We start from the raw sequence: 72089 nt of genomic DNA, 5'->3' as shown, positions 1-72089 counted from the left end.
TAATTTTCAAACAGTTCCTTATGCTTTATAAAGCACTTTCATATTTAGGCTTCAAGAAATTCTATGAGATAGCTAGGATTATCATCTCCACTTTAGCAATGAATGTCTGGTTTTGTTAATTTCATTAATAAGTATTTATTAAGTACTTCCTATATGTCAGGCACTGTGCTGGAGTACCAGGGGTATAGTGGTAAGCAAAAACAGACACAGATCTGCTGTCTTGGATCTTTCAGTCTAGTGGGGAAAGTAGATATTAATCATATCACAATTTGTATAATTTTGCCTGAAGTAACTTCTGTGAAGGAAAGAAACAAGATTCTGTGGGGGGAACTTGATCTAGCCTGGATGATCTAGGAAAGATTCCCTTAGGAAGTGATGAGGTAAGACTTGAAAGATGAATAGGCATTAACTGGAGAGGGTACCTGTGGAGTGAGCCCACCTTGGATGTCAGGGAGGAGAGCTCCAGGGAAAAAGAACAGCAGGTGCAAGGGTCTCATGGTGGGAGGGATCACAGTCTATCTGAGGAATTGAAAAGTGGCCGGTGTGGCTATAACAGAAAGATAGGAATAGAGATGGGGACAGGAGTCAGATCATGCAGACCTGATAAGAAAAGTTCTTGGCAGCTTTCGTCTTTGTCATCTACATGTATGACCCATACACCAAAATCCAGTGCATCAGCTGGCCCTTGTGTGATTTCTTCCAAACCCTATTTGTCTCATCTCCCTGATCACCTCTATCATCAGATCTGTGAGAAGGAGCCATCCTTCCACCACCCCTGCTAGAGTGCTGGGGCACAGGGCTGCTGGCCTTTTTGGCTATGAAGCTTATATTTCCATCTCCCTCTGGGCCAAGAGACACACCACAAACTCCACTGCAGACACTCTTCCCACCCCAGCACTGTCCTCCCTTCCTTCATTCCCTTGTTAAGAATCAGTGCCTTTTGCAAAAGAAATAAAAGCAAAAATAAACAAATGATAACTAATCAAACTTATAAGCTTATACACAGCAAAGGAAACCATAAACAAAAAGACAGCCTACAGGGACTTCCCTGGCAGTACAGTGGTTAATACTTCACCTACCAATGCAGAGGGTGTGGGTTTGATTCCTGGTTGCGGAGCTAAGATCCCACATGCCTCTAGGCCAAAAAACCAAAACATAAAACAGAAGCAATAATGTAACAAATTCAATAAAGACTTTAAAAATGGTCCACATCAAAAAAATCTAAAAAAAAACAAAAAAGACAGCAGAATACAACCTGAATTTAAAAAAAAAAAAAAAAGGCAACATACAGACTGGGAGAAAATATTTGCAAACAATGTGACCGACAAGGGCTTAATTTCCAAAATATACAGACAGCTCATGCAACTCATGCAACAAGAAAAACACACAACCCAATCCAAAAAAAATGGGCAGAAGACCTAAATAGACATTTCTCCAAAGAAGACATACAGATGGGCAACAGGAACATGAAAAGATGCTCCACATTGCTAATTATTGGAGAAATACACTGGTCAGAATGGCCATCATCAAAAAGTCTACAAATAATAAATGCTAGAGAGGGTGTGGGGAAAAGGGAACACTCCTACACTGTTGGTGGAAATGTAAATTGGTGTAGCCACTATGGAAAACAGGATGGAGATTACTTAAAAAACTAAAAATAGAGTTACCATATGATCCAGCAATCCCACTACTGGGCATATATCCAGAAAAGACAAAAACTCTAATTTGAAGAGATACATGCACACCAATGTTCATAGCAGGACTATTTATAATAGCCAAGACATGGAAGCAACCTAAATGTCCATCAACAGATGAATGGGTAAAGAAGATGTGGTACACACACACACACACACAAACACACAATGGAATAGTACTCAGTCATAAGAAAGAATGAAATACTGCCTTTTGCAGCAACACAGATGGACCTAGAGATTATTATACTAAGTGTAGTTAGGCAGAGAAAGACAAATATTATATATCACTTATATGGAATCTAAAAAAATAATACAAATGAACTTATTTATAAAACTGAAATAGACTCACAGACATAGAAAATAAACTTACGGTTACCAAAGCGGTGGGGTGGGGGGAGGGATTAATTGGGAGCATGGGATTAATAGGTACACACTACTATATATAAAATAGATAAACAACAAGGGTTTACTGTATAGTGCAGGGAACTATATTCACTATCTTGTAATAACCTATAGTGGAAAAGAATCTGAAGCTGTACACCTGAAACTAACACAACATTGTAAATCAACTACTGTTTAAAACAGAGAGAATCAGTGCCTTTTGCAGGACAGCTTTGTTTCCCACTTGCCGATCAGCTTGGTCCTCCTGGGCACTATATGGCCTTCTTTGGAGGTGTGACTGGATTCCTCTTTCCTCCTTTTGGAGCATCCAATAGGAGTCCACCCCCAGATCCTTGGTAATACCATAAACTGTGCTGGGCAGACGGAAGAACCCTCACTTCCTTTCTTTGTTTAGCTCTAGGATCCTTTTTGTCCCTTCCCTACCCCACAACTACTATAGTGGGTTGGGTAATGTGGAAACAATTAAAAATATAATGAACAATAAACCCATATATTGAGCAATGACATCCAAAATCACACATAAGACCTATGCCATATGTTGTGCTCCTCAAAATCCACTTACTAGAGGATATCTAGTAAAAACTGTTGTTAGGGGCCTCCCTGGTGGCGCAGTGGTTGGGAGTCCGCCTGCCGGTGCAGGGGATACGGGTTCGTGCCCCGGTCTGGGAGGATCCCATATGCCGCGGAGCGGCTGGGCCCGTGAGCCATGGCCGCTGGGCCTGCGCGTCCGGAGCCTGTGCTCCGCAGCGGGAGAGGCCACAACAGTGAGAGGCCCGCATACCGCAAAAAGAAAAAAAAAAAAAACTGTTGTTAGACATGGAATGACTTTCCCCACTCCTTAGACTTCCTTTTTCGTTTAATTCTGACGCAACTGTATTAGTTAGGCTTGCATTTGGCTACTCGTAACAGAAATCTGACTATAGTGACTTAACCAAATAAGGCCTTATTTTTCTTTTCTGCATATTGCCTTGGGAAATAGGCAGTGCATAACGGGTACATCAGCTTGACCATGTAATCACCTCTCTTCCACCCTTAATATGTGGCTTTTATCCTTATGGTGCAGAATATCAACACTTCCTGAAGCCTCATGTCCACGTTGTAGGCAAGATAAGAAGGGCAAAGGGCAAAAGGGTGTGCTAGCTAAGCTGGCCTTCATCTCTTTAAACAGGGGATATCCAGGAACTTCTGATAATATCAGGGAAGCTGGGAAAAAGTGGTTTTTAGAAACCACATGCATTGCTGCCTTGCATAAAATCTGGGTTTTGTTAGTGAGGAAGAAGAAGAGCTGTGCTGACCACAAGAACATAATTCATATTATACTTGGCACCTTTGTTTTTTTTCATAGCTGGCTCACCCTAGAAGCCCAACTCAAACTCTGCCACTTTCTACAAGCAGCTTTGATGAACAAAAATGATGCCACCTCTGCCTGACTCCATATGATGATCCATAAAATACACAGATAATATTATCCCAATCCTTTTTTTAATGTAGTATGTATAAATAATTCTATTAATATATAATTCATTCGAAGAATTAAAATATGTATGGAGCCCATACATACTGTAGCATAAAGCGAGTATTAGGATATTTTCTAGTTTACATGATCAATAATGAACAGATGGGAAAATGCAATCCCCAAAGTGATGTTTATCCTGGAATTACCAAATTTAGGTTGGGGAGGTTATTCAAGTTTAACTAGATTACTCTAATTTTTACTCTATAGTTGCAGTTATGACATTAAGAAAATAACCTGGTGCCCATTCATCTTGGGTAGTCTCAGGTAATTGAAAAGCAAAGTATTTCAGCCTGTAAAGCTCATGCACTCATTAAGTGCTACAAACTTAACCACAAAAAACAGAACCTCTAGATTTTATTTCTGTTCCCTATAAGCAATTAAGAAGTAAAACCATCCCCCATTCAAACCTAACTGTTCCAAAAGAATTTGAAACAAAAACTCCAATGTGACCTTAAAAATTAGAATATCATGGGACTTCCCTGGTGGTGCAGTGGATGGGACTCCGCTCTCCCAATGCAGGGGGCCTGGGTTCGATCCGTGGTCAGGGAACTAGATCCTGCATACATGCTGCAACTGAGAGTTCTCATACCGCATCTAAGGAGCCTACATGCTGTAACTAAGGAGCTGGCAAGGTGCAACTAAGGAGCCCTGGAGCCACAGCTAAGGAGCCTGCCTGCTGCAACTAAGACCCAGCGTAACCAAAACAATAAATAAATAAATCATTTTTTAAAAAATTAGAATATCATTTCTAGCATCTTAGGTAGGTAGTTATATCTGGCTTACTGAAGTCTGAGATATTCCTCACTTTGATACCTGCTATCCACATTCATGACGCTAAATATAAATTTCGTGAAGACCTCAACAGGAACCTTGTGTTCTCCACAGTGCCCCACCAAGGATTCTCTGAAGTACATAGCAGGTTCACTGTGAGATCTGATTCCCTGTCCTCAGCCACCTGTTGATTCAATAACAGTAATCATGCCCACCTCACTGAATTTTGCTTTTTCCTGACAGTACAGGCTTGACAGATTTAGCAAATATAAACACATGACACCCCATCAAAGCCTAATTTCAGATAAACAACAAATAACTTTTAAGTATAAATATGTCCCATTAAACAATGAATTTTTTGAAGTTTAAATATGTCCCCAATATTGCATGGGACATATTTATACTAAAAAATTATTCGTTGTTTATCTGAAATTCAAATTTAACTGAACATCCTATATTTTATTTGGCAACCCTATCAGTCAGTCTTCTACAAAGTTGCCAATTTCTGGGAGCCCCCAGTTTGTCAGACAAGTCTACTTAGCAGTAGACACTACTCTAGCTTCAGCCAGGACCCCTAATCACTAATGCAATAAATATCATGGAGGAAGAGGAACTCTCATTAGGGTAAGTGTGGCTCTGAAGGCACAGGATTAGCTTTGATGCTGATACCTTCCGCTGCAGTTCCAAGAATAAGGATAGCAGCTCCTCATGGAGGGGAAACAAGGAGTGGCAGATTTTTGCTCAACTTTCTAGCCCGACAGGAAACAGCTACATAAGATGATATCCCTGAAATATCCCCTGGTTATCTCAGGCTAGAAAGATATTTTAGCAATTTCCCCAAAATGCCTATATTTCCTCAGATAAATATAGCTTTGAGATGCCAAATACAGTGTTGTGGAAAGTCACCAAACTGGAAGGCAGACGTGGGGACAGTGTTCTTTTTATCATGAGACCCACATTTATATTTACATTTATGGATGCAACTTAAACAGATAATGGAAGTTAAGAAATATATCTGTTTCTGGGATTCCCTGGTGGCTCAGTGGTTACGAATCCGCCTGCCAATGCAAGGGTCACGGTTTCGAGCCCTGGTGCGGGAAGATCCCACATTCCACGGAGCAACTAAGCCCATGTGCCACAACTATTGAGCCTGCGCTCTAGAGCCCGCGAGCCACAACTACTGAAGCCCGCGTGCCTAGAGCCCGTGCTCCGCAGCGAGAAGCCACACAGCGCAATGAAGAGTAGCCCCTGCTCACCACAACTAGAGAAAGCCTGTGCACAGCAACGAAGACCCAATGCAGCCAAAAATAAATAAATTTATATATATATAAAAGAAATATATCTGTTTCTAATAAATTTTTTTAAACCTGCTACTATGTTTATATTAAGTGAAATTAAAGGGAATAATCACTGAGAATAAAGCCAGTGAGCATTTATAAATATTTTCTGGGACATTTATAATGTTTATAATATTAATAAACCACTGTGTACTGTATCAGTTTATTTTAAATGATTTGATCATTCTTGTGAGATAAAGGTTCATTTTTTTAAAAAAGCTATAGAAATCCTATAGATAAACATTTGTAAAGCTGCTATTACCGTTGTACCAGTATTGAAGTGTGTTCTTACTTCTCTTGCTAATTTTATGACAGGTTTTATACTGTACCCATTTGAGAATCCTGTAACTGCTATGGCCTCATTAAATTGTTGCTGATCATATGCTTCCAGTGTTTATTTTGAGACTGAGCCTTTGGTCTTTCTCTTCTTTAACATTTTTTTACTAGAAATATTACACATACAGAAAAGTGCATAAAATATAAATATATAAATTAAATCATAAAACACTCATGTAAACACCAAAAAAAGAGACATTTAAGTGCCTAGAAATCCTGCCTGTGTTCCTCCCTTATCCTAATACCTTTCCTTAAGAAGTAACTATGAAGGACTTCCCTGGTGGCGCAGTGGTTAAGAATCCACCCGCCAACTCAGGGGACACGGGTTCGAGCCCTGGCCCGGGAAGACCCCACATGCTGTGGAGCAACTAAGCTCGTGTGCCACAACTACTGAGCCTGTGCTCTAGAGCCCGTGAGCCACAACTACTGAGCTCACAACTACTGAAGCCCGCACGCCTAGAGCCCACCGCAATGAGAAGCCTGCGTACGGCAAGGAAGAGTAGCCCCTGCTCGCCGCAACTAGAGAAAGCCCATAAGCAGCAATGAAGACCCAACGCGGCCAAAAAATAAATAATTAATTTAAAAAAAAAAAACAGTAACTACTGATCTGCTTGCTTTTTTTTGCTTTGCCCTCTAGTATGCACCCCTAAATGCTATGGTTTATTTTGCTCGCTTTTGAACTCTGTATAAATAGAATCATACATTATATATTCTTTTGTTTTTGGCTTCTTTCTACATTTAATCTACATTCTTAATCTACATTTAAGATTCAACCATATTACTGTGCAATGCTATAGATAGTTTATTTTTGATGTATGAATATAGTTATTGATTCTGTTGTCAATGGACATTAAGGTTGTTTCTAGTTTTTGGCTATCATGAGCTATGTATGCCATTTTGAACATTCTTGAACATGTACATTTATGCAAGAGTTACCTTAGTGTGTATATCTAGGAGTGGAACTTCTAGGTTATAAAGCGTGCCTATTTTCTAGATACTGTCAAACTGTTTTTCCAAGTGGTTGTACCAATCAATCTATGGTCCCTTCAGCAAAGTATGAGAGTTGTTACTCTTGTTTTCTTCTAGAGAGTCTTTTGGTTTTTTACATCTATTGGAGACACAGACCTACTAGAGAATGGACTTGAGGATACGGGGAGGGGGGAGGGGTAAGCTGGGACGAAGTGAGAGAGTAACATTGACATATATACACTACCAAATGTAAAATAGATAGCTAGTGGGAAGCAGCTGCATAGAGAGTCTTTTCAATTTGGTTTTTCAACATTTTGTTTACTTGGGAAATCTATACAAATGGATGCGGTTAATATACACTATTTTTCCTGGCTTTGTAAGTCAAAGAATTGTTAAAATTATAGTAGCAAAGTCACATACTAAACATAGCAAATAATCTACATGATGAGGATCACAATATAATTTATGCGGATAAACATGTACAATTTCTTATCTTAGTTGGCTTTTAGAAGAGAGATAGAATCTGGACATATAGAAGTAGAGAAGCGAACAAGTAAAAACCAAATAGACAAACAAAATTTTTAAAAATACATTTGAAAGCCCACCTCTACTCCTTTCTAAATTCTTGTTAGTAAATAAGTGTTAATTGAGAAGAATTTATGGAAGCCCAACACAGCTTAATATATTAAAAACACCATCGCCAGGACTTAGGGCCCCTCCCTTCCTTTGAGAATTAAATGATAATTCTTCCCCCTAACCACTTTTCTTGTGATATAATTGACATATAACGTTGTATTTGTTTAAGGTATACAACATAATGGTTCGATATATGTATCTATTGCAAACTGATTTCCACAATAAATTTAGTTAACATTGGTCACCTTATATAGTTATAATTTTTTTTCCTGTGGTGAGAACTTTTAAGATATATCTCTTAGCAACTTTCAAATATACAATATTGTTAACTGTGTAGAGTCACCACGAAGTACATTGCATCCCCAGAACTTATTTACCTTATAACTGGAAGTATGTACTTTTTGACCACCTTCATCCATTCCCCTCCTACCCATCATCCACCCCACTACCCCTCCCACCTCCTCATCTGACAACCACCAATTTGTTCTCTGTTTCTATGTTAGGTTTTTTTTGGTGAGATCATGCATAAATGAGATAATTCTTGGTAAGGACTTAGCACAGAGCCATACACAGAGTAACTAATCTGTTTGATTTTTATTGTGATCATTTTTTGACATCCAAGTAAGAGCTCATTAAACACAAATTAATCTCATCTCTACTTTAAAGCCAGAGTATTTTTTTAAGTAATAAATCTTAACTATTTGAACTTCCAGCCAGCTAAATCAAACATTGAATTAAGGCTTTCCACATTTCTTCAAGGAAGAATTTTTTTAATATTACAAATTGAAGAAAGTGTTCATTGTAGAAAAATTAGAAAATAGAGATATAAAAATAAGAGTATGTCCACCCAAAAACCTGCCTACAGACGTTTATAGGAGCTTTATTCATAATTTCCAAAACTTGCAAGCAATTAAGATGTCTTTCAGTAGGTGAATGGGTAAATAAACTGTGGTACATCCAGATAATGGAATATTATTCAGCACAAAAAAGAAATGAGCTAGCAAATCATAAAATACACGGAAGAAACTTAAATGCACATTACTAAGTGAAGGGAGCCGATCTGAAAAGGCTATGCACTGTATGTATGATTCCAACTATATGACATTCTGGTAAAGACAAAACTGTGGAGACAGTAAAAAGATCAGTGGTAGCCAGGGGTCTGGGGGAAGGGAGAAGTGAATAGGTAGAATGCATAGGATTTTTAGCACAGTGAAACTATTCTATATGACACGTTAATGGTGGATACATATCCAAACCCAGAATGCACAACACCAAGAATAAACCCTAATGTAAACTATGAATTTGGGAGTGATAATGATTTGTCAAAGTAGGTTCATAGATTGTAACAAATGTACCACTCTGGAGCCCAGTGTTGATAGTAAAGGGAGCTATGACTGTGTAGGGGCAAAAGGTATATGGAAACTCTGTACTTTGTGCTCAATCTTGCTATGACCCTAAAACTACTCTAAAAAAATCCATTTTTTAAAAAAGCAGGGAAAAGAGTAAAGAAAAAAATTAAACAAATCCTAACACGTTTTAAACATTTTGGTATATATTCTTCTGAGTTTGATAATTTTTTATTGTTGTTGTATTCCATAAACCTTTCAAAATCCCTGCCTTTTTTTCCAATGATATGGAGTCAAGAAAGAAATCTGTTCACCTTGCTTTGAAAGATGTTTTTAAAGTGATGCTTCTTAAACTATAAAGTGTGTACAAATCATTAGGATTTATTGAAATTCATGTTCTGATTAGTAGGTCTGGGGTGGGGACTAAGATTCTGCATTTCTAACAAGCTCCTTCTTTGGGCTGCAGACTACACCTTGTATAACAAGGTTCTGGAGCTTAAAGTGAAACAGTTTCCTACTTTTAGAAGAGTCATTTGACACTCTTTTTTGTGGAATTTTTTTATTCATTGAACTGCAAACTAACTGCTTCCAAGATGCTCGACATTGCTAATTATTAGAGAAATGCAAACCAAAACTACAATGAGGTTATCACCTCTCACCGGTCAGAATGGCCATCATCAAAAAGTCTACAAATAATAAATGCTACAGAGGATGTGGGGAAAAGGAAACATTCCTACATTGTTGGTCGAAATGTAAATTGGTGCAGCCGTTATGGAAGACATTATGGAGGTTCCTTAAAAAAAACTAAAAATAGAGTTACCATATGATCCAGCAATCCCACTCCTGGGCACATACCTGGAAAAGATGAAATCTCTAATTTGAAAAGATACATGCACCCCAATTGCACTATTTACAATAGCCAGGACATGAAAGCAACCTAAGTGTCCATCAACAGATGAATGAATAAAGAAGATGAGGCATATATATATATATCATATATATGTGACATATATATGACACACACACACACACATAATGGAATATTACTTGGCTATAAAAAAGAATAAAATATTGCTATTTGCAGCAACATGGATGGACCTAGAGATTATCATACTGAGTGAAGTAAACCAGATAAAGACAAATATTATATCACTTATATGTGGGATCTAAAAAAAATACAAATGAACTTATTTACAAAACAGAAATAGACTCACAGACATAGAAAACAAACTTATGGTTACCAAAGGGGAAGAAGGAGGGGTGGTAAATTAGGAGTATGGGATTAACAGATACACAGCACTGTATATAAGATAGATAAATAACAAGGATTTACTGTATAGCACCGAGAACTATCTATACTCAATATCTTGTAATAAGCTATTATGGAAAAGCATCAGAAAAAAATATGTATAACTGAATCACTTTGATGTACACCTGAAACTAACGCAACATTGTAAATCAACTATACTTCAATAAAAATAAAATAAAATCACTACTGGTAGTGAAAAGAAAGTTGGAGGTGAGATGAGTGGGTGGGTGAGTAGTTGTATGTCAGAAAGAAAATACAATGTAGAAAGGATTAAGAGGTTAAATGTGGTGAGGACAATAAACCTGTTGTAGATGCTCTATAAATATTTAACAAGAATTAAATCTAGCATAGTGTGAATATAACTCCTTTTCAAAACCACTTACTTCTGCCTTTATCTTGCATGTAATTATTGTTATTTTAGAATTGTCACAAACACAGCTCTCCTTTTCACTAAAGTGATTTTGTAACTTTTAACATTCATTAAACGTTTTGTCTATCAAGAAGAACAAACAAACAAAAAGCCCTAACTGCTTCTAAATGTCTTTCTGATATTTCAATTCCTACAGTCTCCGGTTAAGGAAAATCTTAAATCAGCTGTGCTGTAGGACTAGGTAAATAAAACCTTGGTGGAAAACTATGACAGGAGAAGCGAGAGGCGGAACCTAAAGTGAGAGGAAAGCAGGAACTGAAGAAGCGGAGGAGGGATTTCAAACTTGGACGAGAGCCGGTTCTGTTTACCGGAGGGACCGGAAGAACGCTATAGTAGTCTCCGCACCATGGCGGGTCCTGTCAGTTTGAGAGAGCTTCTAATGGGCGCTTCAGCCTGGACAGGCTCTGAAAGTCCCGAGGGGCCCCCTACAGAGGGTGGTGGGGGCGCGGCTGGCGGACCGGAGCCTCCTTGGCGGGAGGATGAGATCTGCGTGGTGGGAATCTTCGGCAAGACGGCTCTGCGCCTGAATTCCGAGAAGTTTTCACTTGTGAACACCGTGTGCGACCGACAGGTTTTTCCCCTCTTTCGCCACCAAGATCCTGGAGACTCGGGGCCTGGAATCAGGACCGAGGCTGGGGTCATCGGGAAGGCTGGTGGAGCCGGGGACCCTGGCGCCGGGTCCGGGGATCCAGTTCGGGGAGGTGTAGCTGTCGCGGAAGGGAACCGAACTGAGCCAGGTTCCCAGGACTACAGCCTTCTGCAAGCCTATTACAACCAGGAAAGCAAAGTTCTGTATCTTCTTCTAACTTCCATCTGTGACAATTCCCAACTTCTCCGGGCTTGTCGGGCTCTTCAGAGCGGGGAAGCTGGAGGTGGCCTCCCTTTACCTCATGCAGAAGCGCACGAGTTCTGGAAGCATCAAGAGAAACTGCAGTGCCTCAGTCTCCTTTACCTTTTCTCCGTCTGTCACATCTTGCTTCTGGTCCATCCCACTTGTTCCTTTGACATCACTTACGATCGAGTATTCAGAGCCCTGGATGGACTGAGACAGAAGGTACTGCCCCTCCTCAAAACAGCCATTAAGGATTGTCCCGTTGGCAAAGACTGGAAGCTAAACTGCAGACCTTGCCCACCTAGACTCCTTTTCCTCTTTCAACTCAATGGAGCACTCAAGGTGGAACCCCCTCGGAACCAAGACCCAGCTCATCCAGAGAAGCCCAAGAAGCATTCTCCCAAAAGGAGACTGCAGCATGCCCTGGAAGACCAGATCTATAGAATCTTCCGGAAGAGCCGTGTCTTGACTAATCAGAGTATCAACTGCCTCTTTACTGTGCCTGCCAATCAGGCGTTTGTGTACATAGTTCCTGGAAGCCAGGAGGAGGACCCAGTAGGCATGTTGCTGGACCAACTTAGGAGTCATTGTACTGTGAAAGACCCTGAATCTTTGCTGGTCCCTGCGCCCCTTTCTGGGTCCAGGCGATACCAGGTGATGAGGCAGCACAGCCGACAACAGCTTTCTTTCCACACTGACACGAGCAGTTCCAGTTCTTCCGGGCAGCTAGTGGATTTCACTCTTCGGGAATTCCTATGGCAGCATGTAGAGCTAGTACTAAGCAAGAAAGGTTTTGATGACAGTGTGGGCAGGAACCCACAGCCTTCCCATTTTGAACTTCCTACTTATCAGAAGTGGATCTCAGCAGCTTCAAAACTGTATGAAGTAGCTATCGATGGGAAAGAGGAGGAGCCGGGCTCTCCCACTGGGGAGCTAACGTCTAAGATTTTAAGCAGTATTAAAGTCTTGGAAGGGTTTTTGGATATTGACACAAAATTCTCAGAGAACCGGTGCCAAAAAGCTTTACCGATGGCCCATAGTGCCTACCAGTCAAATTTGCCTCATAATTACACAATGACTGTCCATAAGAATCAGCTTGCCCAGGCTCTTCGAGTGTACAGTCAACATGCTAGGGGTCCAGCCTTTCACAAGTATGCCATGCAGTTACACGAGGACTGCTACAAGTTTTGGAGCAATGGCCATCAGCTCTGTGAGGAGAGGAGTTTAACTGATCAACACTGTGTACATAAATTTCACTCCTTACCTAAATCAGGTGGCTAAAATTTTCTCAGTATTTTGAAATCAAAACTTTGAGCTGTGTTTTTATTCTTGTTTTAAGAGAGTTTGTTCATTATGTATTGACATTTTAAAAAGAGGGCCCTGCAGAAATTTAGGTACATCAGATTTAAGTTTTTTCTCCTGCTGTAAAAAGAAAAATCAGCTATGACTACTAATTATGTTCTTGTATTTAAAGAATGAACCCTAGGGGATTAGTAAATGAGAACTATTAAATAATACAAAGTTTCAGGAATTTCATATTAACATTTTTACCTTTTGTTTAACTGAAATGAATATAATGAAATGTATGGGCACTATGATGATGATAAATTTTACTTAGAGACCCTAAAAGTTTAGATTAAAAATATGTATTATGTCATGTATTTTCACTTGCTTCCTCTGTTAGGTGTGTTTAGTCAAGTTTTTGTGTTTTGGGTGGTTTTTCCCTTCTCATTTCCAAAGAACTGGTTGGAGAAATTTTGGGGTTAAGGTGCAATTGAATGCAATATAAATTTGGGTCTGCATTGTGTGTAAAATTAATAGTGACTTATATTTTCCAGGAGAAAAACCAGAGCCTGATAGAAATCCTCCTGTGCTGTATCACAATAGCCGAGCTCGATCCACTGGTGCCTGTAACTGTGGAAGGAAACAGGCACCTCGAGATGATCCCTTTGATATCAAGGCAGCTAACTATGACTTTTATCAGGTAGACTCTACATTTTTTTCCTTCTCTCTCTCTCTCTCTCTTTTTTTTTTTTTTGCTAACGACCATCTGAGTAAAAATATATTTTTTCAGAAGCAAAATATCTAGATAAGTAAATGTGACTTGCAGTGTGATATCTAACAAGGGAAATTTCTTTATATATACTTATTTGCTTACCTATTAACTGTTGATCTTGCTTTTTAATGTGAAGCATGTGTTGTTTTCAGTGAAAGTTTCACAGGATTAGTTTGTTTGTTTTTTTCCTTCCTCCATAGCTTCTGGAAGAAAAATGTTGTGGAAAATTGGATCACATCAATTTCCCAGTATTTGAACCAAGTACTCCAGATCCTGCTCCTGCCAAAAACGAATCATCTCCTGCCCCTCCAGATGCAGATGCTGATAAACTTAAAGAAAAAGAACCTCAAACCCAAGGAGAGAGCACAAGCCTGAGTTTAGCTTTGAGCTTAGGCCAATCCACAGATAGTTTAGGTACCTATCCAGCTGATCCACAAGTAGGAGATAATCCAGAAGTTCATGGTCAAGGAGAAGTAAAAACTGAGAAGAGACCAAACTTGGTTGATCGGCAGGCATCCACAGTTGAATATCTCCCAGGCATGCTACACTCAAATTGCCCCAAAGGTCTCCTACCCAAATTCTCCAGCTGGTCTTTGATTAAACTAGGCCCTGCTAAGTCTTATAACTTTCATACTGGTTTGGACCAACAGGGCTTCATTCCAGGAACAAACTATCTTATGCCTTGGGACATTGTCATCAGGACTAGGGCTGAAGATGAAGGAGACTTAGACACAAATTCTTGGCCTGCTCCGAATAAAGCTATTCCTGGAAAGAGAAGTGCAGTTGTAATGGGAAGAGGAAGACGGCGAGATGACATAGCGCGAGCATTTGTGGGCTTTGAATATGAAGACTCTCGAGGACGAAGATTTATGTGCTCAGGACCTGACAAAGTAATGAAAGTAATGGGAAGTGGGCCCAAGGAATCAGCTTTAAAAGCCCTGAATAGTGATATGCCCTTATATATTCTGTCATCATCTCAGGGTAGAGGGCTAAAACCACATTATGCTCAACTTATGAGGCTTTTTGTTGTGGTTCCTGATGCTCCTTTGCAGATAATACTAATGCCTCAGGTAAGAAATATAACCCTTTTTGTCCTCAGACAAACAAAAAATGCCGATGCTTGTTTTGATTATATGAAAAAAGTACAGGGTATCAAACTAATTAAACAGGTCTTAATTTTAAATATCTCATACCTAATATTCTGTTTCTTGAAAAACAGATTGTAGGTGTGTTAATCAGTTCACACCATCAATTCACGTCATCTGGTTAGAGGCAGAACTTGGAGTTAAAAATCTGTAGAAAAGCAGGATAATATTTGAGATTATTTAATGTAATATCAGATATGATTGGAGTTAAGAATGTACACATTACCTGCTTAATCTTATGTGCTCTGTGAACTTATCCTTTGTTTAGGCACTTATCTTTCAGGTGTTTCTTATTGAAATATATTAAAGTAATCATATAACCTGTGTTTTTCAGGTTCAGCCAGGCCCACCACCATGTCCAGTATTCTACCCAGAAAAACAAGAAATCACTCTCCCACCTGATGGCCTCTGGGTTTTGAGATTCCCATATGCCTACGTGACTGAGAGAGGACCTTGTTTCCCTACGAAGGAAAGTGTGCAGTTGATGAGTTACAAGGTGCTCCGTGGGGTTCTTAAAGCAGTAACACAATAAGTGTTTTCCAGCCAGTACAGTCCTAAACTGGAGCTGATTTTTGGTTTTGGTGTGTATGGGGTGTTTTTTGGTGTGTGATACTGTGTTTTCTTGAACACAAAATGTGTTTTGGTTACAGGAGTTCAGTATTTGGACAGTAATTGTTCCACTATTTCATGATATTGTTGATACTTATTGTAAATGGGGGTACAACTTCCTAATAAACATTGTTTATTCTAGAAAAGGACATGAAATACATGGTTGATACCTCTACTTTCTCTTTGTTTCTGTTTCACTGTCCATAATAAAACATATTTCTATTATAACTGAATGTTGCATTATCATGTTGAGCCCAAGCTTTGTTATTGCTAAAATGTTTTAGCTGGGATTTTCCTTAAAATGCTGCTCCTGAAATTATCTTCAAATCAAGATGATCCAGGGCTTCCCTGGTGGCACAGTGGTTAAGAATCTGCCTGCCAACGCAGGGGACACAGGTTTGAGCCCTGGTCCGGAAAGATCCCACATGCTGCAGAGCAACTAAGCCCATGCGCCACAACTACTGAGCCTGAGCTCTAGAGCTCACAAGCCACAACTACTGAAACCAGCACGCCTAGAGCCCATGCTCTGCAACAAGAGAAGCCACCGCAGTGAGAAGCCCGCGCACCGCAATGAAGAGTAGCCCCTGCTCACCGCAACTAGAGAAAGCCCGCACACAGCAACAAAGGCCCAACGCAGCCAAAAAATAAATAAATTTTAAGAAAAGAAAAGGGAGAGAGAGAGAGAGGCAGAAACCACAGTATCTTTAAAAAAAAAAAAACAAGATGATCCAGTAGGTTATCTGGTAATTGTATGAGGACTTAATTGCAAAAAAATGTCCTACTGTTTGGCTCACCGTTCTGGTACCTGAGTTACATTGTTTTGTTCTCACCATTTTATTCTTGGACTGATGAGATACCATATTTTAAATGAATGCTCTCTGAACTAAAACTTACTTATCCAGGATATTAGTACACACTTTATTCTTTGAAAATTGCTATACTATGAAACAATTTGCTAAGTGATACAAATTTTATCAATTCATATGGATGTTAACGTTCACCAGCATCAACATGGTGACACTGATATATCACTAATTAGCTAAGTGTGCAAAATAAGTTAATATGCCAGAATTCTAGTGTAACTGATTATATTTTCCTGGGCACATTGATTTTGAAATGCTGAGCAAATAGAATTGGAGATTTTAGTTGCAATATATATGAAATGTAGTATTTGTTTTATTTATTTATTTATTTATGGCTGCATTGGGTCTTCGTTGCTGCACGCAGGCTTTCTCTAGTTGCAGCGAGTGGGGGCTACTCTTCACTGTGGTTCGCGGGCTTCTCATTGCGATGGCTTCTCTTGTTCTGAGCACGGGCTCTAGGCACGTGGGTTCAGTAGTTGTGGCTCACGGGCTTAGTTGCTCCACGGCATGTAGGATCTTCCCGGACCAGGGCTCAAACCTGTGTCCCCTGCATTGGCAGGTGGATTCTTAACCACTGTGCCACCAGGGAAGTCCCATGAAATGTAGTATTTGTTTAACACATCTTGCTACCAGCTTAAAACAGTTACTTAGGTTTTGATTTTTAAATCTATATAGAGAAACACATAACTGGCAGCCAATTTAAAACTGTAATTTAATTAGGTGTATTTTTATGCCTACTTTACTGTAGTTTAATTAGGAAGAGAATCTGAGCCAATATGAAAATTAGTCTATATTCTTCTTTCATCTCAGCCTTATTTTTCATCCTTTTCCTTTATATCTTTCATTCCTTTTATATCAGCTTTAAAAATCACAATTACTTTTGTATTAAGCATAGTCGTTGGTAGTTGCATTTGGGAAATATAGCTAGATTGTTCTGTAGGACATATACTAATAGTTGTATTGTTTTTTAATAGCCTCTAAGACTTGACTAACAGGTTGTGTAAACTTGTAGGTCAAAGGAACTATAAGAAAGTAGTTTATGAGAACAAATAGATTTCAGAAGAGCAAACCTGTGTCTTTTTTTCTTTATTTCCTTTTTGATATCATTCTACATGGAACAACTTTACATTACTGCTTAAATTAGTAAGTAATTTTCCTTGGTTATATTTGGTTACAGAAGCCACCTTAATTTGAATTTCTATAGCATTTTTAAATACAGAACTTTTTTTTTAAGTATTTACAGTGTTGTGTTAGTTCCTGGCATACAGCAAAGTGATTCAGTTATACGTATATATATACATATTCTTTTTATTTTAATATACCCTTGTAGCTTATTCATTTTGTGCATAATATTTTGTTCCATTTATTTGTTTGTTTGTTTATTATTTGGCTGCGCTGGGCTGTGTTGTGGTGTGCGGGCTCCAGAGTGCACAGGCTCAGTAGTTGTGATGCACAGGCTTAGTTGCCCAGCAACATGTGGGATCTTAGTTCCCAGACCGGGGTCAAATCCGCGTCCCCTGCATTGGAAGGTGGATTCTTAACCACTGGACCACCAGGAAAGTCCCTATATATACATATTCTTTTTCACATTCTTTTCCATTATGGTTTATTACAGGATATTGAATATAGTTCCCGGTGCTATACAGTAGGACCTTGTTTATCTTTTTTTTTATTGGCCGCGCCGTGCGGCTTGTGGGATCTTACTTAGTTCCCCAACTAGGGGTGGAACCTGGGCCCTCAGCAGTGAAAGCGCAGAGTCCTAACCACTGGACTGCCAAGCAAGTCCCTAACATTTTATATATAATAGTTTGTATCTGCTAATACCAAATTCCTAATTTATTCCTCCCCCACCCCCTTTCCCCTTTGTTACCCATAAGTTTGTTTTCTATGTCTGTGAGTCTGTTTCTGTTTTGTAAATAAGTTCATTTGTGTCATATGTTGGATTTTACATGCAAGATATCATATGGTATTTGTCTTTCTCTTTCTGACTTACTTCATTTAGTAAATACAAAATTTGTATGCTATTTGTACTTATAACTTGCTTAAGACACAATTGCAGCACTTCTTCATGCTTGTTTTTATCCATAAATAAGTTTACAGGGTGTCACATTAGAGAAATGTGGACTATGCAAGTCTGTATTGCTTACTACCTTTCTCTTTAGTCCTACAAACCTTATTTCAGCAAACTTCAAAAGTGATGGGTTTTTTAAAGAAATTATATTTCTTCTGTAGCAGCATTTGCATTGTCCTTTGCTTAGTAGATTTTTTTTGAAATGTAAGCAAATGTTTCAAATTGATTCTTTTTTAAGAATCACTAGGACAGAGGGGCATCCTTTGCCTTATTGGTAAGTCTTTTGATGTGTCCTTGAAGAGTTGTATAGAATTAAAAACTTTAGGAAGTAAATCGTATTTTATTCAAGAGTGCTAACTATTTAAAGGACTACTATGATAAACCTTATAAAGTAAATTACATTAATCTAATTTTTTAATGGTTTCATACATTGGTTTACCTAAAATTAAGGCTCCCCTGCACTACTTAAACAGTGAGTTTGTTTCTTAGTTTAAATTAAAAATTAAAAAAGACTTTGAAGGAACAGGAAAAAAATGAGAAAAATGGAACTAGAGAAGCCTGATTTATAAAAATAACAATAGCTACCGTGTACTGAATGGCACACAATAATAATAGCTATTTCTTGAATATCCTCTTGTTAGGTAATTTAGTAAGCATTTTGCATACATTGCCTCTAATCCTCAAAGCACTGCAAGATAGATATCATCCATGTTATCAGGAAATTAAAGCTTGAAGTGATTAAATAATTTGTCCCAGGTCACATAGCTAGGAAGTAGCAAAGTCAGAATTTAAATTGAGGACTCTGATTTCAAAGCTGTACTCTTCCTATGTTCTGCCTTCATAGAAAATATAAAAATAAAACCTGCGTGTCAGTTTCTCCAACTGAATATTTTGATTCTGGTCTTAAGACTTGTGAATGGGTGAGTTTTGGGGTTTTTTTTTAAGATTTATTATTTACTTATTTACTTTATTTATTTTTTTTTTTGGCTGTGTTGGATCTTAGTTGTGGCATGTGGGATCTTTGTTGAGGCATGTGGGATCTTTTGTTGCGGCATGTGGGTTTTTTCTCTCTCTGTAGTTGTGGTGCGTGCGTTCCAGGGCCCATGGGCTCTGTAGTTAGTGGCATGTGGGCTCTAGTTGAGGCGCATGAACTCAGTAGTTGGGGCACGCGGCTTAGTTGCCCCACGTGGGATCTTAGTTCCCCGACCAGGGATCAAACCCACGTCCCCTGCATTGTAAGGCAGAGTCTTTACCACTGGACCACCAGGGAAGTCCCCTGGGTGAGTTTTTAATGTCAGAAAAATGAGGTATGGTACCCTTCAGACATCTTAATTTCTTTTAAGACCGTAAATCTTGATTCTCTCTAAAACTGTTGAACCTTATATTCTTACACCCTCTCTTGTTCCATATTATCTTCTGTATAAAATAGTACTATAGTAGACTGAAGCCAAAAAGAATTAACTCCACCACTTAAGAAAGGTGACAGTTTATTTAATCCTTGAGTATTATTTTCTCTAGAATGGTAATAATTGTTATTTATCACAAAGGGTGGTTATGAGGATTGAAGGAGTATATATAAAGCACCTAATTAATAAATTCTTGATAATAATTATAATTTATCTTAAGTTTACTTTTCAAAGGTATCCCATAATTCTAATAGTTTGGGAGTCTTGGTTAGTTTTAGGCCTACCTTTTATAATCAGGTAAACAGTGCCTAGTACGTGTACCTGTGGTAAGCACCATGACATACAGCAGTTTTGTAGACTTAGCTTGCACCTTTCCTCTTGTATCTTTCTGTGGTCTTTTTAAAGCTAGGTTTAGTTTTTTCTAGTTAGTCTGTTTATGCTTTCTATAAAGCAGCCTCTCAAATCCTTGGCCATTTAATTGCCCCTTTTCTGTTCTGTCTCCCACAACTTTGTGCCTGTCCTAAGATGTGGCAAATAGGACTGCACTCAGTTTTTGGAGCACTGCATAATTTTGCACAAATGCCAGCTAATAGTTTAATTTTTAATACTCTTTTTTAAAATTAATTTATGTTTGGCTGCTTTGGTCTTTGTTGCTGCACGTGGGCTTTCTCTAGTTGTGGCGAGTGGGGGTTACTCTTTGATGCAGTGCTGGACTTCTCATTGCGGTGGCTTCTCTTGTTGCGGAACTTGGGCTCTAGGCATGCGGGCTTCAGTAGTTGTGGCACACGGGCTCAGTAGTCGTGGCTTGTGGGCTCAGTAGTTGTGGCTCGCGGGTTCTAGAGCACAGGCTCAGTAGTTGTGGCGCATGGGCTTAGTTGCTCCGCGGCATGTGGGATCTTCCCGGACCAGGGCTCAAACCTGTGTCCCTTGCACTGGCAGGTGGATTCTTAACCACTGCGCCACCACAGAAATCCCTTTAATACTCTTAATAATGTTTATTGGCCTAAGTTGGCACGGCAGCTCATTGTGTTGGTGTCTTGAGATAATTTACTGCATCTCCTAACATTGGAGCCCATCTAAAGCTTCAGTGTGTTGATTTGTAAAATGGAGGTATTAACTCCCTCATCTACCTCAAAGGATAACTGTGGTTCAAACACTTAAAGAATGCGTTTATTGAAATCCTTTACAAACTCTAAACTGTTTTATAAATATAAGGGAGAGTTATTATTCCTTGTTTGTAGCTGATAGCTTTGATCCAATCATCTTTTAAATACAGTTTAAGTATTTTTCCAAAACCTTTCCATACTGAAAATAATCCTGCCCATAGGTATAGCAATGGTAATAATTTTCAGTTTGACTAGGTACAAGAAAAATTTCTAAAGTGTGAATTATATCTTGTGGTTCCTTTTTATTCCAGACACTCTTAGAGGACTATATGACCACAGTTGCTTATTACTTCCTTTCTCCTACGAAGTTACATGTACTTGAGGATCAAGTGACTTATTTATTTATTTGGTTGCCGGGTCTTAGTTGCGGCACGTGGGATCTTCATTGAGGCATGCAAACTCTTAGTTGCTGCATGTGGGATCTAGTTCCCTGACCAGGGATCGAACCCAGGCCCCCTGCATTGGGAGCGTGGAGTCTTAGCCACTCGACCACCAGGGAAGTCTCGAGTACTGAGTGACTTTTATCCTTTATATTATCCTGGCTATTTTCTCAATATAAAAGCAAGACTCCTTAGTTTACAATCCCATGTAAAACAATTTCTGTTTTTGAACATACCTTTGTTGTTTTTGTAAAACAAACATGTAGTCATTGTATCTGTTACTGTTTCATAGGTTTTTTTAAACAAAGGTAAGAATAAGTTACCTGAAGTTCTACTGCTTTGCTAATGCTCTGCTAACCAGTGGCAACATTTTAGTGAATATCCTTCTAAACATCTCATGCAAACAGTCACATGTGGATATGTATTCAATTTTACATAACTGCAATCACAGAATACATCTTGTTCTGCAATCTACTTTTTTTCACTCTACAGTATACAGTAGACATTTTTCCTGTCAATAAATGAATGTATTATTAATAGCTGCATTGTTTTCCCTTATCATGATTTATATAATCTGTCCTTTATTGATATTTAGATTCTTTTAAATTTAGGGCTTCTATGACCAATGGAATACCAGGGTGCATACATCTTTTATTAACACTTGTGAAATTTCCTTTGCAGAATAAACTGTTAGGCCTGGGATTGATGGGTCAAGGGATATACACATTTTACGTTTTGATATATTTTGCTAAATTGCCCTGAAGAAAGTTGAACCATGCTCTAACCTAGTATCAGATTCCCACTGTTAGAGTTGAGAATCCTAATGGCAGTCTGCCAGTCTGTCTGCACACTAGCTGTTTACTACAGCAGTTTTCTTATTTAGAATAGTATCACACTTTAATTTATGGGTTCCTTTAGAACTCTTGGGTAAATGCCTTCTGGTCCCAATGATCTATGTTCCTAGTCAATTGCATCTGCTATCTAGAACCCTAATAATTTGGGCAATACAGTTGTAGATGGGGTTGAAATGACAGGTTAAGGAAACATTTGACTAGCATGAATGTTCTTTTCACTATACTGCATCCTGGATCTGCTACCTCTGACATGCTTCCAAGGACACTTTTTAAGTGGGAATTTCCTTAATGCTATCTTCTATGAAGAGCAAGATTATTTTTCAAATCTTTTATTTTTCGTAAGATCAGTACTATCTTCTCCAACCCCTTGAACTGAGTTAAGATTGATGACCTTGTTGTTATATCAGCCACTAGCAGTATAGTCTTGGGCAAACTACTTAACCTCTCCAGATATCAGTTTTCTCAATGAAACAGGTCAGTGATTTTTTTTTTTTTTTTTTTTTTTTTTTTTTTTGGCGGTACGCGGGCCTCTCACTGTTGTGGAGCACAGGCTCCGGACGCGCAGGCTCAGCGGCCATGGCTCACGGGCCCAGCTGCTCCGCGGCATGTGGGATCTTCCCGGACTGGGGCACGAACCCATGTCCCCTACATCGGCAGGCGGATTCTCAACCACTGTGCCACCAGGGAAGCCCGATTTCTTTTTTTAAGTTTTTATTTTTCATTATTTTTAACATTTTTTTGGCCATGCTGCACAGCATGCAGGATCTTAGTTTCCTGACCAGGGATAGAACCCATGCCCCCTGCAGTGGAAGCCCAGAGTCTTAACCCCTGGACTATCAGGGAAGTCCCAGGCCAGTGATTTCTGATAACTCTTTCTTTTTCAACATTTTTCCCCTATGATAATTGATTGCCTGTGCTAATTGCCTTTCTTGGCTTAAATAATGTCTTATTAACTTTGGAGCCTCATAAATTTCCCACAAAATATGGCCTTCATCTTGGAAGATATCTCTCGTCATATAAGTGCAATTTTTTAAAAGATGCTTTTCTACTATTATACTTCACCTGTTCTTTCACTGGTGTTAATTTTCTAGGGCCTGCACTAAGGCATGTGTGCTCCTGCTTGGTTACTTATTTTGAATAATTCTGTATACTTTCCCCAACTTTGTTGCCGAATCCTAACCACTAGGCCACCAGGGAATTCCCTAGGATACTTTCAGTGCTTTCATTTTACTTCCTTAGATCCTCAAAACACTGCTCTAAGGTTAGATACTATTATCCCCCATTTTACAGATGTGAAACTGAGGCTTAAACTAAGTGATATGCCCAGAGTCACTCAGTTTGTAAATGGCATAGCTATATCTATGGGTTCTAGGGACTTCCCTGGCAGCCCAGTGGTTAAGACTCCGTGCTTCCAGTGCGGGAGGTGTGGGTTCCATCCCTGTTTGGGGGAACAAAGATCCCACATGCTATGCAGTGTGGCCAAAAAGTAAATAAATAAATCAATCTATGGGTTCTACATTTAGAGCTCTGTCTGCTACACCACTGGTCCCTCTATAGTTGAAGGTTAAATATTCTTAGTTACATTTTTTTCCTGGTAATATTTATCATATACATATGTCTATACTAATCATAAAGTAGTTATCAAATTTAAAGTTGCTGTCAAGAGAGATTTTGGAAAAGGGAAACAGAACCATGAGCACAGCTAATCTATAGGATATAATTTGACAGCCCTAAACAGATACTTTCCTTAATTCCTAACAAGGCAGTATTTTTCAACTGGTGAGTTCCCTTTAGTGTTTTTAATTTTAAGTTTGGTTTTATGTGGAAATTTTTAACCTAGTTCTCTTTCTTCTACAAAGGCTTTATCATTTCTTTGCGTATATTGGTGTTAGACCAAGAAATAAGACTACTGTGATGGTAAACGGATGCAAAAGTCTTTCTCTGCAACTTTTTTTTTTTTTTTTTTTTTTTTTTTTTTTTTTTCTTTTTGCGGTATGCGGGCCTCTCACTGTTGTGGCCTCTCCCGTTGCGGAGCACAGGCTCCGGATGCGCAGGCCCAGCGGCCGTGGCTCACGGGCCCAGCCGCTCTGCGGCATATGGGATCCTCCCAGACCGGGGCACGAACCCGTATCCCCTGCATCGGCAGGCGGACTCTCAACCACTGCGCCACCAGGGAGGCCCCTCTGCAACTTTTTAAAATCTAATGAAGGCCCTTGTTTTCAAGAATCCTCTAAATTTTATTTACTCTTCTTAAAGGAAGCTAGAATCTTTGGGAAGTCACTATTAACAGAATGTGTGAGTTGGAAGTTATCATTTAGTAAAAAAAATTCCTCATTTTACAGATAAGAAAACAGAAGAAAGAAATTTCCTTAAGGCCAGAGTCAAGAATCACATGATTTTAAATAATCACTCTGCATTCTACTTCTGTGAGAGACCTGTTCTTCTGGCCAAAATTTCTCCCTCAGGCTTGGGTTAATTCTTTTGCATTTAAATGTGGCTCTTCGAATTAGTAGTTTGCGTGGGATGAAAGGAAATTTAGGTTCCAGTCTTCCCAAGACTTTTAAGACTTTTATAACCTATAACCTTGTCAACGTTTCCTTATTTTAAACGGACTTGTAAGTCAACAAACATTTGACTGCCTATCGCGTACAAGGCATCAGGTTTGCATTTTAACAGGAAAATGCGAGGGGAGAGGAGCCCTCCCTCAAATACTTGACTGATAAACTAGTACCTTTTATGGTATGTGTGACAAAAGGGAAAATTCTCTCTTGGCTGGACAAATGGGTGTGTTTATTATTTGTTTTCAGTAAGCTTTAACTCCTCCATCGGTAAGAGTTCTTTGCATTTCTTCGACTAGGGCTAGAGACGCGCCCTGGAATCATACCTTTTTGATGTGAACTTTCTCATTGTGTCAGGCCTTCCTGAAGGCTATCCTTGAATAGCCTTTTCGGTCCGAGTGATGGCGAAGGCGCTGGCGGGTTTCCAAGCATTCGCCTCAATTTGCGCTGCGACTCGGACCACAAAGCTAGGTGACAAAAGCCGGCTCCGGGACCTTCGCCGGCTCCTACCCTGCAGCCTGAGCGCGCCTGCGTGTCGGAGCCCCTTTGTTGCTTGGCTGCCAGAGTCCGGTTGCGCCTGCGCGTTGGACCGGCGCCGGCAAGTGCGGTGCACCGCTGGCACCGGCTGGGGGCGAGCAGACTCCTCAGCAGCTGCCGCCGCCGCTGCAGCCGTTGCGACCGTCTCAGCGGAGTTCAGAGGGCCAGGCGGTGGGAGACTTCCCACAGGGTGGCTGAGATGTCGTCCACCGCGGCTTTTTACCTTCTCTCCACCCTGGGAGGGTACTTGGTGACTTCCTTCTTGTTGCTCAAATACCCGACCTTGCTGCACCAGAGAAAGAAGCAACGATTCCTCAGTAAACACATCTCTCACCGCGGAGGTGAGAGGGGTCCCCAGAACCAGGTGGCGGAGGTGGGGGAGGCTCCCCCCGCCCTTCCCCACCACGACGAGAGCTGAGGGTCCTCCGCTTTAAAAGGCAGGCGGGTGGAAATACGTGAGAGTTTGAGGAAGGATGGGCGTGTGTGGATAGAGGGCTCCCCCGGAGGTGAAGGCAGTGTGGAGGGGAGGTCGCCTGAAGGAAGGAAAGGGGTCTTGAGAGAGAGAGCCAAGGTGGGGACCTCTCGCGTGCAGCGATGTCAGGGGTTCTCAGAAGGAGGAAGGACCAGGGTGAGAATGAAGGGTAGATGGAGGTTTCTCGGAGGAGGGAAGGATGATCGCAAGGTACCTTCCTAGCAGTGAGGCACAAGTGGGGAGCACCGGGCCGAGCCGGGGTACCCCGCAGGGGGGAACCGGGAACAGACTTGTTCCGAGACAGCCAGTGGCTGAGCTTGTGGGAAGATGGGGCGAACTGCTTCCAGGGCTGAGGAACTGCGTGAACCTGGAGCGTGGTGCAGCCTGGGCATCTGCAGTCCCTGGGGACCGCTCCCAATTCACCCCTCCATCCCCCCATTCTAAGCATGGTAATTGAGAAGAGGGGGAAACCGAGTCCCTGAGCCGCGGACACGTCCCAAGGTCACAGTTATAGCTTGGGCTGGACTGGGACAGAAACTGGAGCGTCCTGGTTCCCAAGGCTGCAAACCTCGCACCTTTCTTTTTTTTCCAACCCCACCTTGCACCCCAGCAGTGACCGGTGGATTTCCAAAGACAAAAAGATGATTTAGTTAATGACAGGACTGTATTGTTGGACGGAAACAAAGAAGTTTCTTTTGGAAGAGTGTCTTGCCAAAAGGAACGGAGATGAACCCTCTCATTTCCCGGACAGCAGGCCAAATCTTTGCCTCTTCATTATTGTGAAATAATGTCTTTATTTCATTTCAAGCATGATGTATAAAATGTTGTGAGATTGGATTATTTCAGTCAATTTTAGCTTGTTCTTTAGAGATGAATGTTAAACTAGGTTAAAATTGCTTGGAATTTACAGTCTAATACTTGAAATGGTAAAATTCTAGTTTACAGTCTAAAATTTGATTTAGTACCATGACCCCTTTGCTAACAAGAATTGGCCAGGAATAAGGGTTTTCTGGGTTTTTTTAATTTAATGAATTTATTTATTGGCTGCGTTGGGTCTTTGTTGCTGCCCGCGGGCTTTCTCTAGTTGTGGCAAGCGGGGAGCTACGCTTCGTCACAGGTGCGCGGGGTTCTCATTGCGGTGGCTTCTCTTGTTGCGGACCACGGGCTCTAGGTGCGCGGGCTTCAGTAGTTGTGGCATGCAGGCTCAGTAGTTGTGGCACATGAGCTCTAGAGCGCAGGCTCAGTAGTTGTGGCACACAGGCTTAGTTGCTCCGCAGCATGTGGGATCTTCCCGGACCAGGGCTGGAACCCGTGTCCCCTGCATTGGCAGACGGATTCTTAACCACTGCACCACCAGGGAAGTCCCAGGAATAAGCTTTTAAATATCACAGAAGTACATTAGCATGCTTCTGTAAAATCTGTATAATTTTATCAGTTACACGTAGTACTAAAGAGTGACTTCAACGGTTGTGCTAGTCTCCTACTCATGAAAAGTGTGAAAGGTTTTAAGGGATCTATCACCAGCTAAATGCCAAGTTGTTTCTTATTTGGTTTACCTGTATTTTGATAGATACAAAGTTAACTTGTAGGATGACATATGACTACTAACGTGCCTTCAACCACTACAGCCAAGAAAGCAACTTTTAGTGTTTGAGTTGTTGCCACAGAAGTATTTTCGATGGTAGTAGTCCTACTCGGGAGGTAGTCAGTACCTTCTGCAGTTGTGTTTACTGATTTAAAAAAAAAGAAAAGTGTGCTTACTAAAAACCCAACACAAAACTAGGTCCTCTAAAAAGCTATCTAAACGGTCGTTGTGGGTGATCTAGATTTTATTTTAGAAGAAATAATCTTAACTCTGTAGGCTTGAAATACGTTTACAGTCCTAAGTCGCTGTAGTAAATTCCTGTGTGTTAGTGCTTAATGTGCTTTTGTGGAGTACGTATGCCAAATAATACAGCTGAATCCAGGATGATAGAGGATGTATTTCCTAAAACACACTCTGTAACTCAGGATACTACGTTTCTGGAAAATACTAGCCTAGGAAGCAGTCAGCGTCTGCTGGCTTTTGATTTTGTCTCGGACACTGATAACAGCAGTCGGTGTTGTCTGTGCAAACTTTTCCACGCATGTCACTAACATTTGGGCTAATTCTCTATTGCCCTAACTGCAGATACCTGATATGTCATGAAAACCAGATGTATGATCATTCCAAGATTGAAACATTGATCATTATATATGTATAAACTATATACATCGGAATTGCTTTAACTTAAAACTCTTAATGTGGACTATATTATGTCTGCTATGAAAGCACTATCACCTGAGTCAGATTCTGGACCTATCACTAGTTAACCTTGGGAATAAGCCTTGGTTTTAGTTCCCTTATCTATAAATGGAGACCATTTACCTTGCTTCTCTTTGGGTTATTATGAGGATTAGGTGTACAGAAAGCACTCTGAACACTGTAAAATTGTTTAGAAATATAAGCATGGATACAGGGGGTCACATTTGTATTTTGCAATAGGACTTTGAGTTGAGTGAGAAAAAATGAGATCACCCTATACTTAATGTTTTACTTTTAATGAACACTTTTGCCTTTTACTGATTGATTGTCCTTGAAAGTAGAAAATTCTCTGTTTTAAAAATTAAGTGGTGTAGGCCTGCTTTGTTCTTACCTCATTAAAGCATACATTGTATTACATTATATTGTAATAGGATATCTGCTTCCCTTATTAGACTATGAGTTCCTCAAGGGCAGATTTTAGACTTTATTAATGCTTGTGTCTCTAGCCTCTAGTACAGATCCTAACATACGCTTAAAATAATAGCTTACCGTCTGCTAATTATCTATTGTGTGCTAGATACTTTCCATGTCTTTCCTTATCTATTTGACCAAAGAACACTTTTTGTAACTACAATGTATTGATGAAATACCAATAGGACCAAAGATGTGCCCTTTGGGTTAAATCGAGAGCAAAGGCTATTTTTATAATTCCTCTATGAAATTATGAATTTTATTAATATTTTTACAATTGCATAAGTACATGTTCATTGTAGAAAACTTGGGAAATATAGAAATGAAAAAAGAAAAAATAGTTCCTAAAACTCACCATCCAGACATAATTTCTGTTAACATTTTGAAGTATGTCTTTTTTTTTTAATATTTATTTTTATTTATTTATTTGGCTGTCAGGTCTTAGCTGCCGTACATGGGATCTTCGTTGCCGTGTGTGGGATCTTTTAGATGTGGCATGTGAACTCTTAGTTGTGGCATGGGGGATCTAGTTCCCTGACCAGAGATTGAACCCGGGCGCACTGCACTGGGAGTGTGGAGTCTTAGCTACTGGACCACTAGGGCAGTCCCCTGAAGTGTATCCTTTAAGTACGTATTTTACTACATTTGGAATCATTCCATATATACACGTATTTCAGATGCCCACTGAGTTAACTAGAGTTAGGATAGCAGGGAAATAACTTTTTCATACTCCCTAAGCAATCTCAATGGGCCAATTGAATTAAGCAACAGGCTTTAAAAAAAGAGATTCATTTATTAGGGTTCGGTGGCCAAAGAATTAAAAAAAAAATCATCAACTGATAAAATCCTCACCTTACCTTTTAATCTCTCACCCTTGGTTGCAAGACAAAGTATTGCCACAATCTGGGCATTTTGCCAGATTGATTTCGGAGGTGATAAGTTTGAGGGTAAATATTGCTCATGGACACTGGCTCCTTCTGAGTCCTAAACTTTGTTTGCTGAAAGAGGAAATTGAGGCATCAGTTTGAGTCTCAGAGTGTCAATGGAAGTATTTTGGTTTTGGTTTTGTATGAGTGTGTAAAGGGAGGGTAAACGCAGGGCTTATCTATATTTCCCTGTATTTAAAAAAAATTATACATATTACAAACTTAGAAAAATTAAATGTCGTTATAGAAAAAGTTGAAAGTATGACAAGAGAGCAAAAACCACTTATTGAAAAGAGCACACATATGGTGGTTAGTTGGTAAATGCTGCCGCTGTATCAATATACACTTTGAATATCATCCCTCTATGCTATTGATGTGTTTAATTTGGCTTTCACCATATGAATCTTAACAAGTAATTTGTGGGTATTATCATTGTGGGATTTATCTTCAAGCTTTACAAACAAGTATAAGAATATGGAAATAAGGACCAATATGAGTAACTTATCTGTAAAACTGAAATTAGGAGATATATGAATGGCAGCATAGAAGCTGCAGCATAGTTAGTGGTAAAAAGGGTGGGATCTGAAGTCATACTGCTTATGCTCGAAATTCAGTTCCCCTTGTTGGCTGTGTGATCTTACCCAATTTTATTTCCGGAGATGCCAGAAATCTTGCCATGGTTGTGGGCATTTTAATGAAATAATATATAGAGTGCTAAGCACAGTATCTAGCTTCTATTAATTATTAATATCTTGACCACCTTTTCAATATTTTATTTTATTTAGTACTGGCTATTAATTTCATAAACTTATAAAGTAGATCAAAGATCTTAATAATGTTTGCATGCTTAAGCTCTTAGGTTTAAATGAATTACAAATAAAATTAATATGGGGCTTCCCTGGTGGCACAGTGGTTGAGAGTCCGCCTGCCGATGCGGGGGACATGGGTTCGTGCCCCGATCCCGGAAGATCCCACATGCCGCGGAGCGGCTGGGCCCGCGAGCCATGGCCGCGGAGCCTGTGTGTCCGGAGCCTGTGCTCCGCAACGGGAGAGGCCACAGCAGGGAGAGGCCACAGCAGTGAGAGGCCCGCGTACAGCAAAAAAAAAAAAAAAAAAAAAAAAAAAAAATTAATATGGAAAGGAGACATAAAAGACAAACAGGTAGACTTTAAATGTAAATATTAGTAGTAAAAATTATATTTTTATATAATTTATAATGAAATTTATATAATGTTTTATATTATAAATTTTATAATATAATATTATAAATGTTTTATATTAAATTTATATAATATAATGAAATTTATTTCAGATTTCTGAATCTCTATTTTATATTTTTCCTAACTCCTTTCCCTCAAAACAAAAAGAGCAAACTATAAGTAACTTTTGAACTTTTTATTATGGCACATTTTAATCGTATACAAAAGTAGTAAGACTCTATGACTCAGATACAATTATCAACTCACGCCCAATGTTGTTTCATCTGTATTCCTGCCCATTCTTCTCACCTGTATTATTTTGAAACAAATATCATATTGTTTCAAACTTAATAAATATTTGTTGAACGCTGTTTTGTGGAATATTCTGACACATGTGTATTACAAAGCCCTTGCTATTGAAATTTGAGAAGGCTTACTTTCCCATCCCAACTTTGGAACCAACTTAGAAATAAAATGCATGCATCAGAAAGACAGAGGTATGGGACTTCCCTGGCAGTCCAGTGGTTAAGACTCTGTGCTTCCACTGCAAGGGACTCGGGGAACTAAGATCCCGCATGCTGCTCTGAGCAGAAATTTTGTTCCTTCTGAGGGTGGGCCACTCCAAATTAAGGGGACCATGAAGGGCTGAGTCACAGATGGACGGACAGCTCTTTCTCCACGTCGCTCCTGCTCCCATGGGGAGGAGTATATGAGGGAATAAAGAAGGGTTAAAAGTGTTCCTTCCATTCTGTTCCCTCCTTGCGGACTAGAGTGGAATTTTCCTTCACTAGGTGGGAACAGGTAGCTGGGGATAGATGTTCCTCTCAATACTTGCCTTCAAAAAGCCTTCTCTGTAATTCAAAAAGAGTCATGTACCACACTGTTCATTGCAGCTCTATTTACAATAGCCAGGGCATGTCAGCAACCTAAGGGTCCATCGGTAGATGAATGGATAAAGAAGATGTGGCACACATATGCAGTGGAATATTACTCAGCCATAAAAAGAAATGAAATTGAGTTATTTGTAGTGAGGTGGATGGACATTGAGTCTGTCATACAGAGTAAAGTAAGTCAGAAAGAGAAAAACAAATACCGTATGCTAACACATATATATGGAATAAAAAAAAATGGTTCTGAAGAACTTAGGGGCAGGACAGGAATAAAGACGCAGACATAGAGAATGGACTTGAGGACACGGGGAGAGGGAAGAGTAAGCTGGGACAACGTAGAGAGTGGGATGGACATATATCCACTACCAAATGTAAAATAGATAGCTAGTGGAAAGCAGCCTCATAGCAGAGGGAGGTCAGCTTGGTGCTTTGTGTCCACCTAGAGGGGGGGGATAGGGAGTGTGTGGGGGAAACGCAAAAGGGAGGAGATATGGGGATATATGTATATGTATAGCTGATTCACTTTGTTATAAAGCAGAAACTAACACACCATTATAAAGCAATTATACTTCAATAAAGATGTTAAAAAAAAAAAAAAGCCTTCTCTGGGTTTAGGTGGTGTACCGGAATATAAAAAACATAGGACTTAGAGATAAAGGCTTTTTGAACAAACATTTAGGCATAGCATACATGTGGTAGCACTAACCTTAAGTGTACAGCTTAATATCCCTTTTAATATATGTGTACATCCAGGTAGTCATTTACTCAGATCAAGATATAGAACATTTCTAGAATCCCATAAGATTCCCTTGGTTCCCTTCCCAGGCTATCCTTCTCCATCCCCAGAGGTGACCACTCGTCTGACTTTTCTGACCATTGATTTTTTAAAATTTATTTATTTTATTTATTTTATTTTTGGCTGCGTTGGGTCTTGGTTGCTGTGCGCAGGCTTTCTCTAGTTGCGGTGAATGGGGGCTACTCTCCCTTGTATTGCCCGGGCTTCTCATTGTGGTGGCTTCTTTTGTTGCGGAGCGCGGGCTTCAGTAGTTGCGGCACGCGGGCTCTAGAGCGCAGGCTCAGTAGTTGTGGTACACGGGTTCAGTGGCTCCGCGGCATGTGGGATCTTCCCGGACCAGGGCTCGAACCCATGTCCCCTGCATTGGCAGGCGGATTGTTAACCACTGAGCCACCAGGGAAGCCCTGATCATTGATTATTTAAGACAGTGGTTTTCAAAGTGTGGTCTGTGGACTCCTGGGAGTCCCCAAGACCTTTCATGAGTCTACAAGACCAAAATTATTTTCATAAGACATTACTTACCTTTTTCACCTTGTTGACATTTGCACTGATGGGGCAAAAGTAGTCCTCGGTAAAACTGCTGTTGCTTTCGCACAAGTGAAAATACTGGTACCAGATGTACTAGCAGCCACTGTATTCCTCACCATCATGCACTCACATTGTTTTTAAAAAGGCAGTTTCATTTAAGAATATCTTTGATGTGTTAGAAACATTATTAATTTTATTAAAGTTCAATCCTTGAGTACATAAAAGTTTTAATATTCTGTGTGACAAAATTGGGAGTACACAAAAATCACTTTTGCTGCATACCAAAGTAGGAAGATGATTGTCTTGAGGAAAAGCACGTGTGCAATTGCTTGACTTCTGAGCTGAATTAGCCTTCATTGTTTTCCACAGAACACCATTTTTACTTAAAAAACTGACTGACGGGGCCTCCCTGGTGGCGCAGTGGTTGAGAGTCCGCCTGCCGATGCAGGGGATACGGGTTCGTGCCCCGGTCTGGGAGGATCCCATATGCCGCGGAGCGGCTGGGCCCGTGAGCCATGGCCGCTGGGCCTGCGCGTCCGGAGCCTGTGCTCCGCAACGGGAGAGGCCACAACAGTGAGAGGCCCGCGTACCGCAAAAAGAAAAAAAAAAAAAAAAAAACTGACTGACGAACTGGTTATTCAGCCTTGAGTATTCAGCAGATATGTTCTTGAAAATTAATAAAGTGAGTCTGTCATTAGAAGAAAAATAATCTAGCTGCCTTCTATTAAAGCAATGACAATGATTAAATTTGAGCTTTCAAGCAAAAATTAGACTTCTGAAAAACTTGTATCATCCACTGTGAGCTTGGTAGCTTTCCAATTTTTAAAGATTTTCCTGATGATATCAGGTATTAACAAATGTGATTTTTTAAAAATATTGTCTAATGAAATGTGTCAGTATTTAGAAGATCAGCATAATTCAGTGAATCAGTATTTTCCAAAAAACCATGCATGGGTGAAAGATCCATTCAAAGTTCAAGATGGGCTCATCGATTTTCATGTAGTAGAGCATGAAGAGGTCATTAATATGGTTCAGATTCCACATTACAACTAACTTTTAAGAATCTGCCATTTGTTGAATTTTGGTGCAGTATCACAGAAGAATCTTTCTTTTCCAACTATCTGTGTGAAGGTTGATATGTACATATGAAGCAGATACGAGAATCTAGCTGCCTTCTATTGAGCCAGACATTAAAGAGATTTGCAAAAGTGTAAAGCAATGCCACTCTTAGCGTCAAATATTTTTGTCAGATTGTTATTTTTCATAAAATGTTATGTTAACATGCAATGGATTTATTATTGTTATTTTCAAAGTTTTAAAATTTAGAAGTCAAGGGCTTCCCTGGTGGTGCAGTGGTTGAGAATCTGCCTGCTGATGCAGGGGACACGGGTTCGAGCCCTGGTCTGGGAGGATCCCACATGCCGCAGAGCGGCTTGGGCCCGTGAGCCACAACTACTGAGCCTGCGCGTCTGGAGCCTGTGCTCCACAACAAGAAAGGCCGTGATAGTGAGAGGCCCGCGCACCGCGATGAAGAGTGGCCCCCGCTTGCCACAACTAGAGAAAGCCCTCGCACAGAAACGAAGACCCAACACAGCAAAAAAAAAAAAAAAAAAAAAATTAATTAAAAAAAAACCTTAGAAGTCAATCTCTAATATGTAATTATTAATGGATATAACCCACATAATCAAAAGCTCTTTGAGGGACTTCCCTGGTGGTGCAGTGGCTAAGAATCCTCCTGCCAGTGCTGGGGACACGGGTTCGAGCCCTGGTCCGGGAAGATCCCACATGCTGCAGAGCAACTAAGCCCCTGCGCCACAACTACCGAAGCCTGCGCGCCTAGAGCCCATGCTCTGCCACAAGACAAGCCACCACAATGAGAAGCCCGCACATCCCAATGAAGAGTAGCCCCTGCTTGCCACATCTAGACAAAGCCCTCGTGCAGCAACGAAGACGCAACGCAGCCAAAAATAAATAAATTAGTTAATTAACTTTAAAAAATATGCTTAAAAAAAAAAGCTCTTTGAGGTACTCAGTAAGAGTCCTGAGACCAAAATGGTTAGGAACTGCTAGTTTAAGGCATTAACTCTTGACTGTAATAAGAATCATTGTAATCTGAAGTAATTTTTAAAAAAGTGCTTCACAGAGGAGTTGAGAAGTGAATTTTTCTCCCCCACTGCACGCGGCTTGTAAGATCTTAGTTCCGTGCCCTCAGCAGTGAAAACACGGAGTCTTAACCACTGGACTGCCAGGGAATTCCCCAACGGATTGTTCATTGTACCGAAAAGCAAGGAAATTAAAAGGACACAGAGGTCAGCTTGAAGGAGCTAATGATGTTGACTTTGATTACTTGGTGAAAGTGGTGTCTGCCAGACTTTTCCGTTGTGAAGTTACTCTTTTTCTCTTTGTAGTTAGTAAGTATTTTTGTAGGAAAGTACTTTGAAACCACATAAACACTCCATTCCTTATCAAACTTTTGGTCCCTTTATTAAAATGGATTCAGAATATCCTATTTTGTTTAATGGTTTAAAGTTTGTTACTATCATCATTTTGATGCTAACATTGTCTCAGGTTTGGCCAGTGAGAGCTCCTTTAAACTGGCTTCTGTGTCCTGTTAACTTCCTTGCTTTTTGGTACAACAGTCAGTAGTTTAACCTAATCTACAAGTAACCATTTTAGCACTCTTTTCTTTTTGGTAGTATTCTAGAGTGCTTTGTTCTTGAATATTGATGACCTGTTTATAACGTATTTCCTTAGTTTTTGACTAAAACAAGCACTGACTGGACTTTTAAAAGTCATTTAATGTCAAAAGAGCACTTACTTTTGAAAAAACTTTAATCTCCATATTTGCTTCATCTGTTTTCTATTGTGCATTAACTCTAGTAATTAAAGTGAACCTAAAGTCAAAGTAGTAGCTTTTTAAAATATTTATTTATTTATTTATTTTGGCTCCACTGGCTCTTAGTTGCAGCACGTGGGATCTTTAGTTGCAGCATACAAACTTCTTAGTTGTGGCATGCGGACTTCATAGTTGCAGCATGTGAACTCTTAGTTGCAGCATGCATGCGAGATCTAGTTCCCTGACCAGGGATCAAACCTGGGCCCCCTGCATTGGGATTGCGGAGTTTTACCCACTGGACCACCAGGGAAGTCCCCAAAGTAGCTTGTTTCACATAGGTATCCCTTTCTCTCTGCTAAACTGATGGAATTTTTAGAACATTAGGTTAATATATTCATTTCTTCATACCTTGTGTTTCTATTGATTATTAATTAGGTTGCCATAAAAATACAATCTAACAATATAAAAGAAGAAAACTTCAATACTCTTGCAAATATGTTCAGATGTTATTGTATGTAAGACATTTTAATTCTATTATTTGAACAGCACCTTAAACTTGAATTGCCTCTTTTGTTAAGAAGAAATTGTCGGGCTTCCCTGGTGGCGCAGTGACTGAGAGTCTGCCTGCCAATGCAGAGGACAGGGGTTCGAGCCCTGGTCTGGGAGGATCCCACATGCCGTGGAGCAACTAAGCCTGTGAGCCACAACTACTGAGCCTGCGTGTCTAGAGCCTGTGCTCCATAACAAGAGAAGCCACAACAATGAGAAGCCCGCGCACCGCGATGAAGAGTAGACCCCGCTCACTGCAACTGGAGGAAGCCTGGGCACAGAAACGAAGACCCAACACAGCCAAAAATAAATAAATAAATAAATAAATAAATAAATAAATTTATTTAAAAAATAAAAGAAAGAAATTGTCTGTTTTTCCAAGTATTTAGAAAAGCATTTCCAAAGTATTTTTCCTGTGCATTCCATTAATTATTGGGTTGGCTATTGTCTGTTTTTCCAAGTATTTAGAAAAGTATTTCCAAAGTATTTTTCCTGTGCATTCCATTAATTATTGGGTTGGCTATTGTCTGTTTTTCCAAGTATTTAGAAAAGTATTTCCAAAGTATTTTTCCTGTGCATTCCATTAGTTATTGGGTTGGCCAAAAAGTTCGTTTGGGTTTTTCTTCTCTTTTGTTTTTTTAAAAAATATTTATTTAGGCTGCTCCAGGTCTTAGTTGCATCATGTTAGCTCTTAGTTGTGGCATGCATGTAGGATCTAGTTCCCTGACCAGGGATTGAACCCAGGCCCCCTGCATTGGAAGTATGGAGTCTTAGCCACTGGACCACCAGGGAAGTCCCTCCTCATTCTTATAGATAGGGAAGCTCAGCCATAGAAAGGTGAGACAAGTATCAAACAGACTTGAGAGCAGAGATCCTAACTCCAGAGCCCCACCCTCAACTACTACACTATACTACCCTCAACCAAGATGATTAAAACAGTCACTTCTTTTAAGTAGTTAATGGGAAAGGGAGGAAAGAGATGGGTAAACACTTTATGCTATAAATATGATAAATGCCTTAGTAGAGAGATGCATGAGAGACCATGGGGACCCAGAGGAGAGACACTTTAACTCTGAGGAGGTGTATATGTGCAAGTCCTCCTCTGTCTTTTCTATTATAGCTTAAAAATCATGTTTAGGTTCTTGTAACCCTCCTGCGTTGCTGTGGCTGTGTTTGATCTTTGATTCTTCTTGGTGCAGCTAAAAACAATTCAAAATACCATTACATTCTTTAAAACACTTGTAATGTCTACATAATATATAAACATCATGATTCATTTGATGTATCTTTTTTAGGTGAATTTCTGGAAAAATAAAATGTTCAAATTAGCTTCAATTTAATGTTTTCACAGGTGCTGGAGAAAATTTGGAGAATACAATGGCAGCCTTTCAGCAGTAAGTATATAAAAAGGTATTCTTTTCTTTTACAGTTTATCTTTAAAGTGATGATGATTCACCAAGTGAGGATAGTACACATGTAGCATCCACTTGTGGTAGTTGTTTCTATTTTATTAAAATGGCTTTTTTTTTTTTTTAGTTAGTCTGAAGTGTTACAAAGAGTGTTTGGCTTCTGCATAACTGAAAAACTAGATCAGAGTTTTGGGTAATCAAAAGATACTATAGTTCCAAAGCTGAAAGAAGACATTTGTAACAAGGCACATACTGTGTGTAATGCTAATTAGCCTCAGAGAGAAAGAGAAAAGGAGAAAATGAAAACACTGTTACATTGGCTGTTATGAGTAGGATTATGTGTCTACTCAGTAATTCTTCCACAGATCAGGTCAAGCTGTCATCTGGTCTTTCTTCTTTGAAGCCTTAGGAGTGTTGATCATATTTTTTAAAATAAGGTAAAATTTTTTTTCAATTTTTAGATTATTCACATTTCATATAGGTGTCTTTTAGAGCACCTCACAGAGAAGCAGCAGGAGACACAGGAATGAAAGCTGATTGATACCTTGTTCTTTGTCTTAGAGTGAATGATTATCATCAGTCTCTGGTAATGGTGCGAACACTGTTTTCTGTTCCCTGAAAAATGAGACGGGGAATGTGATAAGTTAACTCCCATGAAAAACATTACTATCCATATTTAGTAAGAAAAATATTTTCTTATGTAATTTTTGAGCCATTTTATGTATATAGTTGGGGCCAATAAATCAGGATAATTTGGCTTAAGTTTTTGTTCTGCTTCTCATCATTCAAAGACACTTTAGACATTATTTTTCCTGTTATCAGGTCCCAAGGTACTGCTTTTCCATAGTCTAGTTTCGTCTAAATCCTATCCTCCTATATTTGTCATTGCTTACTCTTTTTGTTCTATAATACGATGCTTTTGACTGTAATCTCAAGTCTCTTACAGCTCTAAAATGCAAAATCTTTCCTCCTGTCACTGACTGTGAAACAGAATAATTTAATTTAAATTACTTTGTTATCTTCTCTACTGAGATTATGTAGCTAGCTCCTATAGCAAAATATATTTAACTTTATGTGAACAATTTCACTGTGATATACACACACATATGCATACCCACGCACACCCTCATTCACTATCATTTATCCAATATTTGTTGCCTGTGATATAGTAATATATATTACTTGGGGAAAAACTGCTCATAACTTTGAGTGGATTTTAGCATTCCTTTATGTAAAAGTATATTATTTTGTAAGTTTTTCTCCATATTTTTTTTTGCTAAATCTTTACCAAACACCCTTATTTATGAAATTAAACTATTTCTAAGGATGGTACATTTGTATAATACATTATTTCTAAGGATGGTACCTAAATGTTTTTTATCTTTGAAGACTTTGATCCTCTGAAAAATTTTTTGATATTCAAAGAATAATTTAGGTGGTTTTTACTTGCTAGATACAAAATTTCATTTCCCGTCTTCAAGCAGTTTGTTTTTATATTGTTTTGGTCAAGCAGTAACTATTGAAGAGTACTACAGTCTTCTCTATCATGTGGTAGCTTTCTAAAACTCTAGTTTTTTGGAGGTTTTTCTGGCAACTCTTCCGTATGTTATTATTAGTGTTTATTAGATATATTTATTTGTAAGGCTGTTTGCTAACTGACTTTGAAATTTATAGAAAACCTAAATCAAATAGGCTTTAATTTTAAACTTAAATTTTGTTGTTATTGTTGGTGGTGGTGATGATTTTGTTTTTTGTTTTGTTTTGTCTTATGCATCAGTGCTCTTACTTTCAATAAGTAGTTTTTTAAATTGTACTTTGTTTTCATTTATAAATATTCTATTTAACTGCTAGGACACTTAGAAAGTTTTTTTTTTAATATGCCTACTTCATGAACAACAAGAAAAAAATTGTTTAAGCGTACTATTTTTAAGGTACTGTATACTAAAAAGATAAAGAGTTATAATACATAATTAACAAAAGACAGACACTGTGCTTAATTATGGTATATACTTGAAAGGATATATAGTTGAAGAAGAGATGGTAAAAAATACAATGAGCAGCTAAAACTTAGATCTTATTTATATATATGGTTAGACATATACTTCACAAAGCATGTATATTATGACATGGAGGTGAAGATGATGTTAGAGAAAGTATAAATAGTTGGTGTGGGAAGCCTAGTTAAGATTAACCAGAAAATTGAAAAGATACCAGGATTAGAAGAGCTATCATTTGGTGGAGAGGAAGAAGCTATTTTTAAAATGTGAAATGTTTGAGGTTAAGATGTGATGGTATGTGGACAATATACATCTAGAAAATTGAAAGGACCTTAAGAATGCATGGAAAATTAATTCATTATATGTTCATTACATTATAGTAGGGCTAAAGAAATAATTAGTACTGACACAGAGAAATAGTTACATCTCACAATTTATAAAAGTTCTTTAATGTGCTTTATAAAATAATTTCACAGACACCTTAAGTTATGAATGTGGCTCTTCTGGGATTCCTTGGGAGCCAGAATCTTTCCTTATTGATTTCTCAATCCCTAACATTTAGCTCTGGTGCTAATAGGTTCTCACTAATCACTTACTGAATGATATATGGAATGCGGCACTCAAGAACAAAGCAGTATATTGGGTGGTAGGATAAATTGGAAGATTGGGATTGACATATATACACTATTGATGCTATGTATAAAATAGATAACTAATGAGAACCTACTGTATAGCACAGGGAACTCTACTCAATGCTCTGTGGTGACCTAAATGGGAAGCAAATCCAAAAAAGAGGGGACATATGTATACGTATAGCTGATTCACTTTGCTGTACAGTATAAACTAACACGATATTGTGAAGCAAGTAAACTCCAATTTAAAAAAAGCAGAATTTTAACAGAAGACAGAGACAGAATCCCGTTCATAATAAACATGGAACAAAAAACTAAGGAATTGTACTACAAAGATACACACACACACACACAGAGTCACTAAGCCCCTCAGTATGTAAAATCTGGCTCTTAAGAGCTAATAAAACTAGGTTATTAAACCAGGCTGCCTTTGTAAATACCCATAGGACAATTTGATCCCTGTGGTATTACCACGAATGCTTAGAGAAAGAAACAAATTGTATTAGCAATAGCTGCAAGTATAAGTTGGCAGACAGTCAGAGTAATTAATCAGTGACCTGATTCTCATGATAAAATTCTTTAGAATGTCTAATTAATACACTACTAATTATCTCATCTCTGAAATGGGAATAATAATACAACCTCAATGTTTTGAAGAATAAATGAGATTCAAATAAATTCTTTAACATAGAGTCTGTTTTAAGTTATGATGCATTGTTTTTGTGAAGTTTGAAGTAATTTCACTTCTTCTTTTAGAGCTAGAGTTTTTATTTCTTTTTCTGAAAATGTTGAAGCCTTGGTTCCCTAGCTTTTTTCTGTGTTTGTCATCAGCTTATCAGAAATGCAACTATACTATGCTTGGTGTTTCAATTGAAGTAGATGCATATTGTTATTTATGGAAAAATTTGAAGGCCAAAGTGATAAAAAAAAAAGTTTTCTTGCTCTGTTCTAGCTATTTGTGTATCAAATTTGAGATAATTTTATTAGAATAATTTATAAATTGTCCTAGATACACATACTATTGTTCTAAATTTTTACTTATTAGCTTGTTAATAAGAGATAAACATACAATAAATAGAAAAAAAATTTTTATAATTCCTAAACATTTCTAAAAATATACAACATTTCAGCTAAAGGCAAACTTCATACTTAGAAAGATTTTAGGTAATATGTATAATTTTTTTTAAATACAGGAAAATATAGATAACCCCTGCTCTTACCCTCCTTTACACACTCATACAAAACCAAAACAAAAATAAAAGAAAGACATGTATGTGACCAAAAATCAGCAGTACCAACAGTACCAATTTTTATTTTTATTTTTTAGCTATATAAAGAACGTTAAAATTTTATTTTAAAACTGTTTGCTGGCTCTGTATGTCGCTTACAGTGTCTATACATTTTTTATTCTTTTTTTAAAAAAACTAAACACAGTTTAACAATATTCAAGGAAATTTTAAAATACAGAAAAATAGTTCTATCAACCTAAAACCTATTTTTATTTGCCTATTTGTGGGTTTTTTTTAACATTTTATATTTATTTATTTATTATTTATTTTGGCTGTGCTGGGTCTTAGTTGCGGCATGCAGACTCTTAGTTGCAGCAGGCATGTGGGATCTAGTTCCCTGACCGGGGATCAAACCCGGGCCCCCCCCCCCTTTTTTTTTTTTTTGCAGTACGCGGGCCTCTCACTGTTGTGGCCTCTCCCGTTGCGGAGCACAGGCTCCAGACCCGCAGGCTCAGCGGCCACGGCTCACAGGCCCAGCCGCTCCGCGGCATGTGGGATCTTCCCGGACCGGGGCACAAACCCGTGTCCCCTGCATCGGCAGGCGGACTCTCAACCCGTGTCCCCTGCATCGGCAGGCGGACTCTCAACCACTGTGCCACCAGGGAAGCCCGAACCCGGGCCCCTTGCATTGGGAGCACGGAGTCTTACCCACTGGGCCACCAGGGAAGTCCTTATTTGCCTATTTTTGGATTTTATTTTTACACATTTGTGGTTCTAGCAAACACACAATTGGCAAACAATCTCTTTTAAAGGTGGACGTCCTTTAGAAGAGGACATGTACAGTTAACAATGATTTGCATCTTAGTAAGAATTACATTAAGGAGCCAAGTTTGTTTGTTTTCCTCTAACAACTGGTGATAATCAGAACACTGAAAGGGAAGATTGTTTAAGGAGCAGTAGAGGAGCAGTATGAGACTTTGGCACAAGGCAGCAGGTGGCCATTGCATCTCTTGGAGTGGGATTCTGATGGGCTTGGATCATCAGAAGAGACCAAGTATGAGAAAATTCTGAAGTGGTTGGCTCCAAAGGTAAATTTTGTCAGACCCATATATATATATATATATATACACACACACAGACACTTTATCAATGGGATCATACCATACCTACTTTTTTTTTTCGTTTAGATTCAACAATGACATTCCATTGTTGGAATAACAACTTCATTGAATAAACTGAATACTTGATTCTTTGAAGTATGGTACTTACTATGGCTATGGATTATCATTGATGAACATTTAGGTGCTAGCTGGATGAAAATTAAAATTTAAAATGTTCATAGACATTGATAACCAAAATATGGCTTCATTCTGCTCATTTATTTTTATTATTTTAAATTAATTAATTTATTTTTGGCTGCATTGGGTCTTCTTTGCTGCACGCGGGCTTTCTCTAATTGCGGCGAGCGGGGGCTACTCTTCATTGTGGTGCACGGGCTTCTTATTGCAGTGGCTTCTCTTGTTGCAGAGCACGGGCTCTAGGTGCACAGGCTTCAGTAGTCGTGGCTCGTGGGCTCTGGAGTGCAGGCTCAGTCGTTATGGCGCACAGGCTTAGTTGCTCCGTGGCATGTGGGATCTTCCTGGACCAGGGCTCGAACCCGTGTCCCCTGCACTGGTAGGTGGATTCTTAACCACTGCACCACCAGGGAAGTCCCTCTGCTCATTTAGAAATGTGTGAATACCTGCAATATGCCCAACATCGTGAACATTGGAAAATATGGAACAGACAGATACCTTCCTCATAGTATCTAGTTGTAGAGACACGACCTTTTATGAAGTCATTTCCATTTCAAATTGTTTCCACCTTATTGGAAACAATTTGAATGTATAGGAATGTATTACACAAACTGTAATTTATCTACTTTTACATTTTCTCATTCCTGCTTTCTCACTCTGCTCACCCCAGCTCCTATTCTTTCCATTCCTGAATTTTAAAAAAGTAAAAGTTTCTTTCTAAAACTCTCTCCCTGCTGCACCCATGTTTACTTTTTTTTTCATTTTGAAATGTCACTGGTGGTAATTGATACATAAAATGCTTACAAAAACAAACAAACAAACAAGGGACTTCCCTGGAGGTCCAGTGGTTAAGACTCCGCTCTTGCACTGCAGGGGGCACGGGTTTAATCCCTGGTCAGGGAACTAAGATCCTGCATGCGGCGCAACCAAAAACCAAAAACAACAACAAAAAAACAAACATAAAGTGCTGTGTAGGCATTTTACATATACAGAGAGCTATCTCTTTTCATTCATTAATTCAATATTTAACAAATATGTGGGACTTCCCTGGTGGAACAGTGGTTAAGAAATCTGCCTTCCAATGCAGGGGATGTGGGTTTGATCCCTGGTCGGGGAACTAAGATCCTACATGCTGCGGGGCAAGTAAGCCCTCGCGCCACAACTACTGAGCCTGCGTGCCTCAACTAGAGAGCCACATGCCACAAACTACAGAGCCCACGTGCTCTGGAGCCTGTGCACGACAACCAGAGAGAAAACCTGCATGCCACAACTAGAGAGAAGCCCACGTGCTGCAATGAAGAGCCCGTGCGCTGCAAAAAAAAAAAAAAAAAAAAAAGATCCCACATGCCTCAGCGAAGACCTGACGCAGCCAAAAATAATAATTAAAAAATATTTTAAAAAGTAAAAAAAAAATACTTATGGAGTACCTGCTGTGCGCAGCCCACGTGTTGGCACTTGTTTACAATAGTAAACAAGCCATAGTCCACGAACCCTTTCGTCAAAGAGCACCTGTCTAATTGGGCAAGTAGGGGAAGATAAGTAGATGTATTCAAAACAGTGTGGTAAGTACTCTGACACAAACACAGGTGCTACAGGAAGTCCTGGCAATTTGGCAAATAACTGGTAGATAGGCTACAAAATCCAGCCTGGGGTCAGGGGATTTAGGGAAGGTATCCTGAAGTGGTAATTTTTAAGCTTACACCTGAAAGATGAATAAGAGTTATCAGATAACGGGAAGAAGACTCTTTAAAAAACTGCTGTTGTAGTATGTATAATATACATTCAGTAATATGCACAAATCTTAAGTGCACAGCCCAAAGAATTTTAATATATGTATACACCTTTGTGACCACCACCCAGATAAACATATACAACGTTTCTAGCACCCCTGAAGGCACCCCTGTGACCTGTCCCAGCCTGTACTCCTTTCCCCTAGATAACCATTATTTTAGTTTCTATTACAATAGATTGATTTTGTCTGTTCCTGATAACATAAATATCATCCTACCGTATTTACACTTTTGTCTCTGCCTTTTCTTTCTTTCAATTTATATCTGTAAGATTCATCCATGATGTGTGAAATAATCTTGTACATGTTTTTTAATGGTCAAATGCATTCATCTCTCTCAGGTATATACTTAGCAGAAGTTGAATTGCTGTGTCATAGGGTAGGTGGATATTTATACTTTTCAAAGGATTGTACCAACTTACACTCCCACCAGCAATATATGAGAGTTCCATGTGCTCCACTGTCTTGCTGACTTACTGTCAGTTCTTTTAATTTTAGGCATTCTGATGGTGTATAGTGCTGTCTCGTAGTTTTAATATCCATTTCCCTGTTGATTTTTTTTTTTTTTTTTTGGCTGCGTTGTGTCTTCGTTGCTGCGCGCGGGCTTTCTCTTGTTAGGATGAGTGGGGGCTACTCTTCATTGCGGTGCGTGGGCTTCTCATTGTGGTGGCTTCTCTTGTTGTGGAGCACGGGCTCTAGGGCGTCCGGGCTTCAGTAGTTGTGGCTCACAGGCTCTAGAGCGCAGGCTCAGTAGTTGTGGCGCACGGGCTTAGTTGCTCCGAGGCATGTGGGATCTTCCTGGACCAGGGCTCGAACCCATGTCCATTGCATTGGCAGGACCACTTAACCACTGCACCACCAAGGAAGTCCTTCCTCCCTGTTGAATTTTGATGTTGAACTTGTTCGTACGTTTATCCGCCACTTGGAAATTCTCATTTGTGAAGTGAGAAAACAATTATATTGTTTTTCTGTGAAAGACATTTCAGACAGAGGAAGTATTTAGAGAGCATGGGGCTGCTTGGAGTGTAGGTGCAAGGTGGGGAGGAGGTGAAGAGAACTAATATTATCATCACTGTTTTGCAAATAAGGAAACAAGCGTAAAGAACTTGCCCAAGTAAGTGGCAGAGGCAGGATTTGAATGCAGGCTCCAATGTCTGTGCTTCTTTTTTTTTTTTTCAGCTTTATTGAGGTATAATTGACAACATTATAATATATTTAAAGTGTATAATGTGATAAATGATAATGTGTGTATACATTGTGAATACACATCCCTCACCTCACATATTTACCTTTTTTTTTTCAGTGTTTGTGCTCTTAACCACTGTGGTATACCCTCTCTAAAAGTCGAAAGATCTTAGCGGTGAGAGGAACCTTAGAGATTATCTTTTCAATGTTTTTCTTTTTTTTAAACAATTTTTAAATTGTTAAATTTAAAATTTTTTAATTTTTGTTTTATCATGGTAAAATTTGCATAACATAAAATTTGCCATTTTAACCATTTCTAAGTGTGCAGTACAGTGGCATTATGTACGTCACATTGTTATGCAGCCTACTATACCTCTCTACAACTTTTTTTTTACCTTTTATTTTTTTCAGTTTTATTGAGAAATAATTGACATACATCACTGTATAAGAGTAAGGCATACAGCATGATGGTTTAATTTACATATATTGTGAAATGACTACCAGAGTAGGTTCAGCTAACATCCATCCCCTCATAAGGATACAATAAAAAGAATAAAGGAAAAAAATTCTCCTGTGAAAAGAACTCTTAGGATTTATCCTCTTAACAATTTTCCTATGTATCATAACAACAGTTAGCTATAGTCATCATGTACATTACATCCTTAGTACTTATTTATCTTATAACTAGAAGTTTGTACCTTTCATCTCCAGAACTTTTTAATCATCTCATACTAAAACTCTGTACCCATTAAATAATAACTACCCAACCTCCCTGTCCCACAGCCCTGGTAACCACCATTATACTTTGTCTCTGTTAATTAAACTGTTCTAGGTACCTTGTATAAGTAGAATCATAAATATTGGTACTTTTGTTTTTGTTTTCACCTACCATAATGTCTACAAGGTTCATCCATATTGTCGTATATATCAGAATTTCCTTTCTTTCTTAAGACTGAATACTATTTCATTGTATGTATATGCCACATTTTGTTTATCCATTCATCAGCTGATGGACATTGGTTGTTTCTACTTTCAGCTATTATGAATAATGCTTCTATGAACATGGGTATACAATATCTCTTCAAGTCCCTGCTTTCAATTCTTTTCTATATATAACCAGAGTGGAATTACTGTATCATATGGTAAACCTATGTTCAGTTTTTTTTAGGAACTGCCATACTGTTTTCCATAGTGGCGGCACCATTTTACATTCCCACCAACAATGTATAAGGGTTCCAATTTCCTCACATCTTGGCCAATATTTGTTTTTGTTTTTTTAATATTTATTTATTTATTTATTTATTTTTGGCTGCATTGGGTCTTAGTTGTGGCAGGTGGGATCTTTCATTGCGGTGCATGGTCTCTTCCTTGTGGCACGTGGGCTTCTCTGTAGTTGTGGCACACAGGCTCAGTAGTTGTGGCGCGTGGGCTCCAGAGCTCGTGGGCTCAGTAGTTGCAGCACGTGAGCTTAGATGCCCTGCAGCATGTGGGATCTTAGTTCCCCGACCAGGGATCGAACCCGCGTCCCCTGCATTAGAAGGCGGATTTTTAACCACTGGAACACCAGGGAAATCCCAATACTTGTTTTTTTGTTTTTCTTTTCCTCCCTTCCTTCCTTCCCTCTTTTCTTTCTTTCTTTTTTATAATAGCCATTTGAATGAGAGTGAAGTATCTCATTGTGGTTTTGATTACATTTCTCTAATGATTAATGATGTTGAGCATCTTTTCATGTGTGCTGCACATCTTCTTTGCAAAATGTCTATTCATTTTTTAGTCTGATTGTCTTGTCATTGCATTTTAGGAGTTCTTTATGTATTGTGGATGTTAATTCTTTATCAGGTGATTTACAAATACATTTTCCCATTCTATGGGTTGCCTTTTTAGTCTGTGCTTTTGCTGTCATATCCAAGAAATCATTGCCAAATCCAATGTCATGAAGCTTTTTGTGTATGTTTTCTTCTGAGATTTTTTCATTTGAGTTCTTTTGGTTAGATCTTTGATCCATTTTGAGTTTATTTTTGGATATGGTTTTAGGTAAGAATTCAAATTCATTCTTTCACATGTGAATATCCAGTTTTCCCAATACCATTTGTTGAAAGGACTGCCCTTTCTCAAATTAATGGTCTTTGCATCCTTGTCAAAAATCATTTGGCCATATGTGTGCAGGTTTACTTCTGGACTCTCTCTTCTATTGGTCTATATGTTGTCTTTATGCCAGTACCACATTGTTTTGATTACTGTAGCTTTGTAGTAAGTTTGAAATTAGGAAGTGTGAGTCTTCCAACTTTCTTACTCTTTTTCAGGATTGTTTTGGCTATTCAAGGTTCCTTGAGATTCCATATGAATTTTAGGATGGATTTTCTAATTCTGCAAAAAACATCATTGGGATTTTGATACAAGTTGCATTAAACCTGTAGATCAATGTAGTATTTACATATTAACAATATTAAGTGTTCCAATCCATGAACATGGGGTGTCTTTCCATTTATTTATATCTTTAATTTCTTTCAACAATGTTTTGTAGTTTTCATTGTACGTCTTTCACCTCTTTAGTTAATTCCTAAGTTTGTATTCTTTTTGATTCAATTGTAAATGGAATTATTTCATGATTTCCTTTTCAGATTTTCATTATTAGTGTATAGAAATAAAACTGATTTTCGTATGTTTGTTTTGTATTCCAGAACTTTACTGAGTTTGTTTATTAGTTCTGACAGTGGTGTATATGGAACCTTTATTTCTACATATAAGATTATGTCATCTGCAAATAGAGATAATTTTACTTCTTTTCCAATTTGGATGCTTTTTCTTTTTCTTATTCATTTGCCCTTCTAGAACTTATAATCCTATGCAGAATTTAAGTGGCAAAAGTGGGCATCCTTTTCTTTTTCTTTACAATTTCATTTTACAGATGTGGAAATGTGGGCTCAGAGAGCGGCAGTTACTCACCCAAAGTTACCCAGCAAGTTCATAGCAAAGCAGGACCTGGCGCCCAAATCTCAACTTCTGGTCCAGTGTTCTTTCCTTTATACTGGGTTGCCAGAATTAAGGATTGCTAGTTATGGAAAGGAGGCAACATGAGTCTTATTCTAAGTTCAGTTAGAATATTTTTATATCAATTATTCATAATAGATAACAGTCTTGAGGAGAAATTTTAGTATTATGGGATTTTCTACTATTTTGATTTGTAACTCTGAACTTTTTCATCTAATGTATGTAACCTAAATGTTTACTTATGTTTCAGAATGTCATTATTCTTCTTTGTATTTCTTCAGTGCAGTTACAGTTGGAACTGATATGTTGGAATTGGACTGCCATATCACAAAAGATGAAGAAGTTGTAGTGTCACATGATGAGAACCTAAAGAGATCAACTGGAGTCAATGTAAACATCTCTGATCTCAAGTACTGTGTAAGTGAAAATGCATGATAAACTAATAATTAGTAGATATTAGGGCCTGTAGGATTTTTAAAAACAGTGAATGACAGATAGTAATCAAGTAATAAGTCAATCAAGTCAATAAGTAATATTAAAAAAAGATAGTGTTTAAATAATGAATGTCAAAGGAAAGTTAAAAAACTATTCTGACTTACAGTGAGGATTTGTATTCATTACGTACATCTGTGGAGACTTATTTTGATAACTGTTTCAACAAAATTACCAAAGTCCTCAAATGTAAAACTACTGGAGTTCAACTTGTTTGACGTATTCTACAATTTATTTGATTCAGATTAAATATATGAATTAATTTTAGTCTTCAGGTATAGGAAAGAACCCTTTAAAAATCTGATTTTAGTAGTTTACATGCTCATTATGGTAAATACTAATAAATGGAAGGAAAAATAATGCCTAATTCTACCACCTAAAAAAAACTTATGTTAACAGGATACTATCTGTATGTATACCCTGAACGTTTTTTACATAGTTATGTTCTCATTGTATATTATTTATATTGTATTTTTAAACACTCTAACATTATGGCATGATATACATTTTTTCTTTTTCTTTTTTTTAATAGACTTTTATTTTTTAGAACAGTTATAGATTCACAACAAAATTGACCAGAAAATATAGAGATTTCCCACATACTTTCTGAACTCACATAGCTACAGCCTCACCCCACTATCAACATCCTGCACCAGAGTGGTACATTTGTTACAATTGATGAACGTACACTGATACATCATCATCACCCAAAATTCATAGCTTACATTAGGATTTATTTTCAGTGTTGTACATTCTATGGGTTTTGACATGACATTCATGAAAATGACATGTATCCACTAATATAATGTCATACAACATAGTTTCACTGCCCTAAAAATCCTCTGTGCTCTGCTTGTTCATCCTTGCTGCCCCCAACCCCTGACAATCACTAATCTTTTTACTGTCTCCATAGTTTTGCTTTTTCCAAAATGTCATATAGTTGGAATCACACAGTATTTAGCCTTTTCAGATTCTATGCTTATTTTTCATAAACATTTCAAATGACTGAAGTTATTCCATTGAGTGGATATATACTTGTCTTTAACCATTCCTCTGTTGTTGGGCATTTGAATTTGTTCTCAGTTTTCACCATTATAAATAACACTGCACTGAACATCTATGTGTGTAAAGATAAAGTTTTCTCTATATTTAAAGTTATTTCCCTATATTAACTCTCAGCAGGGAAATTATTGGGTAAAAGATTAGGAACATTATAGTTTCTTGATATATATTGAAAGTTGCTATTGCCAGCTTGCTCTTTTAAAGTGTTTAAAAGACTTTTTATATCTGATATTAAAAGAATTCCAAGTTTGCCACACCCTTACCATTTAGGGGCATTATAGCTATACCAAGAATTTCCTAATTTGCTAGATTAAATTTTAATTAGCTTTTGCTTATTAGTGAGTTTAAAGATTCTTCTTTATGATTTTTTCCCCTTTGAATTGTCTATTCCTGACATTTGTCTACTGAGATCTTTGTGTATTTATTATTGACAAATGGTCCATATTAGACAGTACAGATTTCTTGTAGGTCATGAAAGTAACTAATTATATGGTCAGTTTGCTGTTGGGGATGTTCTACTAATAAGTTCTCTATATAAACATTTGTAGTGTTTCATTTTTGTATTTTTCAAGAAGCAAATCTTTATGTCTTAATGTAAGACACTAAAATACTTTTATTTTTTGAGAGCTAACTTTTTTCAGTCATATCTTTTAAAGGAACTCCCACCTTACCTTGGAAAACTGGATGTCTCATTTCAAAAAGGTAATAATTTACATTTGCAGATTAAACATTTACACTAAAGTGTATTCATTTATGCTGAGAATTAGAAATACATGTGCATTATCTTGTGATAAGAAGTTCCAACTAAAAGTATTACCCTCAAGGCTTGTTTGCTCAGGCCTACAAATCTGAAATCTTGATGGTCATCTGACCCTGAGATTATGATGCCCAACAATTTAACTAACTCATTCTATCTAAATTTATATACAGTTCATTTAAGCCTGAATATTAATTACGAGAAACCCATACTTCTAAAGCTTGTATACTTCTAAAGCTTCAAATTCTAGAATATTACTATAACTTGTAGTAAATAATCCATCATAAATAAGAAGCATAAATGAAAAGAAATTGAAGCAACCCCTTTCAGATCCTTATTGATTCTATATTTTTTTCATTCTATGTTATTTAGCTACTCCATATTTTAAATTATTAAGAATATTCCATTACTCAAATAAACCATCCATTTCTTAGTCATCTTCACTTTTTAATCACCAACACAGCAGTTTTTTTTTTTTCTTTTGAGGGAACATTTCCCACAAAGAGATATGTCCCTTGGCCCAATGTGTTAGTTATGTTAGGATGGGTCATGTTAGGATGGAAAATACACAACCTCGAGATACAGGTGCTGAGCTACCTCACCTTCACAATTCAGCCTCATGTTTTGAATGATTTATATGTAACTCAGGAAAAGTGCAAAATGCTCATGTTATGGTCCTTGGTATGGCTTGCATATAGTTGAAACCTTGGTTAAAGCCAAGGATATATTGATATTAATTTTCAAAAGAACTGTAACTGCTCTGTGAGCTAAATTTAAAATTGGCTGGTATAATTTCTCCTTGATTGAGAAACTTTAGAAAGCCAAATAAAAATCAGAAAACCGTTTGCATCAGTTATCTCTACAGGATGTTTTGATCTGATGTTTGTTTGACTTTGCTTTCTAGATAAGTATCATTAAGCTTTTATTGATTTGAGGAAACACCTTTTATTCTTATAATTAGTAGAATTATACTTGCAAAGCTATTCAATATTGGTGTCAGTTGTGGACTTGGGAAGGTTAAGAAAATTTCACAAGTGAAGTTTTTCCTAGTTTTCCCTTTGAAGAGAGCAAAGCCAAAGCCTCACAAAGATTATGAGATGCTTTGAGAAAAAATTTATTTTAATTTTTTTCCTGGTTTTATATCTACCACATAAAGTCATAAAACTTTTGAACTTGAAGAGACCTTTGAAACCATCTAATCCTGTCTCCTCCTGTTACAGGAAGGAAACAGAGTCCTAAAGATGTAAATGAACTTGATTAAGGTTGTACAACAAATAAATGACAGAGCTGGGATTTGAAACTAGGTCTTCTCCTTACCAGGCCAGTGTTCAGCTATCTATACTGCCTCTCTATCTGCAGAATCTCTTCAAATCCCATATTAGTGGCAATGCCACATACTCTCAAATTTAATAATTAACTTTTGTTCATATTGTATTCAACTCATATAATAATTAACTTAAAGACTATGCCTCCAATGTGAAGTTTACCGCATCTGAAACAGACTAATATATAGTACTGTAAAAACTTGACTCAGATTAGACAGAAAGTTGTTCATTTTTTTACTCTTCTATTCCCCTGCTCGGAACTCTTCTTTTCTTTAAATACTGGAGGGAGGAGGAGGAGGAGGAGGAGGAGGAGAGAGAGAGAGAGAGAGAGAGAGTGAGAGAGAGGGAATCAACTCTCAGAGGAATACAAATTTCAGGCCTCTTGCTTTCTTTGTGGTTCACAACTTAACTGGAGAAGAATTAAGTGTTTTCTTTTAAAAGATGCTTCTATGTGCCACAGGCTACATTAAAAAGGAAACTTAAAGAAGGAACATAGAAATGTGTTAACCAAAGGGTTTGTTATTATCTATCCTGCTTACTTGAAAGCAACCTCTTTTTCATGGAAAATACATAATTTGGATAATCAGAGTTGACTATGGTGATAAGTTTTAAAGTTCTAGCATGCTCCAGAGCTACTTCACTTGTTCCATCACCCAACACATCCTATGGCATACTCCTAGTCTAGCATTCTTGTTTTCCTGTTATTTCCCTCTTTCCCTTTTGGTAGTATTTCCCAGCTGGTTATTCTCTGCCCAAAACAATACTGGGACAACTTCTTCCTCCAACTCTTTTTCTATATTCTCTGCTGGCCAAGTCATCTAATTTAAATACCTTTACATCACTTTAGCACACATTTTTCTCTTAGCACATTTTTATTTCCTTGTTTCCCCCACTGTTTGATGCAATATTATTCTTATTGTGTAATGTGTCATTTTGCTGTTCCAAAGTTAGTTTTGTCTGTTTGACCTCTTTCTAATTTGATCCTTGCATACATCTTACTTGGGTGTGAATAGCTATTGCCCATGGTAATTCTTTTGACTGCAAAGTTAATTTTTCCACACTTAATAAGCTAACAAAATTTTTATTTAACTAGAATAGCATCGTCTAAATAGAGCTCTCTATAGTGATAGAAATGTTCTACATTTGCACTGTCTGATACAAGAGTCAATAGCCACATGTGACTATTGAGCACTTGAAATGTGGCTAGTGTACCTGAATAACTGAATTTTAAATTTTATTTCATTTTAATTTAAATAGCCCTATGTGGCTAGTGGCTACCCTGTTGGACTGTGCAGATAGAACATCATGTTCAGACTTTTTAGGTTATAAGTAACAGAAACCAGTTTACACTAGCTTAAGGGGAAAAAAGACATTTATTTTATCATTAGCTCTCTAAGATGTGGTGGATCTGATATTAAACATTTTTGGATCCTTGGGTACAAAAAAGGACTCTTCTGGCTTTATTCCATTGTTCTGCTTCTCCTGGGTCTTATGGATTTTGGCCATGTGGCAGGAACGTGATCACTGATAACCGTAAATTCACATCCTGCCTGTACTGTGACCCCAGGGAAAGGAAAAGTTCTAGAGAAAGAGACTGATTAGCCCAACTTGGATCATGTGTGCATCTTGAACTATTCACTGTGGACAAAGAGATAGGCTATTAGGATTGGCCAGACCTAGGTCATATGCCTACTGTGAGAGTAAGTGGGGAGTGGATCATGTTTTTGACAGCCCAACCAACCAGAACAATTTGGAATGAAGGAGATGCAGTTTTCCAAGGGAAGGAAGGATGCTAGGTAGGTAAAAACAATAGCTAAATTTTTTTAAATATATAAATTTATTTATTTATTTACTTTTGGCTGCATGGGTCTTCGTTGCTGTGCGTGGGCTTTCTCTAGTTTCGGTGAGAGGGGGCTACTCTTCATTGCAGTGTTCAGGCTTCTCATTGCGGTGGCTTCTCTTGTTGTGGATCATAGGCTCTAGGTGCGCTTGCTTCAGTAGTTGTGGCACTCGGGCTCAGTAGTTGTGGCTCGTAGATCTAGAGCGCAGCCTCAGTAGTTGTGGCACAACGGCTTAGTTGCCCTGCAGCATGTGGGATCTTCCCAGACCAAGACTTGAACGCAGGCGGATTCTTAACCACTGCGCCACCAGGGAAGTCTCAATAGCTAAATTTTTATGTATTAACAATAATTAACTTTTATAGTTCAGGGACTTCCCTGGTGGCACAGTAGTTAAGAATCCGCCTGCCAATTCAGGGTGACACGGCTTTGATCTCTGCTCCGGGAAGATCCCATATGCCGTGGAGCAGCTAAAGCCCTGTGCCACAACTACTGGGCCTGTTCTCTAGAGCCTGCAAACCACAACTACTGAGCCCGTGTGCCACAACTACTGAAGCCCGCCTGCCTAGAACCCGTGCCTCACAACAAGAGAAGCCACTGCAACGAGAAGCCCACACACTGCAACGAAGAGTAGCCCCACTTGCAGCAACTAGAGAAACCCCGTGAGCAGCAACGAAGACCCAATGCAGACATAAATAAATAAATAAATAAATAAATAAATAAATAAATATTTTAAAATTAAGTTTTATAGTTCAATTCTGTAGTTTAAGTCCAAACTCTTTGAGTTTTAAGTACTTGAAATCCATCTCAAGATAGTTTGTTGTATTTTTTTTAATCTGGATTTTTTTTTAATTTATTTATTTTTAGCTGCATTGGGTCTTTGTTGCTGCATGTGGGCTTTCTCTAGTTGTGGTGCGTGGGCTCCTCACTGCAGTGGCTTCTCTTGTTGCGGAGCACGGACTCTAGGTGTGTGGGCTTCAGTCGTTGTGGCTCGTGGGCTCTAGAGCCCAGGCTCAGTAGTTGTGGCACATGGGCTTAGTTGCTCCGCTGCATGTGAGATCTTACCAGACCAGGGATCGAACCCATGTAACCCTGCATTGGCAGGTGGATTCTTAACCACTGCTCCACCAGGGAAGCCCTCAAGATAGCTTAAGAAAAGTTTATTAAAAAGAATTTTTTTCTTCTCATAACTAAAAAGTGTAGAGGTTATATGCATTCAAACATAACTGATTCCAGTTGCTCAAGCAATAATTTGTCTCTCTTATCTCCGTTTCTTGGGTCTACTTTCATCAATGTTAGCTTTGTTCTCAGGCACACCTTCTCCACATAAAGATGGACCTCTGATAACATCAAAAGTACATGATCCATTCAGCTGAGGATTTCAGATAACATCGCCTGTGGTCCATATTGTTATGCTTAAAAGGTCATGTGCTTTCTCTGTGGCCAGGGGGGCAAAGCCAAATGATTGACAGTCCCATCAGAATGACCCAGAGCCCTATCTGAATTACAAGAGGTAGTAAAAAGGTGATAAGAATAGAATACAGAGCAGACAAAACAATAACAGATTTTTTCTTTTATTTTCCCCCCATTCACATCCTGCTTTTCACATGAGTCTTTATTTAAAAAAAGTTTTCTGACATGGATTTAATTTACTTTTTTTTGGTATGCTTCTTTGTTTTGATTTGTCATACAATGAGGATGAAATAAAGGATCTTTCACCATTTTGTTATTCACAGATTAGTGGAATTCACGTTTCAGGTGGAAGGGGAAATTTTATAATCGTATATAGTATGTATAGTATATTATAGAAGTGATTAGAGGCAAAAGGAACTAGAGAAAGAATAAAGAAAATGACCCACAGGAAATAAAAAGAATGATTAAAATCCTCTTCTGACTTTTTCATGACTCAGTTTTCTTTGAATAACTGCATTGATATAATTCTTCAACCCATTACTGATTAGCATGTATTTCCCTTGCCTAAACATATTCTCAATCTCTGAAAAATTCAATGATGATGTTACAGCAAAACTTTAGAAACAATCTCAGTATCCACTAGTAGGGTCAAGGGGATGAAAAGAATTTTTTTTCTTCTATCCTTTTAGGTTCTCAGCTGGACTCTGTAACAAAAAAAGAGATTAACAAGAGAAAAACAGAAGTTTATGAATATGTATGTGTCATAGGAGAAACTCAGGGATAAATTATTCAAAGGCATGGCTAGAACTTGAGTTTATATAGCATCTTAAACAAATATACAAAACAAACAAAAAAACCCAATAAATTTTGAGTGTCCAGGGTGGCAAATTGTGGAAAGGTAAATATATAGGGGATTAATGGAAGATAAAGGCTAGTCAGTAGTTTGTTATGTAGAGTCCTTTGGTGCTGACAAGGGTCTAGGGTTGCTGTTGATTAATTTTTGTATAATTTAAGTCTTATTTTTAGGCAGATAGGGGAAGGGCAGAGAGCTTTTCTTGTATCTGCTGCTTCTCAATTGCCTCACTTCAAAATAATCCTTATGCCAAAATGGCAGATTTTGGAGTGGCAAACTATGTTCCCCTTCAAGGGGAATGGTTAAATTTTAAAAATTAAATTGTTGTATAGCTACTCAGTGGAGTATTTTAAAACCTTTTAAAATAATAATTACAGAATAGGATCAGTGGATTATATCAATGTCAATATCATGGTTATGAAATTGTACTGTAGTTTTGCAAGAGGTTACCATTGGGGAATCTGGGTAAAGCCTGCACAGATCTCTGTATTATTTCTTACAACTGCATGTGAATCTACAGTTATCTCAAAAAATTTAATGGAAAAAAATGTTAATCATAATCATAAATACAGCATATTAACGTGCAATACTTATTTTTACTTATGTGAAAAAATCAGCTTAAAATCTGAAGGGACCCTATATTATAACTCTATTAGATTATGCATAGGAAGAAGAGAGGAGAGAAAATACACCAAATGATCACAATGGTTTTATCAAGTTGTTGGATTTTTAGATGATTTTTCTTTTCTTCTTTATATTTTTCATCATTTTGTAAGTGTCCTACTATGACTACATACTATAACTTTTCTAATCATCAGAAAACTGTAAGTTATCTTTTAAAAATACATTTAAAAATCTTGCTTTCTCAGCATGCCAATGTGAAGGAAAAGATAACCGAATTCCATTACTGAAGGAAGTTTTTGAGGCCTTTCCTAACACTCCTATTAACATCGATATCAAAGTCAACAACAATTTGCTGATTAAGAAGGTACTTAAGGCATTGTGTCCTCTGAGTGTGTTGCATCCGATTTCATCCAAACTAAATAAGGCTAGAGTAGGTGCCTGCATAGATTGATAATGTTCAAGGAAATGTGATACTCTAGGGATCAGTACTGTTTCAAATACTGCCCTGGTAGAAGACATCACTGTACTGCAGGAAAGCCTGTTTCAGAGTGACTTGTCATGTCGCAGTCATGGATAAAATGAGCTTCTGTGAACCCATTGCTCTGGCATTTACCTAATTAACTTCTTCTAGTTTCACTTGTTTCACTTGTACTTAGTTTATAGCAAATTACTAAACAGTTGTATTCTATTAAATAAATCATATAATGGTAAAATGTAATTTCTTGTACTTTATAAAATAATCTGAATTTATGTATCAGTTCTTCCAAAATTTTATAGTATGCACTGGCAGATAGTCAGTTGTAATCCATTTTTTAAGTGAAATCATGTAAGTGGATTTACAAATAGGCACATGCATAAAATTTTGAATTTTCACATGTAGGTTTCAGAGTTGGTGAAGCAGTACAGACGAGAACACATAACAGTGTGGGGTAATGCCAGTTATGAAATTGTAGAAAAGTGCTACAAAGAGGTAAGTTTCATAAATGATACAGAATGATCTATTTTTTTTGCTGTTGTGTATCTTTAAATATTAAGTAAATACAGTAATAATTTTTTTAATATCTTATTTCATAGCCTTGATGCAAAGGCAGACGGTACTGGATGGAAGCAACTAACCAGAAATTTACTAATAAATATGATGAATTTATAGATAATGAATTTAGTAGAGATAGTGGACCTTGCAATTTAAGTTCAATGTAATTGGACTGGCTCACAGAATTATTATTTTCACATGGTAATATTAGTTGTTTGCCAACATTTAATTAATTTCATTATGTATATTATAAAACAAAATATGATTTCTATTTTTTAGTGTCTAGTTTTTGTTAGTTAATCAAAATTTTTTGTGTAATTTTGAATTAAGGGAAGTATTTAGTCCTTCAACTCTATAGCTCAAGCTTTCTTTACCCTACCTCCCAAATAGAATTCATCAAATTAAGCCAGGATCATGATTATCAGGTAGTATATAAAAGTAGGGCCATCCACCAACTGAAATTTTTCTGTTTGAAGAAAATATATCTATAAAAAATTAAGTTAATATAGTTTGAAATGGTACACTAAGCCTCTATAAGCAAATTTAGCTATATAATCAGCTAAGAGGATTTGAAATTCAAAGTGTTAAAAAACCTTAAACACTGAAGATTCTCTTTCAGAATGCAAATGATAGTGCAGAAGGAATATCATGACACAAGTAGCAATTCTGAAATACAAAGAGTTCTTTTGAGAAGGCGTTCCTTCCTGGCAAAGAAGCCAAAGGCATAGATCCAAGAACCATTACAATTAAAAGTACAATTAAAAGTAATGAGGCTCTCATTAAGGCAAGTAAGTTTTATTTATGTGCAGCAGGCTCTGTGAGATCCCAAGGTATCTGTGTACAAAAGGAGAGAACAGAATAATCAATGGGCTCAGTGGCTTCAGATCTCCAAGAATTTAGGACTGAGACTTCCATAACTAATCATTGTCTGATAGTATTTTCACATGTCATTAAAAGGGAGCTAGTATACTGGAGGCTTCATGACCTGCTGATCTTTTTACATCATTCAGAATTTTTCTTCAAATTAAAAAATAGTGATAATAGCTAGAGAAGAAGAGGACAAACTGGATCTCACCTGCGTTGCTGGTGGGAACGTAAAACAGAACAGCCACTCTGTTAATTAGTTGGGTAGTTTCTTACAAAACTAAGCATGCACTTATCATATTAACCAGCAATCTTACTCTTGGGCATTTATCTCAGAAAAATGAAGACTATGCACACAAAAACCTATACATGAATGTTTATAGCAGATTTATTCACAATACCAAAATACTAGAAGCAAGCCAAATGCCCTTCAGTGGGTACGTGGCTGAACAAACTAACACATCCATACAATGTAATACTATTCAGCAGGAACAGGGAATGAATTACTGGCACACGCAACAACCTGGATGGTCCTAGAAGGCATTTTGCTTAGTGAAAAAAATTAACCTCAAATGGTTATACGATTACATTTATATAACATTCTCAAGACTACAGACATGAAGAGCAGATTCGTGGCTCCCAGAGGACAGGGACTGGGTGTGGGTGCAAATACAAAGAAGTAGCAGGAGGGAGTTTCTGTGTGGTGATGGAACAGTTCTGTACCTTGATTGTGGTCGAGGTTACACAAATCTATACATGGGTTAAAATTGCATCGAACTATACACATGCACAAATGAGCACAGGTTTTAAAAATGGTGAAAACCGAATAAGGTCTACAGTCTAATTAACAGTAATATATCAATGTCAATTCCTGGTTTTGATACATCTGGCTACATCAAATTTTACCATTTGGGGCAGCTGGGTTAAGGATATACAAGACTCTACTGTATTTTTATAACTTCCTGTGACTCTATAATTATTTCAAAATTAAAAGTTCACTTTTGGTCCAGAATCACAGAACTTTTCCCTTGATTCACATATTTTTCTAGAAGCCTCTGGCTTTCTGTCACTTTAGAATTTAAAAACTCCAAAATTTTCAGCAGCAATTTTCAAACACTGCGGTAAGAATGTCTCAACAATAATTGTCATTCGTATTATGAACATGCTATATAATTAAGTCATGTATCTTTTACAATTCTTAAAGTATGATTTATGAGAATTTCATATTAGCTCTTTAATTCCCAGATGCTAGAAACTAAAAATATAAAAATAAAAGAAAGTGGGGGACACAGTGGTGCTAGGAAAAATACGTGGCGCTTATTCTCATCTAATGACTTTTTATTCACTCATACTTAATGCAGCTGTTTTTATCCTTGGTTGTGTATTGAAATTACTGGAATTGTTTCAAAAAGTACTAATGCATGGGTCCCATTCCAGATATTCTAATTTAATACAGGAACAACCAGTTATTATGCCAACGGTATGCCAGCATACCGCTCCTAGCCCTCTTCCTACCAGTGACCTTGCATGGCTCTCCAGAGGTACCAGTTACTGTTTTTAGTTCTCTGGTTTCAAAGTTGCATAAGTTTTGAGGGTCAGCCCCTAGCCCTATTTCCCCCTATGAGCTCTGTTATTCTTAGTGTATGAATTTGCAGAAATCGAAGTGGTTTTTTTGTGGTACATGGGCCTCTCACTGTTGTGGCCTCTCCCGTTGCGGAGCACAGGGTCTGGACGTGCAGGCCCAGCGGCCACGGCTCACGGGCCTAGCCACTCCGCAGCATATGGGATCTTCCCAGACCGGGGCACGAACCCGTGTCCCCTGCATCGGCAGGCGGACTCTCAACCACTGCACCACCGGGGAAGCCCTTGCAGAAATCAAAGTTTCTTTCAGGGACTTGTATACTGTGTTGCAGCTGGAACACCTGTATATAAATAAACTGAAAATATTACAAAGCAGCATGTGAACTTAGGAGCAAAAGAAGTCCTCAAACTTATTTACTCCATTTTTAAAAAATAAAGAAGTAGGTAATTTAGAGCTAATATTTAAAATAAATTATGTTTTTGCATGATTTTTTCAATATATTACTTTTATTCAGAAATATTCAAATTTATTATAATATTTATTTGTTTTAAAGACAGACATAGGAGGAGCTGGAGGAGGCGGGCATGGGGAGTTGTTTACTGGGTACAGAGTTTCAGTTTTGCAAGATGAAAAGAGTTCACATATATATGAAGCTTGCAGTTGAAGGGTTTGGGGATCTTGATGAACACATTTTGTAATAGAAACTTAGAAGGGTGGTTAGATTCTTGGACTAGTTTACAAAGTCCTATTTACATTTGAAAATATGTATATGTAGCTGAAAGGTGACATTTGCAACACCATTAATATATATCTATATTCATATCTGTATCATATACTGTTTAAAAATTTATTATATATATGGTTATTGACTATATAGAAGGTTACTGAATATTTCATTTCTTTATCTTGTTCCATTAAATTTGGTATGTTTAATCTCTACTGATAAGGACTAGCAATAACAGACAGAAATGGTATTGAAAAAGCAGAGAGTAGGGAATAGAGAAACTTGAGTATCAATTAATACTATAGGCCTCCAAGATAGATCCTGAGCCATTTGTCAAGGACTAGTCATTTCTAAGTGTGGTGTGTTAGAAATGGATATTGATAATTCAAGGAGTACTTTTAACAGATGTCAAGGTACAGTCTTGGGAAATTTTGAAGGTTGTGAAATAAACCTCTTTATTTGAACAGTTATAAAGTAACATACAATATTGTTTGTGTCTTTTAGAATTCAGACATTCCTATACTCTTCAGTTTACAACGTGTTCTGCTCATTCTTGGCCTGTTCTTCACTGGCCTCCTGCCCTTTGTGCCCATTCGAGAACAGTTTTTTGAAATCCCAATGCCTTCTATCATACTGAAGTAAGTGGTTACCCTGTTTTCATCAGTTCTCAATTACAGGAAAACTAAGACGAAGACTTCTTGATCTCAATGATAAAGAATAGATTGCTCTAGTTATTTCCATATTTGATATAATTAAGATGCATTCTCTAAAATGAATAATAAAGGTTTTAAAGTATTTACCTGACCCATTTCAGGTAACAATGACTTTCAGTGCCTGTGTACTCAGAAGTCAGGTAAAAAGAATTGAACTTAATCATTGAAACGCCTAATAGCAATTCCCCTACAACTTCCCTTACTTCTTTCTGCTTGATTGACAACTATACCCAGCTGAAGTTCCATTAAGCTCCAAATTCACCACTAGTATTAAATCACCACCACCACCACAACAACGACAATGCAAAAAAACCTCTGGAGATGGGAGAAAGAAAAGGATGGAGTTAGTTTTTATAAGATAGTTCCATATTTATGTAATTTCTCTGCTGGGTATAAAGCCTTGCTTTTCACACACTAATTTACTACAAAGATAAAAATATAAAACACTTAGCATTGCCTGGAAAATAATAAGCAGTCAATAAATGATAACTTTTTTGGCGGTACGCGGGCCTCTCACTGTTGTGGCCTCTCCCGTTGCGGAGCACAGGCTCCGGACGCGCAGGCTCAGTGGCCATGGCTCACGGGCCCAGCCGCTCTGCGGCATGTGGGATCTTCCCAGACTGGGGCATGAACCCGTGTCCCCTGCATCGGCAGGCAGACTCTCAACCACTGCGCCAATAAATGATAACTTTTATTGTTAAATTATCTTTATCATTGTTATTTAGAGAGCTTCATCTCTTCATCTCACAATCCCCTACCCTTATAATGTCATTTCTAGCTATACATTTCTAATAATAACTGAGCCATGACAAAGGAATTCAGAGCTTCTGAGGAGATCATTTAAATGTGATTTCACCTGCATAAAAACTCTTTTCATCCCCACAGAACTTCAAAAAAAATTAAGCTGAACATTAGTACATCAGTCATTAGGAAATATCATTAAGAGAAACAAGTTGATCAGCACCCCTGTACTCAGTCAGCATCTGTGTTTCATGCTTGTCTTCCAGTTTGAGTTTGTTAGTGATGAGTATGTTTATTTTATCTATTCCCAATTATATTTACTAGCAGTGTTTGTAGCTGTTTCTGAAATGAAACAGCAGAAATCATTCTTGTCTACAAACAAACCATTTTTGCTTGCTAGATTAAAATAATTCCTAACCATTTATTCCTAAAGTACTTAGCTTTCCTCTGGTCAAGAGTGTACTGTTGTGCTCTCTAGATCATCTCCATGTGTTCCTTTTAGAAGCAAATATTATTAAAAAATAGACATATGAACAAACTTCCTAGAATTAATTTTTTTCTCTAAAAAATGATTATGGATTAAGACACTGGTAGGATATTATGTGTTTGTATGTTTTATTATTTTTTTTAATTTATTTTTGGCTGCATTGGGTCTTCGTTGCTGCGCACAGGCTTTCTCTAGTTGTGGCGAGCGGGGGCTACTCTTCGTTGCGGTGTGCGGGCTTCTCATTGCGGTGGCTTCTCTTGTTGCAGAGCACAAGCCCTAGAGTGCGTGGGCTTCAGTAGTTGTGGCTCACAGGCTCAGTAGTTGTGGCTCACGGGCTTAGTTACTCCGTGGCATGTGGGATCTTCCTGGACCAGGGATAGAACCCGTGTTCCCTGCATTGGCAGGCGGATTCTTAACCACTGCGCCACCAGGGAAGTCCCTATTATTTTTTTTAATGAAAGACGGTACTTCCTAAGACAACATAATCATTTGTGTTTAATGAGGTAACTAGTATTTTGGGTTATTAAATTCTTGGGATTCCTGAAATTGCAATCAGGACTTTCTACCTGGGCTAGAGTTAGTGAGAAAAGAGGAGTTTATTTAGAGAGCTTCAAATAAAAACTGAATTCAGAGAAAAAGACAAAAAATGAATTTAGTGGGCTTCCCTGGTGGCGCAGTGGTTGAGAGTTCGCCTGCCAATGCAGGGGACATGGGTTTGATCCCTGGCCCAGGAAGATCCCACATGTCACAGAGCAACTAGGCCCATGCACCACAGCTGCTGAGTCTGTGCTCTAGAGCCCGTGAGCCACAACTACTGAGCCCACGTGCCACAACTACTGAAGCCTACGCGCCTAGAGCCCGTGCTCTGCAACAAGAGAAGCCACGACAATGAGAGGCCGCGCACCGCAACAAGGAGTAGCCCCCGCTCGCCACAACTAGAGAAAGCCTGCGCGCAGCAACGAAGACCCAACACAGCCAAAAATAAAAACAAATAAATTTATTTTTTTAAAAAATGAATTTAGTGTAGATAGGAGGAGTTAGAAAGGAAATAAGAAATGAAGATCTGGGGAGAATAAAAATCACTCTGTGCTGTTTAACTTAGAAAGAAGCTGAGGAATCTTCATAGTAGAGAGACTGACTAATCAGAGATATCTCTGGACACAACCCAGAGTTAATGACACAGGTGCTGCTCTAGGCATCAAAGAGGTTGAAGAAGGAGCTCAGCTTAGGTCTAAAAGTCATGTATACTCTTTCAGTAGGAAAGATATTTTAAAAGGACAGGGCCTAGGTCTTAAAACATTGAAAGTGAAAGAAAAAAAATGCCTTTAGGGTTTTTTTAGTCTCATTTTTACCCCAAATATCTTTTAATCCATAGTAAAGTTTGGCTGTGTGTTTAAATCTACTACATAACAAAATTACAGCAGACAAAGCAAAAGAAAGAGGCTTCACCAGAAAAGAGAAGAGACATGAGTTCTGGGCACCCAGGGTCTCTGGAAAGATAACTTATTAATTTTAACCTTTGAATTGTGGTAGCAAAAAATTAGCTTGAAATCAATGAAAATAGAAAACCCAAATGGGCTTTGTTCAAATTTATTTTTGCCTTTTTCCAAATATTTTTTAAACATATACTAAATGCAGGCAAGGCACTCTTTTTGTTTTTGTACTTGTTTTATTTTATCACACTGATATATTCCTGTGTTTCTAATTTATGATTTAAATTTTATTTTGCCTCAGGCTAAAAGAACCACACACCATGTCCAGAAGTCAAAAGTTTCTCATCTGGCTTTCTGATGTGTAAGAATTTTAGTTTCTTGATATACAAGTTATTGTTTTAACTCTATTAAATACGATGCTTATAATTTAGAGCAGGTTTTCTACATGTAATTTGTAACAGGGATGTGTTGAACATCTACTATACAAATGGATGATGTATGAATCATTTAGAACTAGCTTCATTGCTAGTCACAAAACCTTAAGAAGAATTGAGAGATAATCTCATCAAACTCAGGAGAAAACTGAGCACCCACCTACCCGAAGTTAGATGATTTACGGTACTTGGCATTATGTAGCTGGTTAGTAGCAGAGCCGGGATATATACCCATCCCCTCTACTTAGTCACTGTTTCCATGAGCCTGCAGTCAAAAATACAGTGAAAAGAAGTGTGTATAGCAATGCAATATATGTAAGAGTATATAACGGCACATTTCTCAGGAAAATCTGCAGCGAGACTTAACAGCAAAAAGGAAGCCCTATCTATATGGTGGGCATCTACTTTAGATAAAATGACTTAAATTCTAAGACATGTTGAGTTTAATGTTAGGTAAAACCCACAAAGTTATTGTGCTATACTTTGCTTTAAAGTGGAACCTTGAATGCTTAAATAATAGTCATAAATCACAACCTTTTATTACTAGCTCCTCTTTCATAGAGTTGGAAAACTAGTTGTATCTTTTCTCTGTGCCACAGGGTTTCTTCTTTTTTACTGTATTCCTAATTTAATTTCTAGTTTTTAAGGATGCATTTTTAATTGGTGCTAAATGCATATGATTTTTAGTTTCTGTTACTTAATCATTCTAATAGACATAAACAGAATAGAAATAGTATGTATAGCTTTTCAGTACAGTAAGTTCCCATCTTGCTCAAGTGATTTGTATTCTAAAAGTGCACTTTTAAGTTAGTTATTTGGAACTGAAAAAAAATGCTTTTCTTTTTTCCTATATAAAGGATAGTGTAATTAATGGACATTAGGTTTCTTTTTTTAATATATATATACACATTTATTTATTTATTTATTTATTCATGGCTGTATTGGGTCTTTGTTGCTGCCCGGGGACTTTCTCTAGTTGTGGTGAGCGGGGGCTACTCTTAGTTGTGGTGGGTGGGCTTCTCATTTTGGTGGCTTCTCTTGTTGCGGAGCATGGGCTCTAGGCACGTGGGCTCCAGTAGTTGTGGCACGCAGGCTCAGTAGTTGTGGTGCACAGGCTTAGTAGCTCTGTGACGTGGGATCTTCCCAAACCAGGGCTCGAACCTGTGTCCCATGCACTGGCAGGCGGATTCTTAACCACTGCGCCACCAGGGAAGTCCTGAACATTAGGTTTCTAAAATAGCTCACAAAAGACTAATTCATTTTGTAAATGGACTGTGATGTTATAGAATTTGACCCAAGTTCACTGCCTTAGTTTAACTTGGAAAGCTAGGAACACCGACTTCCCAGTTATTTCTCACTCTCATTATGGTGCCAGCAAGGAAAGTGAGGAAGCCCCTTCTGCACTGAGCTGCTTCAATAAGAATACATCTCCTGGGGATATAATGGCAGCAAGGAGTAGAAAGGAGTTTCAGCAGTTAAGATACAAATGCATCCACAGCAGCTATTATTGCTTGAGGCCGTTGGTTATATTGCGAAAAGGTTGGGATTAAGTTCAACTAGGAATTATAAACTCTAAATTGACTAAGTTAGGACTGAGGACTAATTTTAGTGCTTCTTTAGGGCTAAGGAGTACCTAAATCTGTTGTGCTTTTCTTTTCTAGTCTCCTAATGAGAAAAGCTTTGTTCAACCACCTCACTGCCCGAGGCATTCAGGTAAGTTTTTGGAATGGTGCATTTTAGAAACAGCATAGTTTAGCAGTTTAACAGAAGTTTAAGGGGCAGGAACTTTTAACTGACTTAATATGGTTCTGATTCTGCTGCTTTACTGGTTCTCATATGAAGACCTTAAGCTCTGCCTTACAGTTAACAAGAAAGTATCGACATTTCAGAATTCACCTATGTATTGGTGAGAATAGCTGAAGCTGAGGGGTGGGACGGTCATATTTAATGAGCAAAGTGGAATTTGTTTAAAGGGCTCAACGATTTCTTAAAATTGCAGGTTATTAAAAGGTTATTTTTAAGTGTGCTGAGATTGTAGTGGATAAATGCTACCATAAAAATAATTTTCTATTTTAACATTTCTTCTCATATTTCTCATGTTTCTAATTTTCAGGTGTATGTTTGGGTATTAAATGAAGAGCAGGAATACAAAAGAGCTTTTGATTTGGGAGCAACTGGGGTGATGACAGACTATCCAACAAAACTTAAGGATTTTTTACATAATTTTTCAGAATAGAAAAGGAGGTACTCAGAAGCATTCAAAGAAAACATGAAAAGACCTAAGAAAAAAAATTGTTACTATTTCCCTAAGCCATTTCTGGAATGGTAAAAGGTTTAATCAGTTAAGTGTTTATTACCTCATTTTTAAGCCTGTCTGAGAATGTAGAAACTATATATTGTATATCTATTTTAAACAATATTCCAAATTTTACATTTGTAAATAGTTTGTTTAGAAAGAAAACTGGTTATGAGATGTAAGTAGAAGATTATCGATCAAGATTTCTGTATATGATGCAGTATTCTACTATTATAAGTAACTCTGAAATCGAAGACTATTGGCTAAATTTGACATTAGCCTTCACTGGAATAAGATCAACTAATTAGTAAGACAGAATTATTGAAGGCCATTACAGCTATCCGAGTTGTCTTCTTATTTCTAGGTACATCTTAGTTAAAGGGGAAAAATACAGTGAAAGGAGAGCTCGGAAATCAGTGATGTAATTATCTGACAAGTTGAACATTGTTAGCAGAAAGCAGACTCAAAGAAATAACTGAAAGTTTATTACATGATCAGAAATAAAATCTGTAGACTAAATTCGAATTTCTTGGTTGCTGTTGTCAATAGGGACATTCTATTTGGAATCTTTTTCAGGTATGTAACAATGCTACTGTGTCTTTTTTTTTTTGTAAACATTAAAATTGGACTTAATTGTAAATTAAGACAAGATGCAAATAGTCACATTTTTGTTTCCTCTAAAGAAATGTAAATTTTCCATTGTTGGCAATGACTAACTGTCTGGACCTACATCTAGATTTTAAATAACATTCTGAATCCTAACAGTCGTATGAAACTGATGAAAGTGTGTATCACTGTGTCTAAAACTTATAGTATAAGCCACCTCCTCCTGATCTTTAAGAATCTATTCTTCTGAGTATTAGTGGAAACAGAATTTCCCAAAGCATTAAGCATCACTTTCTCAGATTTTCTGATGTGACTTCATGTAAATCTGTTTCTAATCTTTTTGACTTATTTTCGTTATCTCTCTGGGAGGTAAATATAATCTGGAACATTTGAAGTTTGCCAGCTAACAGCTACAAAGGATGATCATACTCTCCCACCTGTCCCTGGATGACATAAATGACATTTGTTTTTTTGTTTACACTGAAATAAAATTTTCAGAAACAAAATAAGGGTTCTTCATTGGTGGTGTTTTTGTTTTGCAGTCATAATTCCAAATATGCTTTATAATTTTTTTTCAGAATTTAATGAGATGGTAAATTGATAGTGTAACTAAATACACCTGAGACTTCTCTCTAGTGTAAGGAAAATAAAATATAGAAACACTTTTATGGTAAAGAAATTGCCTCTTGGTATTTGAGTAAATAACTTGGGAAGGTAATCCATTAAATCCATCATTTTCACTTTCGCTTATAGTAATTTATGATTACAGTTGCTAGAGATCTTTTTTTGTTTTTTGTTTTTTTTGCGGTACGCGGGCCTCTCACTGTTGTGTCCTCTCCCGTTGCGGAGCACAGGCTCCGGATGCGCAGGCTCAGCGGCCATGGTTCACGGGCCCAGCCCCTCTGCGGCATGTGGGATCTTCCCGGACTGGGGCACGAACCCGTGTCCCCTGCATCGGCAGGCGGACTCTCAACCACTGCGCCACCAGGGAAGCCCTAGAGGTCTTTTTGATCATCTTTGATATAATTCTTTCTGCAATTTCCCCTTTCCAAATTTTGCTTTGTTATGATTCAGTTATGATGCAGTTCATATTATAAGGCCAGCATATATTTTGTGTCAATCAGTAGAAGATAAAGTACCCAGCATGGTAAAGATGTTTAGAGAGTCATGTTTTAAAAGTTTGATGATTTTATAGTCAAGGTGACTTCAATTCATTTAATAAAAGTATAGTATCTATAACAAGAGAGTTATCAGATAACATCTGAATATTGCTTTTCTGATTGGGGCATCACGTTTTAAAAGAGGTTAGATACCCTTTCATTTTGAGAGAGATATTGCTAGGCATTGCATGGTAGGGAAGGCTAGAGAAGTGGTCAAAAGATGGGATTAGACCCTTTGCCTGGGATGAAGCTGGCACTAGATTTGACATACCCAGGGACTTCCCTGGTGGTCCAGTTATTAAGACTCTGCACTCCTAAAATGTAGGGGGCACGGGTTCAGTCCCTGGGTGGGGAACTAATATCCCCACAAGCCATGAGGCGTGGCCTAAAAAAAAAAAAAAGATTTGACAGACCTATAGTCCAGCATGCTAGTAGAATCCTAAATACATGGCAGTGGACAGCATTTGACAGGTAGGTATTTCAGTAGGCAATTGGCATGAGGGAATTTTATTTTCTTACTATCTTTTTTTTTTTTTTGGCCACGTTGCATGGCATGCGGGATCTTCCCCAACCAGGGATTGAAACTGTGTCCCCTGCATTGGGAGTGTGGAGTCATAACCACTGGACCACCCAGGAAGTCCTGCCGGAATTTGGGAATTTTAACTTGAAGTAGTAAGAGTTTCTCTATAGGACTAGGGTCCGAGGCATGTTACCAAGGCAAAACAGGACACAAGTTACAAGAACTAGGACCCAGATCTTGGAAAGAAGCTCATTTAATAGAACCGAAGAACAGAGTGATAACACTGGACTAATTACAGTAGTAAGTTGACACTGAGTCCCAGAGCTGTTCAACCTCTCATTTCTGGCCAGGACTTGTTCTAGAAATTGGGGTGTGGCCCTGGCTACAGGTGGGCATCTAGTAGCCCAACTGTGGAGAAAGAATGGCTGCAGTGGGGTAGGAAAAGAGAACATAAAACATAAATCATCGTATGTTCTAGTATGGGAAATCATTGACACAAAATACAATGTGAATGATTCTGCTTAGAGTTGTGCAACATGGTGGGCCTGAAAAGGTTAAAAAAATATATCAAGAGAGAATCTGCCATAGATAAAAAAAAGTTTCCTTTCCAATTAAGGAAAGCCATGAATGCCAGGTTGAAGAGTTTGTTCTGAATCAAAAGTCGTGTGTCAAGTAGGTGGCTAAACTTGAGATGTTAAAAACAAGAACTGAAACTGCCAGACAATAATATATCATAATCATTTCAGTACCAAAGGGAAAATGTAAATAGCAGTCAGAGACCAGGCACTAAAACAAGATCAGGACCAAAGTGGTCAGATCAAAGAGTCAAAGAGATCAGAATGCTGGGAGCATACCAAAATAATTCATAAAGCCACTAGTGATGTTTAGCTTTTTCTGCCTTTTTTGTATAACATTGACAAACTATTGTTTGGTAAGTTGGATCATCCTATAAGCTGAAAGAAAGATATAAGCCTAGACCAGAGAATAGTCCAGAAACCAGGTCAGAGGCTATACAGATCCAATTAACATTAGATTGCATAAAAATTAACTTGGCAATAGTCTACAAGATGGAAACTCTTGCAGCAATCCAGGAATGAAGTAATACGTGTCCAGATGAAAGCAGTGGCAATATAAATAGGGAAACAATCAATCTAAGCATCTGTGTAATGGAAAAATTAATAAGTGACCAGATGAGCTTAAAAGGAGAAGAGAAAGTTCATTACTAACTCCAAAGCTGCAAGAAAATGGGGAACTTGGAGAGGGGTCCAGTTTGGTGGTAAAAATAACATATATGGGTACTCTTTGAAATGACAGAAAGGTGTTCGAGTTTAGGTATATTAACCCTAGGATGAAAGGATAGGTCTGGAAGAATAGATTTAGGAGTTTTGTGTACTTATAGGTATTGTGAAGCTAACACTTTATTTTTTAGCATAAATTTCAGCTGTTTTTATTTTTATTTTATTTACTTTTTAATGTTTATGTTTTTAATTTATTTTTTTTATTTTTATGTATTTATTTTATTTTTGGTTGCATTGGGTCTTCGTTGCTGCATGTGGGCTTTCTCTAGTTGTGTTGAGCGGGGGCTACTCTTCGTTGTGGTGAGCGGGCTTTTCATCGCGGTGGCTTCTCCCGCTGCGGAGCACGGGCTCTAGAGCTCAGGCTCAGTAGTTGTGGCACAGGGGCTTAGATGCTCTGTGGCATGTGGGATCTTCCCGGACCAGGGATCAAACCCATGTCCCCTGCATTGGCAGGCAGATTCTTAACCACTGAGCCACCAGGGAAGTCCCGAAGCTAGCACTTTAAACGTGATATTAGTTCCTTCTCAGTATTCTACTTGCAATTTGAATAGGTCGCTATGCCACCAGATGCCTACGTTGTGAATAGCATGCTTCATACCACAGTGAGATTGAATGATAACATTTTTCCCCACTCATTTATGCCCTCTTCTTTCAAAAGTAGAGAAGTCTATTAAAAAAAGGCATAATTTTAACTCATTGCTTATGAAAATAATACAAATACATTGGTCTTGTTTGCCCACTACTTTTAAATTTTAGTTCCTTGAAGCCCCAAGACGGGGCCTAGGCAGCTTCTGCTGGGTGAGTTGGGATGGTTATGCTAAGAGGGGGCTGAGCAGGTATAGCTGGGTGTTACCCCTTCCCAGTTGACAAGCGCTGCTTCACTTTTTTCTGTTTCATATGTGAGTTCCACATAAAGTTTGACTTAAAAAAGGAGTTTTCTGCAAAAAAATTTTTTCTTTGCTTCTGTAATCTTTGATCTAAGACCTTTCCCCCCTTCAGCCTTGAGTAGAACCTCTCTTTCTTCCTTCCTTCCTAACTTACTCTAAGCCTTTTTCATTCAGTCAGTTCCTCAAGGGGTTATGGTCCTTTCTGGTCAAAAGCTTTTCAAGAACAATGAGTTGGGGATATGAACA

General features: G+C 38.1%; 3 protein-coding genes across 5 annotated transcripts in view; all 3 read left to right on the top strand.

The window, feature by feature from the left end:
• The window catches only part of PRR11 (proline rich 11), a 24162-nt gene extending 20495 nt beyond the window's left edge, over window positions 1-3667 (top strand). For both annotated transcript variants that reach the window (XM_082603214.1, XM_082603215.1), the window contains exon 10: window positions 3442-3667. In XM_082603214.1, coding sequence (XP_082459340.1) covers window positions 3442-3510 — 69 coding nt within the window. In that variant the 3' untranslated portion in view covers window positions 3511-3667. The remainder of the gene's footprint in view (window positions 1-3441) is intronic.
• A 7404-nt stretch (window positions 3668-11071) lies between these two features.
• SMG8 (SMG8 nonsense mediated mRNA decay factor) lies at window positions 11072-15616 on the top strand. The gene is made up of 4 exons (XM_082605033.1): window positions 11072-12851; window positions 13417-13562; window positions 13835-14704; window positions 15114-15616. The coding sequence occupies exons 1-4, from the start codon at window positions 11093-11095 to the stop codon at window positions 15309-15311; spliced, it is 2973 nt and encodes a 990-aa protein (XP_082461159.1). The 5' UTR covers window positions 11072-11092; the 3' UTR covers window positions 15312-15616.
• A 9724-nt stretch (window positions 15617-25340) lies between these two features.
• Window positions 25341-68452, top strand: GDPD1 (glycerophosphodiester phosphodiesterase domain containing 1). 2 transcript variants are annotated; one of them, XM_082604403.1, is made up of 10 exons: window positions 25341-25564; window positions 37526-37568; window positions 48983-49118; window positions 50912-50957; window positions 57311-57429; window positions 57946-58035; window positions 61773-61906; window positions 64944-65003; window positions 66738-66789; window positions 67190-68452. In XM_082604403.1, exons 1-10 carry the CDS (start codon window positions 25423-25425, stop codon window positions 67310-67312), a joined length of 945 nt encoding a protein of 314 aa, XP_082460529.1. In that variant the 5' UTR covers window positions 25341-25422; the 3' UTR covers window positions 67313-68452. The 2 variants fall into 2 exon arrangements, with proteins under 2 accessions (XP_082460529.1, XP_082460528.1); XM_082604402.1 differs by having other exon boundaries at window positions 50897-50957.
• The last annotated feature ends 3637 nt before the right edge of the window (window positions 68453-72089 follow it).

This window comes from Mesoplodon mirus, assembly GCF_964341445.2.
Source record: "Mesoplodon mirus genome assembly, chromosome: 18".
NCBI classification, from domain to species: Eukaryota; Metazoa; Chordata; class Mammalia; order Artiodactyla; family Ziphiidae; genus Mesoplodon; species Mesoplodon mirus.
The sequence above is the reverse complement of the archived record's forward strand: the minus strand, read 5'-3'. Positions and strand labels throughout refer to the sequence as shown.

Bases quoted from the DNA above. Each gene is read 5' to 3' on its own strand.
- SMG8 (XM_082605033.1), top strand. From the start codon at position 11,093: ATGGCGGGTCCTGTCAGTTTGAGAGAGCTTCTAATGGGCGCTTCAGCC. The intron at 12,852-13,416 runs GTGGCTAAAATT...TATATTTTCCAG, and splicing joins TCACTCCTTACCTAAATCAG to GAGAAAAACCAGAGCCTGAT. The intron at 14,705-15,113 runs GTAAGAAATATA...TGTGTTTTTCAG, and splicing joins AGATAATACTAATGCCTCAG to GTTCAGCCAGGCCCACCACC.
- GDPD1 (XM_082604402.1), top strand. From the start codon at position 25,423: ATGTCGTCCACCGCGGCTTTTTACCTTCTCTCCACCCTGGGAGGGTAC. The intron at 25,565-37,525 runs GTGAGAGGGGTC...ATGTTTTCACAG, and splicing joins ACACATCTCTCACCGCGGAG to GTGCTGGAGAAAATTTGGAG. The intron at 61,907-64,943 runs GTAAGTGGTTAC...ATTTTGCCTCAG, and splicing joins ATGCCTTCTATCATACTGAA to GCTAAAAGAACCACACACCA.